This window comes from Lipophrys pholis (assembly GCF_963383615.2).
Source record: "Lipophrys pholis genome assembly, chromosome: 13".
In the NCBI taxonomy this organism is placed as follows: domain Eukaryota; kingdom Metazoa; phylum Chordata; class Actinopteri; order Blenniiformes; family Blenniidae; genus Lipophrys; species Lipophrys pholis.
In genome coordinates, this window is record NC_137632.1 from 10,886,337 (window position 1) to 10,947,284 (window position 60,948).

The following is a 60,948-nucleotide window of genomic DNA, read 5'->3' on the forward strand; positions in this document are numbered from 1 at the left end:
AAAGACTGACATTTGAAGCAAGACTAGAGTTCTGTGCAGTTTATGACTTTTTCATAAACAGTCAAACTCATTGAGCTCAAACTTTCATTTAACATTTTACTTTAGTGAAGAAATATTCAGGATTACCTGATTAAATAAGATAATATTTGTGATAGTGGTAGCACGTTTAAAATTTAGGAAAAACGTTTTTTTGCCATCCCTTTAGCAAATACAGAGAAACCGACAGTCACACAAGAGTTCCCACCTACAGGCAATATAGATTCAACTCAAAAGCATGTTTCTGAACTGTATGAGTAGACTAGAGTACCAGGACAGAACCAATACACAGGAAGAACATCCAGCCTGGACTCGGAACAGTCTCGCTGCGAGGCCAGAGTGCTCCTCACTGCTTCACTGTGCAATGTCTGGTGCCATTAATGGATTTTTACTACCAACAGTTCAACACTTCAAGTATCAGCATGTCTCCATTGTACTTCAGTTTTCTTCCAGTAGGTGGAGACACAGTCCAGTAATTGCCAATCAGGGGAACAAAAGACTTGGCAAAAGGAATGGCCATGAATAAGCTCATTGTGTGTAATTAGTAAGTAAGTACATGTTATTGGCGTGCTAGTTTCGTTTCAAGTTGCCAGTTTAACTGTGTGTTATTGCGTTTCTATCATACACCGCCGCTTAATCACCTGCTAAAAAAATACATCTTGAAAAAATGTAAAAAAGAATACAAGATGATGATTGGTCAGCTGTTTCCTGTAACTGGTTGAGTAGTCACCTCTGCGATGAAAAAATTAACATTATATAATGGATCAGTTATATATCTTTTTCAAGATGCAAAGCGAAGGATGTTTGTCTGATGTCTCCATGTAATGCGTTTGTGTCTATGGGGTGGCTGTGACTCAGTTGATAAAGCAAGTCCAAGTAAAGACACTGAGCCCCAAGTTGCGATCACTGGTTGGATCCAAAAACAATGTACACTCTGTACTGTTGTCTGATCTCACCACATTTAAGTTGTTGTGTAGAGATATGGGGAAACGCATACAAAACCAACCTGCAACTGTTTTGCCTTCTCTCCAAAATAAAAGCAACAAGCATTGTTTATGATGTCAGAAACCATAAACATACAAACAACCTGTTTGTTATGCCACAAGCTCTGAAATTACACAATGTGTGTGTGTGTGTGTGTGTGTGTGTGTGTGTGTGTGTGTGTGTGTGTGTGTGTGTGTGTGTGTGTGTGTGTGTGTGTGTGTGTGTGTGTGTGTGTGTGTGTGTGTGTGTGTGTGTGTGTGTGTGTGTGTGTGTGTGTGTGTTTGTGCGCGCGTGTGTGAGAGCCCCTCGTATGGCTGAAGTCACCATTGTTGTGAATGTTTGATTGTGAACAGATGAATGTGACTAATCGTGTAAAAGCATATTACGACTGCAGAAGAGGGAGAACTGAGCTACACAAGTTAAGCTCATTTGGCTTTTTTTTTCATTGTAGGTTTTGTAACTGGCTATAACCTGTGACTCCGAATGGTGAATGACTTTGCAGCACTGACAGCCTTTACGGAAATGTGCCTTCCCACTTTCTAGAACTCACTCAGGTCAATACTCCCCTCTCAATCTAAAGTTAATGCTGCTGGTAATGCAGCTGATACTGCATTACCAGTATCAGCGTACAAACCGCTCAGTGTTGCGTTATTTATAAAAAGCACAAGCAGGGAAGGCGTGGCCAAGGCTCACAAAAGAGAAGGCCAAGCTGAGTCGGCTCAGTGTTGATTTCAACAACTGGAAAGACTGTGAAGGCGACTCAGATGAGGAGATTGGCCAGTTCAATCAATTCTCAGATTTGATGAAATGGGAGGTGACCAATGACATTCCTGATCTTGATGGGGCAGATGACGATGACTCTGCAGACAGCGTTGATGAAAAAATGCCAGATTTGGAGTCAAAGACGACTTCCTGTAAAAAAGAGAGGTGAAATGTCAGTAGCCATATTTGAATCCATAGCCTCAGCTCCAATGAGTCCACTGCAGGTTGATCTGCATGGTATTGCACAGAGCAGCTATCTCCACTTCCATTTGCTGCAACTAAACACACCTTATTTGTTGGAAAACAAACAAAGCTGCAGTTTTCCTCATTTGAACAATATGTGTCAAGGGATTTACATTTCCTTTGTCAATGAATGTGTGGTTTAAAAATGACATTGTTGTGGTTTTAAGCGAGTCGATAAGTGTAGTTATATTGAAGACGATAATTAAATGCATTTTCTGATTGGGTTCATCTAAAGCTTTCCATGTACTATTAATTAGATATCCAAGAAGACAGTCTTTGTTTCTGTAGCTTAACCTTCCAGCTTACATGTTTCTCTTCACTCTGTCTTTACTTTTTATGAAAATTTAAGTGAATTACAAATTGCAGAACTATGACACAAAGTTGAGTACATAAATAGAAGCTGGATTACTGACTATTTTAACTATGCTCTAGTAACCTTCATACTATTTCACTTTGTACATTTGTTAACGCTAAAGAAAACTAGTATTAATGAGATAATAATCATATACTAACAATTCTATGTCAATGGTCTCGTAGATTTATTTCTAGTTTTAGTGAATACTACTGTTTTTCTGCCATTATTTTTAGATTAGTCCATCTCTAAGCAGTACTTTTCACAGCCTGCTAACAATACAGTATGAAAGTGAAATGGGTGAGAATGTATAAGTGTACTCTTCTACCTGCTCTCTGTCCATCTTTGTTCTTATTGCTCCTTTTGTAGTGGTTTGATTTCTATTGCTTTACATCTGCTTTAAACAATCTCCAAACTACTAATCTGTGCTCAAAAAGCCGGCGAGCAGCAGGCCGGCTCTTCAAATGTGCATTTTCTTCTGCACCGTGAGAAAGTTGATTCACATCTGCACTCTTTTCTAACCACATGCCAACTGCTCAATAGATTACTCTCTTGAATTCAGATCATGTGTCTTCTTGGATAAATTCACTTTGTCGCTCTCCGTAGACGTCTTTCCTCAGATATCGCCTTCTGTCTTTGCAGCCTCTTTTTATGAGGCTGCTGGCAACGACAATGCTGGCACGCTTTAGAAGCCACCCCAATTTTCTTCTTGCTATGAGAGCAGGTTTTTTTGAGTCGGCATCTGGAGAAAGAAACATGAAGGACTAGAACCCTGCAGAGCTGCGTCATACATTTTCTCACCAACGTGTCAACACATAAAAACTGTATTAGAGGCTTCCAGAGAATGACACAAAAATACTTCTACTAATCAAACTAATATACACAGGATGGATGATTATTATAACAGAATCAACAAATACATACAAGATGCATTCAGTCTCACCCTCTACTGCGAATGAACCAAGAAGTATATGGCGTATATATATGCATCGTCATAATGTGTGCAGTACAGGGATACACACATTTGATGACAACACTGTCAGAAATGTACATGGCCGCGAGGGGTCACTTACATTTAAAATGTAACTAATGGCTGTAAGTTTTGGCCATGTAATAATGGTCATTTTCTCGGAGAGGACAGTCTCCCTGGGCCTTTCTGTGTGGAGTTTTCATGTTCTCTCTATGTGTGTGTGGGTTTCCTCTGGGGACTCTGATTTCCTGCCACAATCTCATAAACCCTGAGCAAGACCATCTGCCCCCACCAGCCCCCACCAGCTCCCACCAGCCCCCACCATGCACTACTCTGTGGCTGCTACTGATGGGTCAATTCAGTAAAGAAACTTCCCAAAAGGGGATTAAGATAGTATGACGTATAGATAAATTGAATAATCCACTAGGTGTAACAGACACAGATCAGCCACCACTTATGAGATGCCCGTTCCCGTTTGAGAAGATCAGTTTTCTCTGTTTGAGCACAGATATTCATGCATTTGAAGTCCATTACTGTGGGCCTGTGGTGCAATAAGCAAAGCTTTTACTATAAAAGGAGAGGCAAGCTTGTTGGGGAGTTATTTTGAAAGTGATGTGTGTTCATCACAACCACATCCTGCCCTGAGTGGGTGAAGCTACGTGCATTGAATGCAGTGCATTCAATACTGACCACTGTGGGAAAGTGCCAGTGCTCATCAGACATTGAGCCGTGTCAAAATCTATCTGTGCAGATTTGTCCGACAACAGTACAGAAGCTTTTTCAAATTTGCCTCAGGAGTTAGAAACGGATTACACTTGATCATCGTTGTTCACATTGCAAAGTTCCTCTGTGTCTCAAAAAGGAAAGTGCTACTTCCCCTTGCAATAATAGAAGTGACCTTGAGAAATCATTTTAACTGGGTGTGGGCGGTTCTGAATGGCGCATCTATCATGCCCAGTTCTCCACTGCAAAATGTTAAACTTTGTGAAGAGAGAGGATGAAACCAGTACCTAAGGTATATTTGTTTGTGGTTGTGTTTTCCTTTTTTTTTTAATAGGAATGTAACTATTTAAACCTCAGTAGAGTTGATTATGATCCAGACATTCACATGAAGCATCTTTCACCTCTAATATTTGAAGTTCTATCGATCCACTTCTATTTGTACATTTACGGGTCTGTAAATGACCCAACAGAAACGTCCTGTTATTCACACTCAGAGGATTTTAAGTTTAAAGTGCAGGTGCTCCCCCTGAAAACACCTTCTGCTTCCAGAATACACAATGACAGGCTGCCGCTAAGTGACAGGCAGACCTCGGGGACTTATGGCTGTCTGGGAGGGATTTTCACCCACACACATTTGCCCCACAACACGATGAGCTTGATGAGCTAAATGCAGTCCTAAGCCTCAGCTGGACACCTACCGTTCTGCTTTGATTAATAATGCAGCAGTGGACACAATTGTGCCATGCTGTGAGGGTGCCTTGATGGGGCAGCACCAGACTTTTGGAGAGGGTGGATGTGTGGCTCACATTATTTATTAATGGCTTTGCCTGGTCAGAGACGTTACAGTTGAATATTAAGTCTGTCGGAGTCGGCAGTGGTGCTTCACAGAACACCGAACTGTGTACTTTCACTGTCTTGCTGACGGGAATCTTTAAAATGTGAATTATCGCTGTAATTCCTGAAGAATGACTCTGTACATGCTGACACAATCGGAAACACTATTAGAAAGTTCTAGCCAAGATATGAAGTATCTGCAGATGTTTTTGTCTGACATTTATCTGAACAAGTGAATGGGGAAGTTTCCCTGTGCACTTCCTGCAGTGTCATTATATACAGCATCTTACACCATATCAGCTTTTAGCAGCTTTTATTTTTTTTCCTCACGAATAGAAAAAATGCTTTAGTTGGGCTCATAATCTGTTATTATTACTGAAATGATCCTGTGATATGTGGTTGTTTAGTTCTAAATTTGTAAGAGTTGCATTCAGTGAATTCTTTGGATTGTTACATTGATAACAGGGAACGTGAGCTGGGTTTAGACCGTCGTGAGACAGGTTAGTTTTACCCTACTGATGGTGTGTTGTTGCAATAGTAACCCTGCCCCCCCACCCCCATCCCCCCAACACACACACACACACACACACACACACACACACACACACACACACACACACACACACACACACACACACACACACACACACACACACACACACACACACACACACACACACACACACACACACACACACACACACACACGCACAGCTCTATGCATCTCCAATGTGAGAAACGTTCTGTTTTCTACTCTCAGAATTCTCTTGAATCCACAAGTAAAATACTATCGGCAGCTTGTCAAAAGGTCAGTTGAAACGTGTTCATTAATCCAGTGTTTGTGCTGGGTATAATTACGCAAAAATGTAACCGACGAGGAGAACCGACCTCACCTGAGTGCAGTGATTATGTAAACAGAATGCCTAACAGGATGGGACATGCTGCAGTATCACTTTTACCTCCTGCTCTGTCTTTGCACAAGAACATTATTATCTCTGTACTTTTGCACGGATTAAAGGATAAGATAAGACTATTTTTTTAAATGGTTATGCTATTATTACAGCCTTGTGACTTTAGCAGCAAAAGACTATGTAAATGAAAACAACCCAATTTCATTTCCTGTTTCTCCTGAGAGTGAACTTTGCAGCGATTGCTGCTGGGCACCACAAAAGAATGGGACAATATACATTCACATGCTTTTTTTTTTTACTCTGCTTTAAATGTATTGTGGGGAATGTTATGAAGTAAACCTGTTTGTGCACAAAGTGTAGATGCATGTGTTATTTACTTCACATTGGTATCTTAAGGCCATTTTATGTGTTTTGTTTTTCATTTTACATTGTTTCATGGTAATGCAGAGCGGGCTGAGGCTTTCATGTCAGACGTGCAGGTTCCTCTGCAGTGTTGCACAGCATGCAGTGGAAACAGGCCACAACAAAGGGAAGAGAGAAAATGTCATGAATAGCAAAAGTCGGAAGTTTCAACTCTAAAGACCTAAACTAGACTTTGTCTTGATGTCTTCCACAGACTCACTTTTTAGCTGCACACACACACACACACAAACACAAACACACACAAACAAACACACAAACACGCACACACACACACATGCACAGTGCTTATCCACTTTAATTATTGGGAGATTAAACCAGACCAATTCTGAATGCTTGAGCTTCCGTGGCCTTGTTTCACAACAAGCTTTTCAAACTACAGCAAACATAGCTGCTGAACACATTACATATAATCAACGTTTGTGTGTGTATATGACATTATCACAAATATAAACATTGCTGCAAGTCTTTGCGGAGGAGCTACAAAACCCTGCGTTGGGCTGTGTTGAGACACGTTGTATATGACCTGGGCTGCAGGAACACTGATAGCTAAGCACATTCCTCACACGGTTTTCATCAAGCTGTCTGAATCCGCCACCAGACTTAGATTGTTTCTGTCTTAAGAGTTATTTAACCGGAGTTATCTCTTAAAGAGCTGGACCACTGTGGAAATAGAAAGAAAAGAAAAAAGTTCTAAAGTTGCTGCACTGGTGCAATTATTTGTCATCTTGCAAAAAACAAAAACAATACACAAATTTTAACGCACGCAGTCATGCCCCGCAGCTTCACATGTGATGATTCTGATGTGGTGCAGCTCTAGGTAGGATTCAGTGACAGGCACATGATGTTCTATCTGTTTGACGTCCGAGAGAATTTATAGCATGACACACACACAGAGAAAGCAAATCGATGCAGGGACTAATGTGCTGATGACGTCATTTTAAGAGAGTTCAAGTCTTGACATATGCCTCTCTCTCGAACCTGAAGTAAACAGTGTGTTCACAGCTCTGAACAGGTGCTCAGCACATGTGAAAATTACATACAAGTACTTTTTTTATTTTTTTTATTTAATGACGCTCCATATCAACTAACCTGTTTGCAAGCACATTTCAAATTACAAATTCAGCAAGGCGTAATAAAGTCAGCAAAATCTTAACAATATATGAGTGCATTTATACCATAAGCCCGGTTCACTTGACTGCAGAGTTGTTCCTCTGCCACAGTTTGCTCTAACCACATCCTGTTGCACAGCTTTGAAACGTCTGAGTTTAGACAAATTCACAAACAAGCTGCTGCAACACAAGACGGATAATTGTGAATGACTCAACTTGAGATGTGAAGTTTTAACTGTCATGGCTTGATTACACTTCCCTGTGTCCTCAGTTGTCAGTGAACATTTCCAATGAATTATATACTGTATATATATTTTTTTTTAAATTCTTGACTACTTCTGGAAGGGCAACATAATATTGTGATGTTGTAGAAATATAAAGAAAACAGCACCGAATGCAGTTATGTTGCATATAGATATTAATTCTGTGTAGACAGAGTAATCCGCCCTTGTGAAAACGTTACTGTAAGTTACAGGAGCATCATTCACACCAAAGCAGAAGGAAGTTGACACACTGAGCTCAGGGGATTTGTCACGAGCATTAGCCTGCTGTAGCACGATGATTTACTCTACGTTAAAGGACTTAACTAGACAGCCAGATCATTAGACAAGCTTTGTGTCTTTGTGTCCAATAATAATTACCTCTTACAGTGTTGCTTTCATAATAAACACTAATGTCAGACGAGACATAAACTGTTCTAGTCAATGCTGCACTCTTGCACGTAATCAGTAGTTTCAGATAGACCAAAGTACTTTGTTGTTATTGTTGTTGTTTTTTTAAAATATCAATCACATTTTTCCCTGCACATACCAAAACCTGAATTTGTCTGACAACATGGATAATTATAACAAAGAAATAACATCATATATAATATTCTAAACTTTTTTTTTTCCAGCATGGACACCTAGCAGAAAGCTTTCATTTCATTTTCTCTGTCTGTTGAAGCCCAAAAACCCAACGGTCCACTGCTCATATCACATGATTACAGTGACACGTATTCCAGCTCGTTCCTTTAGAGACATGCGAGCTGACATTTCCACCCCCAACACACCTACGCCTCTCACTTCCTGCTTCAGATGCCACACATGATCACAACCCCGGGCAAGCATATTCACTGTTACCACGCTCACCTCAGTATGTGGCATGTAGTGGCATGTGTGTGAGACAAGCTGTGGGACTAAACTTACAACATGCGACGTTTTCTGTCCATATACAAAGACCACGAGGACAGTGGTGCAGAAGGAGGGGAACCCGGGTTGCTAGACTCACAGCTGGTGAGCTACTGTGTACACCAGGCTGACTCTCCTCAGGCTGTAAGCTTGCATGCACATGTCACAATGAATCACTCTACACCACTACATCTTTGCACTCAGGATACATCTGCATAGCTAATCAGATGGCATGTTTACTCCTGCAAGCTGGAGTAATATGTCCATATATTATATGTACGTATGTATAGATTATATCTAATCTTTTGGTTGATTATCCTGAAATGTTCAGTAGAACAGAAAGACAATTTTAGAAGATGTTTAACAATCATCAATTATGATATTTAGACCAAGGTCAATAGAAAAAAACCCACTAAGATGTTACTTTTGTGTTTTTATGCATGTTTAATTTACTCAGTATTTTCTTAGTAGTTTTAGTTGTATCAGAGTATTTCACAAACAGTATACTGGAGACAATGATTCCAGTGCAATTCATCTGTGCTCAGTGCAAAGCTGCTATGTTTAACTAGTTTAGTTTAGTCTAGTTTTTGAACAATATATACTATGAATGAATGATCAATTAATGGACTTCTGAAAATCCTGACTGACATGACAAGATGAGGATTCACTGGATAATTCGATTGAAGGAGTCTGTGCTTATGTTCTTTCGTAGTTGGTGGGATCAGTGTGATGCAGAATAAATGAATTTGTGAATGATGAGACCTTCAACTGAAAACACTGCATGCATAATAAAAATCTAAAGAGCCTAACGTACATAATCTCTAGTTTTCTGTTTTTGGTTAAAAACAACAAAACTGGGCTTTTGAGGCCTTTTTGTGTGGAGTTTGCATATTTTCACCGTGAATGCATTAGTTGTCTCAAGGTGCTCCAGTTTCATCCCACAGCCCAAAGATATTTGCTTTTCTAACTGTTAGAATGTGTACATGTGTGACTGTCTCTCTTTCTGATAGCAAAGTGGTCTGGTGACCTTTCCAGGGGCATTCACTGCCTTTCACCCATTGTTAGCTGGGAAAAGCTCCATTCCTTGTTACCATCCCTTTGATGAAATGGGTTTAGAAGATTCACTGATTGATTTGATGGTAAAACAAACACATTAGGCTTCACATGTTTCTTAGTTTTGTTGTTTTATGTGGCTGTAAAACAATCCTCCTCTGATACTGTCTTTTGTGCATTGAGTTCTATCACTATAAAGTTAGTAAGTCTAAACCTTATAATTGTAACATTTGTCACTTTATTCTATAAAACTGAGATTATGAATGCTAAATATACTATGTGTTGTGTATAGAAACACACTTTTTTATTAATAAACAGTTTGAACATGTATTGCTTTATCTGCTCTGTTAAGCTTCAGAGAACTATTTAACATGTTGAATTACAGTAGCTGTTTGTTGGTACCTATTGTTACCTGGTCAATGTACATACAACTGTGTTTGTTTACGTCCACATTAGTAACAGGTTCGCTGCTCAGATATATAAGTGGATCTCACCCCTCGGGAACAAATCTCAAAATGTGGCTCAAGGCTTGTTTCTGGGTGTATCTTTCAACGCGTAAGAACCATTATATAGTGTGTCAGTGGATTAGACGGCCCACACCCACAGCCTTTGTGTCCACTCTTCACACAATAGCAGCACTGCTTTTTCCCACCATGGCCACATAAAAAGAAAGACAAAGAGGAATTGTCCTCACCGTGGTGCTCTCTGAATTAAGAACATAAAGAAAGAACTGAATTCACATTCTTGTTGCAGCTTTTACTTTTTGTGGTATCAGTGAAATCAGTAGATTTAGTGATGGAATACTATGATTCCATGTCGGGTTTGTGTTGGACGCACTCCAACAAAAATCTGGGTTGGCCTATATATTCTTTGTTCACGCAACACCACAAAGCTGACATAATTCAGGTGGCCTTGTAATATTATCTTCGGTTGCTTTTCCTGCAAATGACAAAACAGGTTCTAGACAGAAAAAGGTGCCGACACGCCCAGCAGGCATCAGCAGGGATTCTTCTAAATGCACTCATGTGGCCTGTTTATTTGTTTTGTCATTTTAAAATTTCTAAGACATAAATGTATTTTGCTACACCAAACGATGTTTATGTTACTTTCCCAAACTAAAGACAGAACTGATACTGGAGCGTGACCGCATGAAGACTGATGATTTGTAACATTAGTGCATCATGAGACAGTGGATTGTTTCACACGAGCTTTCCTGTTCAAATGATTCACACAGAGATAACAAAACTCATTTAGACAAAAAACATATTGTAATGTGGCATCAACAACTTGTTGTTTTTTCCTAAATAATGAGGCCACACCTGCAGATTACGTTTTTAAAACCACAATTAAAACTAGAACATGTTAACAAACGGTCACCTATTGGGTCACATGAATAAATTAAAAAAAACAAACTGCTGATTTCCTGAAGTGAACCTGCTATATCACCATGAATCCTTCACACACACACACAGGTAAACTGCTACAGGCTACATACCTGCATCTTTTAAAAAAGCTGTGTCTAAACCTGTAAGACATGCTGTGGCAGGTAGACAATCTGACATTTTTCCAGAGGGGACATTTTAGGCATTCAGCTGATCTCCACCATGAACCAAAACAAGCAGAAAATGGCTCACTGGGCCGAATGTTTTGTTTTATTTCAACTTGCAGCTATCCCCAACAGGATTCACCCATAACCCTTTACCTTCTTTGTCGGACGTACAGTATGTTTCACACAATAGCAAACCTGTTACATTTTATTTCAGGGCAAAAACGGGTACAAAAAAATTGAAAGACCATAAACATCCAACTATAAAGGCACAAAAAAACCAGTCATTCATTGTCAACAGAGACATAGAGGCACAAGTTATTTTCTGCAATCGTTTTTTATTTGTACAAATTTTAGTGATTCTAATGAAAGTCTCTGGTGAATTGCCTGGATTTGGAGCTCTGAAGAGCAGTCTCTGATCATGTGAAAAATGTGGAAATCGCCCGTCTGCTGCCATGGAAACAGGGCAAGAAAGATGGACTGAGCGTGCAGGCTTTAGGCTGAACATGAGGAACCAGCAGACCCATATAGATGAGTTACACCGTGCTGCAGCTCGCAGCTGTAAGGTCAAGTCACTTCCTCATGCATTTGAAAATAAGAATGGCTAGAAACAGGCCTTGTTTTGCCCCTGTAGCATTTGTTGCTATAGAACTGTGTGTGTGTGCGCGTGTTATTGTGTTTTCTTGTATTGTAGAATACGTTGTATAATCACGTGTCATTTGTGTTAATGAAGCTTAACTATATTTTCTGTATTTCAACAACAGCACGTGTAGATGTGATTCAGTCAGCCATTTGCTTCTTTTTCTTGTGACTCATTGTTTACAACAGCATTTGCGTGTGATTATTCTTATACCCACGCACACAGGTTGATCAGCCCACATGGACTTACACAGTACAAGACACAGCATGGCCATATGTGCATACAAATATAGAATCTACAATTGGAGAAAGACTTAAGTCATACCAAGCGTGTCATACAGTAATACACAGACAAAAAAGAAATTCAGTGACATCGAGTTTTGCTGACAGAGATATATAGATAGAAATAAATACGATAAAGTATGGTAGGCTGTAAGGGTGAAATCCCTCAGCTTCGGTGACCATCATCACTGTTGACTATTTCCATATGTCAGTGTCTTTTTGGAAGACAATGAACCACAAGTGGTGTGTGCAAGTCTCTGTATGACAGCCCTCAAGAGACTGACAAGAGAAGTGTTTTGTCAGTTTCTACACCCGGAAGGTTCAGGCTTGTTTTATTTTTTCAGTTGTGATAATTTATGGTTTCCATTAAAAAAAGGAGGAAAAACATCTGGTCTCATAAAACACTCCAATATGTGGAGATTCTAAATGATAAACTATACTTATATAAAAAAAAGAAGCTTCAATTATTTGAGTTGATGTGTCTTCACTTCTAGATCATGGGGAAAAAAAATCTATTCAAATTTTTTTAGATGCAACTGTATTACATTACAGGCAATGTTACTTTGTTGACAAAACATTGCTGCTCAGTGTTGGGATTTTATTTAGTTTTATTTGCAGCGTCACTTGCATGTTATTAGTTATGTTTTTTTTCCCTCGACTCTCTGAAATGACCAGTACAGTACAGTTATTGATGTACAGGATAAGCCTATCAGCAGTGCCAGTGTGGCCTCATTCTCAGAGTACATTACGTACAATATGCAGCCATATGTAGTCTCAGAGGCGTCTGTGTTCTTGGTCGTGGGCTGCGGTCAGTCCGAGGCACAGCCGGTCCGGAGGGTGCTCGTCACAACAGTGGCAGATGGCCCCCTCAGTGTTCGATGCCAAGTTTGTCACAGCTGACCATTTCAGTGTCATTTTTATAAACATGTTAAGATCTTTACTTGGCTGACACCCACATGAAATTCATACTCTCACAGGGAATATGAGAAAAGAGTCAAGTAATGAAGAAAAAAAAATGCATCTAGTCATAAGTTTTCCATCATTGCTTTCACTCAAGATGTCCCTCATTTGCTCTCGAGTTTGTAGGAGACAGTTAAGACAAACTAATGAGTGCAATGCGATCGCATTGTCTTGAAATGAGTAATATGTCCTCCGAGAAGCACATAGTTGTAAGACACTAGAGCCGTTGTCTGACTGGACTGCACATAAGGGTAGTGGCATCACAGATGTGCACAGGACTAAATTGTAGAGTCTTAAGTAAAAAAAATAAAAAGCACATGTATAAAACTTTTCCACACAAGGGATGACTGGATTAAATGTAGCCTAGAATTCAGGATGGGAGATTTTGCCCTCCTTGAGCAGAATATGGTTTCAGGAACAGCACAGACAACTTCTTTCTCGGCACAGACATTGCGCAGTAAAGTCAGTGTTTCTCATCCCTACCTTGGCTGAGAGACTAATTATGTATGTCACTCAAAAAGGTCAGGATTTAAGTCTACCATCAGAATAAAAATTTAGTTTTACCCCGTTTGTCAGCTACCTAGGTCATGTAGAAAATCAGCACTTCTGAGTACAGTACAAGTCAATGGGGGGGTACCCAGGTGTACCAATTGTCACCACAGGGCAAGTTTACAGCTCAAGATTGGTTTTACCAGTCAAAAGAAATTAGACTGCAGAAAACCAGTTTCTGCACTGATCAACCCCTTCAGGGAGGGTAACCAGACAGACGAGACTTAAAAAAAAGTCCAACTGTCAGTCATAGCTGGGGGCAGAGTGAGACAAGGTCTTGCAATTGTGCATAAACTGGTTTAAAGATTCTCCTCAAGTTACCTTTCAAAGACCGTGAGGGAAATCCTAAACTACACCCTCTTGCAGGTCTGCAATAGACAAACTGGCAGTTTAGCATTTTGCTAAACTAGTGTTCAACACAAGTGGTAGTTTGACATGCAAGAAGCCACCATGAAAGTTTAAATTTACATTTTTATTTTATTTTGCATATTTAACAAAACATGTGCATTCCAGATTTACAAAACAGCTTGCTTTGCGCACATTCACAAGTCGCCAGAGCGGCTAGAAATCAGTGTAGCTTTGGGTTCTCGGCATGCCTGCTCATCGGCACCACCCTGGAGTTTGAGACATGGCAACAGATGACCAGGAAGCCACTTCTGGAGTGCCAGTCGGGCAGGTGGATGGTGGTTGTACAGCCATTGTTCAGTCAATTAGACAGTGATGCAACTTGATACACATGGGAAGTGGAAGTGTGTCGAGGCAAGGCTTGTGGAATGTGCAGTGTACAGGAAGACTGCCCTTCATGCAGTCTTCTCCTGTTCGATGGCTGCAAAAACAGAGCAAAACAAAAAATATTGTTAGTTCCATGACGACAAGTTACAGAAAGTTCTCACTGGGCGCATAAGACATACTTTCTTTGGTCGGCAAAGTGTTCTTCTCCTGGGTCTCCGTCTTTTTCAGCTTGGTTTTGTCAAAGCTTTCGACTTCCGAGATGTCTGGTTTGTCAGCCATGGCTGGATAAGTTCTTTAGTAGGGAGGGGAAGAAAAAAAAAAACTAAGTAAATACACTGGATCTTTGATAAATATACTCGTCTTACAGATTCAGGTGGAAATGGATTACACCCATGTACCTTAGAAAAAACAAAACTAAAGTGGAGCATTAAGCATGTGCAACAAGGGGCCACCGCCCTTCAAGGCGATCAATGAGAACACCACCTTCAGCTGCGTGAGCCTCCAACACAAAGCCTGCAGCCCCTCCGAACACAAACCTCCCACCTGGATTTAACCCAACGCGGCGTGTGCGTCTCCACACAGCAAACTGTTGCCAGTAACAAAAAAACGCACCTTTAAACAGTTGTATCTAAACCTGACAGTGTCAGGCGAGTCGGAATGTTGGAAACCAAAAGACGCAGATAAAAAGCGTACAAAGGCAAGGCAGCGATTTAAAAGTGGTCTTCAAATGAGTGCAAAAGGGTGCTAAAAGATGCGCAGACTTACCGAGGTTTTGCTGGGAGGAGTGGGAAACGCACGGCTCGCAGTGGAATGAGCGGAGTGCCGTCAGAACCTCGAGCCCTCGTTAAATACTGCGCAGTATGCAAATGAGTCGTGACGTCACTACACGCCGCTTTTCCACCTTATTTATATTATTAAGAAACAAACGCTGCCCGCGACTAAACCATAATGGAGGACCACATCAGCTTGAGCATTGGCTTGAAGAAAAAAAAAACAACCAAAAAACTAGAACGTGATGGAAGTAAAGTGCGTTTAGTGAACAGCTGCTTCACAGCAGGCTGAGTGGACCGAGCCTCCTCTTTTTGGCAGCTCTCACTAGTAAAACGCTTCCGCAGCTGCCCCCAGATGTTACTTCACCCCGAAAAGCGAACAAACCGCAAGCCTCCAAACTGATTTCTTGTCAGAGGCCAGTGAGTTTGGGTTTAACTTCACACAGCAGGATTATTAAAAATCACAACTCAACTGCGACACCCTGCGGTGAAACGGAGGGAAAACAAGACTCTGCATCTCTTGGAATGCCTGCGGGTTTCAGCCAAAGTGCTCAAGTACAGTCAGTGTTACATTGCTTAAATTGTACTAAATCACAACTAAAAGTACTGTTGTGTAAATTAAGTTGATCTTTTTTTTTATGCAACAGTTGTCAGGCCGTAAATGTAATTGAAGCTGCTCTGCAGTCCATCCATCCTCAATCCTCTACTCAAATTAGAGTCACCAATTAACTTCACATGGATGTTTTTGTACAGTGGTAGCGAACTGGAGTAGCTGGAGGAAACCCCCCCACACACAGGGAGAACATGCAAACTACTCACAGAAAGGGTTAGTGAAATAAATAGTTGAGTAAATGCAGCAAACAATGCATGATAAAAGTAATATGATAAAAGGCTTAGAAACCATGAGAGAGAAAGAGAGAGACAGAGAGAGAGAGACAGAGAGAGAGAGACAGAGAGAGACAGAGACACAGAGAGAGAGAGACTATATTGTTCAGTTAATTAGCAACTAAAAAGTAAAATGGGAAAAAAATTAAACACTATCAAAGTTGAAATATATGTTTTCTTAAAATACAAACATAATAGACAGATACTCATTAAGCCATACAATCTGAAAAACGTTTTAAAAAGTTTCAGTCATCTGGATGGTTATGTCAGCGGTGTAAAGCACAGTGACAAAAGCAGTTTCATACCTCAGACCGGCCTACTTTAGATCACAACCTAATAAAATCATGTAAATATAATCTTACATGTGAAGTCTAGAGCACTGTTTTGTAAAGCCTTGTAATTCAGTGTATTTTTCTAAGCTATTTCCCATTTGTTGCAAGTAGGGGTTGCTTCATAATGAAAATTTAGTTCAACACAAGTGCACCTACATTATACATCTTTTCTTTCTTTATTTTTTTTTTTATAATTTCAGAATCTATATTTCAAATAAGTGTCAACAGATTTACAAAGCTTAAAAATGAAAGAAAAACAAAATATTAGATTCATAATTTAGAATTAAAAAAAATGACCTTTCTTATAACACCATCATCTGTTTTTCAAAGAAACATGACCGACCCTGAAACATGAATAAGCACCTGAGCAGTGCACTGGTCTCTGCCACTTTGTTTATGACAATATCATCGTCCACAGACATGAGGATTCCTTCCTCAGTGCTTATGAGCATGAATGCCTCAAGTTTCTTCTTGGTCAAAGTGCTCCTGAGTTTGTTTTTAATGAAATGTACTGTTGAGAAACTTCTCATATATTGGAAGTACTGCTTGATTGTTCACGCACTGTTACAACAGCTCACCTGTTCCTTCCATATAGTGACGGGATCGATCCCCTCATCACCACTGGCTCTGCACAAATCTCCCCTTTTTTTACAAAGTTCAGCTCAATTCCATTAATGTAGAGCTGAATCATCTAGAATCTAAGGGCATTTCTCATATGGAGCAGGTCTCCATCCTACTCTTCATTATGTTGAATATAATTATATGATCTATCCTGTGATCAGTCCTGCCTGCTTGGTGCTGCTGGATCTGGTTGCATCATATTATTATTCAAATTATATAATTTCATGTTATATGCCACAAAGCCACATAATTCATTGACTTGATAATTAAATTGAACAGTTTTTTGGAGGCAAAGTAAAGCATCTTACCTGTTCCATCGTCATTTGTTGTTTCTAACCGTGAGCTGGTTTTAATGAAAAAAGTTGCCAATCTTAGCACATTTTGTTGCATCTGTTTCCAGAACTTTCCTCTTTTTAATTCTAACCTTCTCTGCTCCACCCTTGTTCTTTCCATCCATATTTCTAACACCACTGACACAGTGAACGGACGTGTTACGTCGTCAGGGGATGTCTGCAAAAACAAAAAAAGAAGCTGACAGTGATAAACTTTAAACACATTTTATTAAAAATAAAAGAGGAAGCTGCCAGTGGAGGGAGGCGGAGGCGCCCCAGGAACAGCGGAAACAGCGTGCGATCAACCCAGTGCTGTGAAAAATAAAAAACACCGGCCGAAAATTAAAAAAAAAAAAAAAAAGTGAACACTGGCCCTAATGGCCCAGACCTCTAAAGTATTAGTTACTTTTTCGATTGTAAGTAGCAGACATTTAATTCAATGTACCTGTATACAATATCTGTTTAAAGTACATTTGTCAGATAAACAATAAAGGCTATAAAAATGACACAATGGTAAACAAATGTATATTTAAAGGAGGACATATCTCTATGAAAGAAAAAATGAACCGGCAGGGATACGTGGGGTAAATTGTAATCAAGTATTAAACATGGGAAAAATACTCATGAAATTACAAGTACGAAAAATAGTATTTAAGTACTAATGAGAACAATGATGTGAGTATTTGTACTGTGTGAACTTCAATCCCTAGCATTTGTAATACGAATTATTGAGGAAACTTGATGTCTTTCAGTTGCATGTTTGCTTTTAAATAATTAGACATAAAAACAGACAATATCATTTACAATTTAATCACAAAAGTCTCAGTATCATTGTCAGCAAAACGTGTGTTTCCCAAACAAAACTTACTTCAAAACAACATCACAACATTAAAGCTGCTGCCAGTCGAATGTCCCTGAGTCCCGTGTCACTTATTGGTGAAGTACTTTGAATAAGCCTTGTTGTAAATCACTTGGTTGTCGACTCGGACGACGTTCCTCAGGTTTTGCCAGAACCAGGGCTCTGCGGCTGCGGTTTTCGGCCACTCAACAACACTTTTCCCACACAGCCTCTTCCTCAGGCGCAGGAAGTGAGAATTTTGCAGGACGGGCTCCAGCATCAGCAGCACAATCACGTCCACATTTTCATCAAGCAGCCTTTGGTGGGCCAGGTACATTGCCAGTCTGAAAACCCCGGTCTTCACGTAGCTCTCTGTCAAGACAAACAGGGTCTTGCGGCTGTATTGGATGCTCTGAGTGAGGTTGTCTACTATCGGGACCCCCAGGGGCCAATCTCTCTCCTCCAGACACAGAGGGAGATGATTCTCTCCTTCCTCTTCCAGTTTCACCCGCAGATTCATCATCACCCACTCAGAAACCTGCGGATCTCTTGTGTCATACGTCACAAATAAATCATACACACTGTCCTGTGACTTCAATGATCTGTATCCTTTCAGTTTTGCTTTGACATAGTGGTGGAAGTAGAACGCATCCCAATAAAATAAGTGAGCAACAGTTGCCACAAACATAAAAGCGATAGTGAGAAAGGTTGTGAAAATATACATTGAGCGCGCCAGACTGTCATTCACACACTGGTTTATGTCAAAGTATATCAGCGCTTGACCCTTTTGGTTTGCTGGTGTGTCACACGTTACCTTGGTGGTCAGTCGAGGGAGCTTTATATCACTGTTCTCGATCCATAATATGAAATCCAAAGAATCACAAGTACATTGGAATGGGTTTTTCCACAAGTACAAAGTCTTGATCTGATTTTCGGGCCCTTTTTTGAAGCTCGATTGATTGACGACCGTTAGTTTGTTGAAGCTGAGGCTAAGAGTTTGTAGACTTTTTGGGCCTTTTGAGAATGCGTCGTCCAAGTAGAAAATTTGATTATGACTCAGGAAAAGGGAAGTTAAGGTTTTGGAGATAGTTGAGTTGATCCCTGTCAGGTCCGACAAAGAGTTATAGCTCAGATCTAATATTTCAAGGTGATCAAAGTATTGTAGCTTGTCCCATTTAAAGTCGATGAGTGCGTTATTATTAATGCGCAGCACGGTGAGGTTGCGTGGCAAATTGGGATAAATATTATTGGGAATCTTTCTAATGTGATTGTGAGATATATCTAAAATTGTCAAATTAGTAAGGTTCGTGAACAGTTTTTCATAGGTTTTGTCGTTCCCTTTCCAAAGAATCCCCAGGAAATTATTTGTAAACTGAAGTTCAGCTAATGACTTGCTGTACATCTGTTTTGATGTCAGTGTGGAAATAGAGTTGTAACTCATATTCAGCACTCTCAGAACAGGCAAATTCTTTGTGAAGTTTAAGGTTTGTGTAATCCCAAATGCTTTAAAGTAGTGCGAATTGTAACTGAGGTCAAGCACTTCTAGCTTTTGAAGCTCGTTGAAGGCGTTGTCATACGCCAGATCAATCTTGTTGAATGACAGGTCCAAGTATTTCAGATTAGGCAGCAATTTAAACTCTGTGCCATTAAGAGCTGCTGAAAATCCATTCCTTGAGAGGTTGAGACAAGAAATATTCCCGTAGGTGGTAAACTGCTCTGGGGTGATGAAAAACAGATTATTTGAGCCGAGTGCAAGCACTCGTCCGGAGCGAAAGCATTGGTCTTTTACCAGGCCGTGGGTGATTTCGTATTCAAAGTCATGTCTGTGGGATTTTAAGTTGGGTGAAAGAGAAAACTGTTGTCTCTCATTGTATCCATTACTCAGTTTTGGAGGGCTATCCCCTGGTGTCGGATACAGTCTGTTTTCTGAGAGATATATCAATTTCAAATGCTGAAATTGTTTGAATACAGTGGAATCTGTGTTAATGATAAAATTTGTACCCAAATTCAATGCAGACAGATTTTTAAGCCCGTACAGAGGACTGAGTGTTTGGGCTCTAATATTCTTGAAGACCAAACCCCCCAAATGCAAAGTCTTAAGTGAGACGAGATGTGAAAACTCCTTCGACAGATTTAGTGTCGTAGGATAACGTCTCAGGTCGAAGTTGAAGGACAAATCAATATTTTCTAGCTTTGGAAGGTATCTGAAAAATGTGGCTTCTCCAGTGATAGCGCCCATCAAGAAGTTAAACGACAGGAACAATTGCCGAAGGTGGCCGAGCGTCTTAAACCAGGAAGGCTTGAGGAACTTCAGTGAGTTCCCCCCCAGGTTCAGCACTTGAAGCTGTGTCAGATTTTGAAATGCGTCAGGATGAATATCGAGAGAAATGTTTCGGCAGGTTTCACAAGGATATGGAGCATTTTGACACCTTGGACAGTTCCCTTGGATTTTTAGCTTTTGTAGATTGTGTAATGCGTTGAAATCTTCCTTACCTATGTATTGTATTTTGTTTGAACCCAGCTGTAATGTGTTCAGTGTTCGGGGCAATCCTTTAGGAACTTCTGTTATGTTGTTGTAGGACAAGTCCAGAATCTGCAGTTTGGTCATCACTGCAAAACTGTTCTCATGAATGATAAAATATTTCCCACAAGGATTCCAAACGTAGCAGTTTCTGGATAACCACAGCTGTGTCACATTTGCTAACCCGGCAAGGCGCTTGTCATCTAAAACGGTGATGTTATTATTGTTTAGCTCCAGGATTTCGATGCTGAAAGGAAGACTTTCTGGAGTTTTGTTTTGATAAGTGCCAGCCATGCTCAGATGCTGCAGTTTTGTTAGATTTTTGAAAGCATTATCATGAATGTCCACACCCCTCTCCTTATTTGCCCAGTTCAGATTGAGCACAGTCAGATTCCTTACCCCTGAAAATGCATCAGCGGGAATACTTTCAATGTAATTTTCTGACAAGTCTAGTTCAGTTGCATTGCTGGTTATCCCATCAGGTACTTTGGTGAGATGACGCCCTCGACAAAGGAATGTCACTTGGGAGGCATTGGTAGCTGAGACGTCACATGGGAACTCTGGCGACATCCATTTCGGTTTGCCTGGAGTCAGACGAACCTCACAGAGGCAACACAGCCAGATGAGCACCAAGCACGTCCGACATGTGGCAGCCTGTAGATAAATAATGAAGTTAACCAAACGAAGAAACTGGACAAACTGCCAGATTTCAGTTTCCCAAAACCTTTGTGCCATTTTTAGTGAGGTACAACAGCAAAACAGCAATGCTGTTTGATTGGTGCTTTGAACTACTTCCAAGTATTTCGGAGGTTAATGAGGCTTAAGCTGTAAAAAGAAATAAAGACAACACATTTCAAAGGGAGACATTTTCTGCTTTTACTACCTGTCAGTGCTCATGAAGCACGAGACTCAAGTTTTACAGTCAGATAACCTATGTGAACATATCTTAAATATTCAGCAATTTTGTATTTTAATTAATAGTCAGTATGGTGGAACTTATATCCAGCAGGTGGCAGTATTTTATAAGTGAAATAATGCCCATAAACAACGACCCTGTATCTATCTTGTGTCTTATCTTGTGTGAATTATTCACACACTATTACAAAGCAATGACTGAGTGCTAAAATGCTCTGTAAAAGTAGCACATAAAGTAAAACAACAAGTGAAACTCTGATAGGTCTCTGAACCAACTCACACAGTCAAGCTCAAACACTTTTCAATATTTATCTGGACATGTTCATATCAACATTTGCCACCCGTAGATGGTTTTACCATGCCAAACAATCATGAGGCAAAAATAAAAACAAACTTAATTGCATTAAGTCAAATCATGCTATTTGTCTTTAAGCTTTTAGTGTGTCTTTTTGTAAACCAGTGAATGCGCAATGTTTTCTTCATAAAAAGTCCTGCGGGTCTCCTTGAGCATCCACCGCCTTCATTTATGTCCTTCAAGTATTTTTTCACACATTTGTCATGAATAACTGGAGATACATTTGTTAGCACCCACAGGATAGTAGTAAGTTTAAAACTATGAAATTAATATAAAATGGTTGGCTGCGTATAGTTTGTAACACCCACAATATTATCTGCCGCTCTGCAATGAAGGGAGGAAGTACAGAGAGTCGCATTTTAAACTTTAATGGACTGTACACCATTCAGAGCACATCAGAACTGCTTCCAATGAGTTGTAGGAACATCCCGCCTCTTTGGAGTCATACAAATGTAGACAAATTTAATATGAAAAACACCTGAGCCTCCAAAACCTTGAAGCATGATTATATACAGTAATATACACCAAACACTCATATCAAGATAATCCTGCTAAATATTTTGGCCGCGTAGATAAAAGCAAACATCTCGATCATCTCTAAAAAAACAGTGTTCATAAAACTTACCATTGTGCATGTACTATTGATCTCTCGTGATCTCCAAAGGACAACCTTGAAAATGGGCAATTCTCTGGAACTATGAAATATTTCAGGTAAGATACACGAGAAAGACAGAATCAATATTTTTTCTGTTCAAATCAGCCATGTAAGAAGAGTAATAGTGTCTTACTTCTCACCCTTTCTCTCTGCGCCACAAACTATAAAAAAACCCTTTTGGCTGAAGTCAAACAATAAATAATTCATGCGGTGGGTGACACAGTCAGACCGTTTCTGGAGAAGTACCATGTGAATTCAAGAAGTGCATCTTTTTCATTTCCCGTTTTCAGCAAAGTCAGTGGTTTCATTAGACAGACAAGATCAAAATAAAATGTGCGGCAGAGTGCTTGATAATTCCTTCATAGGAGTAAGCAGGACACATACACTTAGTCAATAATATTAAATTACAATTGGCTTTGAAAACATTTAAACAGCGTGATATTCACATATTGTCTTTCATTTACAGAAGTATATTCGAACTAAAGTGAGACACGGAACTAAATGTTTCTGTCCATTGTTACAGTGTCTCTTTGAATAGGTTGTTGTATTGTTTGTGGCCTTCAGTTGATAACACACCCCTTAGGCTGAACCAGAAGTATGGCTGGGCTTGAGGATTGGTTGGCCACTCCAGCACAGACTGCTTGTATAGCCTCTTTCTTAATCTCAGGTACTTTGAATTGCAAGGGACTTTCTCCAAGAAAATCAACACGATGACATCGTCTTTTTCGTCCATGAGCCGTTGGTGAGCTATGTAGAATGCTGTCTTGAAGTTTCCCCCTTTGATATACTTCTGGGTGAGAATGAACACCGTCCTCTTGCTCCTGTGGATGCTCTGGGACAGGTTGTCGATCAGGGGGCATCCGGGGATCCAGTCTCTATCCTCCAGGCACAGTGTAAAGTGACGGTCGCCACAGCGCTCCAGTTGAACACACATTTCCTTCGTCACCCACTCCGACACGGCGGAATCGTCCTTGTCGTAGATGACAAAGGCATCATAGACCGCACTCTGCGAGCTCAGGCGTCGATAGCCTTTGAGCTTGGCCCTGCAGAAGTGGTAGATGTACCAGACGTCCCACAGGAAGAGATGGCTGGAGACGGACAGGGTGAGGAAAATGAGGGTGACAGAAGTCACCAGGATATAAAGGAAAATGGACAGGTTGTTGTGCTGGCAGGCCAGCAGGTCGACTGAGATCACAAGATGACCTCTTTGTGCCCCTGGACTGGCACAGGTGACGTCTGTGCCCAGTTTAGGGATGGTCACGTTGGTCCTGTTGAGCCAATTGACAAACCAGGTGGCATTGCAGGTGCATAGGAATCTGTTTTTGTGAAGAAGTAACATGTCCATCTGATTAACAACGTCGTCTGGAAAGCTGGATTCTTCAACATGTGTTATGTGATTAGAACTAAGATCCAAATATTTTAAACTGTAGGCATTTCTAAGGAAATCTGATGTGAGTTTTAGGATTTGGTTATGATGCAAAATTAGCTTCTTAAGAGACGTGGTGCAGTTTGACAGAATGGAGGGCACAGAGGTTAAGCTGTTCCCACTGAGATCTAAAACTTGCAGAGAATGAAGATACTGTAAATTCTCCCATCCAAAGCTGTTGAGCTTGTTGTTTTTCAGGTGGAGTTCAGATAGCTTGTCGGGTAGTCCGGTGAACACTTGTGACTGAATGTCATGGAGGCTGTTATCAGAGATGTCAAGGAATGTAAGACTGAATAATTTCTTGAAATAGTTGACATATCTGGTGTCCCCATCTCTCCACAAAACATCTAAGCGGTTGCCCCTGAACTCGAGTCGCTCCAAAGATTTGCTCTCAAGCTCAGTGTTTGTGGAAGTAGAGATCTTGTTGTGGTTCATGAACAGTATTTTCAGTTTTTTTAAATTCTTGGTGAAGTTCAGCATGTGAGTAACGCCCTCTGATTCAAAATAGTGGTTGTTATTACTAAGGTCCAAGATGACCAGACTTTCCAGCTCTTGAAATGCGGTGGAGTAGAGCAGGTCCAGACGATTCAAGGAGAAGTCTAAGTACTGTAAATTAGTCAGATGGATGAATTCCGATCCATTTAAACTTTGGCTCATTGCATTTCCAGACAGATTGAGACATCTCAGCTCTGTTAGATTTAAATATTTTGAGTGCAAGAAGAAGATGTTGTTCCTGCTCACATCAAGGGTTTTGCCAAACTGACTACAGTTTGCATTGACAAAGGATGTAACAGTTCCAAGCTCCTTATCTTTATATTTGCAGCTGCGTGCATATTCGTCATACCTGAAGTAATGAATCTCTCTCGCCTCATTGTATTGGTAGTGAGCAGCAGCTGACATGGGAGACCAGTCGAAAGGCTCCTCTTCAGAGAATCCAACTGCATCTTGCCCATCGGAGGGATAAGATATTTTGTTGTCCGACAGGCTGATAATTTTAAAGCTCTTTAATTCCATCAGAATGTTCGGGTTTGCTATTTTAATGAAGTTTGTACCCAGATCGACGACCTCTAGGTTTTTCAGAGGTTTCAAAGGAGCAATGGTGCCTGGTTTGAGCTGCTGAAACACAAAACCCTTCAGTCTGAGAATCTTTAGCGACCTGAGATAGGAGAAGCTGCAGTTCAGTCTCAGCGTTTCCGGATACCTCTGAAGCTCGTAGTTAAATGAAAGGTCCAGCTCTTCAAGTTTACCCAGTAGTTTTGGAAAGGCAGCAACCCCTATCTCCCGTGCTAAAAAGTTTGACGACAAATCAAGAACTCTGAGCTCTTTCGTGTGAGCAAACCATTCAGACGTCACATGTGTCAGTGAGTTACTATGTAGGCGCAACGTTTTCAGTTTTGTCAACATTTTAAAAGCCATCTTGCTGATATTAAGTGCCGCGTTGTCTGGACACGGGGTGCACGGAAAGGGGGCGTTGTAACACCGAGGACAGTTTCCACTTATGTCCAGAATCTCAAGGTTGGTTAAGTTTTTGAAGTCCTCTTCAGTGACCATTTGAATGTTATTGTTGTAGAGATACAACTCCTTCAAGGTCGTTGGGAGTTGGGATGGAATAAAGGATAAGTTATTTGACTTCAGAGATAACAATTTTAAATTGCTGAACTGTGAAAATGTGCCGTTTTCTATAGTGTAGGACTCATTACAGGGATTACGGTAGTAGCAGTTTTGACCAAGGTAAAGCGCCTCAAGATTTTTGACCTCAGACAGGTTTGCTCTCGAAAGCTTATAAATGTGATTCACTTCCAGACTCAGCAGGATCAGATTTGAAGGCAGTCCTGTAGGAATACGCTCAAGCTGATTGCCATCCAGATACAGCGCTTGCAGATTCCTCAGTTTGATGAAGGTATTTTCCTCAATCGTCACACTTTGAGTGCACATGTGATCCTTGGGCCCGATTTTGATGGGCACACAGTTGCACCTCATGTCGATCTCAGTCAAGTTCTCCAGACCGTAGAAAGAGGTGGAGTTTAATTCAGGAATGTGGTTGATCGTAAGCGTCAGATTGGTGGTGTCCTTTGGGATGCCCGGGGGGATATATGTGAGGCTTCTTTCGGTGCAGTCGACCTTCACCTCACTCCCGTTGTTGATCTCGCTAACATCACATGGGAGCGTCTTCGGGTAGGAGATTCCTGCCCTCGACACCGGGGCGCAGGCCCAAAGGCCCAGCAGTGCCATACACATCTGAACGCAACCACAGAAAACTCGAATGAGAATTTTGAACAAGTGAATGTGAAAGTTACACAACCTGATAAATAAAACAGATGTGTGGGAGATTTCAAGCATTATCACCTATGTCTTTATACGTGGGTAAGACAGGCAAGTATAGCTTCCTTCATAGTACAACTAAAGAAAAGTGCAAGTGAATTATTCTATACATCTGTGTAAACCAACACATTTAATCAAAGTCGGCCAACATGTTGCTTCCCATTATCAGTATGTGCTGTAGTTTAAAAAGGAAAATCCATACTCACCAAGTGGGATGGCATTGTTGAAAAGAAGCCCTTGCCTTGGATAGAGTTATCAGATTGAGCAGAGTTGAAACGGAATGTAACCCTGACAGTCTGTTATAAGATGATAAGATGAGATCAACAGGTGTCTGGGTTCACCAGCATGTGTATTATTAGCTGGGCTCACTTCCCTATTATCACAGGCCATACACATGTACGTTTTCCCCCTTATTTCGTGTCTGAAGGAGTCCACTGATTACTGTTTGCAAAAACAAACATGTCATTCTAAATACATTTCCTTCGTAGATGAATCAGTTATGATACGTCTTTGCTTTTATTGTTCAGTATAAAAGCATAGCTATAAAAAGTTGCTGATCACTCATGAGAGTTACTGCCAACCACAACAACCGTTTTTTCTTTCAAGGGAATGTGAAACTCATGCCTCTCTTTGGGTATATCAGGTCACATAATTTGCTTCAGGTTAATGATATTTCCATAAATGGTACTTGTATATTCTGCTTTATATTGATGAGTGTGAAAAGTAACTACTGAGATGCGCTTGACAATGTCAACATGCTGAATATGAAATGTTAACACTGATATCATGAGCATGGCCTCTTCCCCTTGATACCCACAAACAATCTCACATGGATCTTGGCCTGGCGGTAAAGTTGTTATCACACATATGTATAACCATAATGCAAACTCATAAGTTTCAGCCGCTCTTATCCTTAAAATGACTCAGTAATGTAAAAAGCATCACCGCACAGGCTTGACTGAATGGAAAAGTCATAAATCATTCAAAATGATTACTATACCAATCACAGGTGAAGAACCGTTGCCATATTATATATATAAATAATGCAATTTAAGGAGCAAATGTGTATAATCCCGGGAAAAAAAGTCTGAAAGCCCCTGTGATTCAGCTTTTTGTGCTTTAGCGAATAACTGAAAAGGAAGTGAATGCATTTGAGCGTGCCTTTAAACCCAGCTTTAATAAAACCCATGATGTTGATGTGAGATTGATAATAAAGAACACGTTAAAAGACAGAAACAAATACAAGAAAATTGCATCAGAAACTTCAAAAGTTTGAACTTATTTAATGGTGTTGACAAAAATAAGAGGAAAATACTCAGTGTCCATGTGTAAAGGATCCATTAAATTTAAGTGACTCCAGCAAATTAAAGATCTGAATGCATTACTTGATCATTTTCCCTTTATCTTGTCCTTTGCAGTGATTTGTCAAGAGCTGTGTATGATTTATCCAACATAATACGTATTTTTTGTACAATTTATAAACAGGGTACTAATAAGGTTGTAACAATTTACATGTAGAACTCCTAACACAACCAACAAATCACTAAAATATTCCTTATTATATATCATATTATATAATATGAGATAATATACTTAAGAAGAGGGTCATATACCTTTTCATAGATGCCTTAATATAATCTATTTAAAATTTCAATTATTCATATAATTTATTTTTTCTTTACATAATAAAATAGTGTATACACAAGGCAAAATCAATTATTTTTTCACAGCAGTTCACATCGGTTGTTAGACCCATGTCTTATATGTATGGCTTTAAAATCAATAATTAGGACAAAATAACAGTTTTCTTGTTGAGCAGTGTTTTCAGTGAGTGGGTTACTGTGTTTATATTAGCAGACATGGTGGCAGAGTAATGTGTCAATGCATTCACACTTTGGTCACTGGGAGAGCCCCCTGATGCTGCTTCTGCAGCTTTCAGCAGACACACGTAGTTCGTGAGCACCTCATCCACCTTGGCTACCACCTCACGCCGCTCCCTCTCAGCGCTCAGACCTTCCACCAGAGACATGCAGGCTTGCGTGAGGCAACAAAGTGTGTGGAAGCTGTGTGTCAGAGTGAGCAGCAACTCCTCCGGGCTGCTGTACTCCACGGCCATTTGACTACAGGCTCCGCTCAACACTTTGGCCTGCATGAAAAGCAGCTGTGAGAACGATTCAATGTCAGCCTCATTGACCTCCTGGACATCCCCCCTGGATGTGCGACCTACACTGCAACGCAACACACTGATCATCTCTAAGGCATCTTTCTGTGCAAGTGCAAACCCTGTTTGAAGGCTGTAGGTTTTTCCCTTCATCGAGTTTATGTGGGCCAGCCTTGCTTTGAGACTTGTGTCAGTTAGAACTGTGGTGACCTTACTCAACTCGGCTTTGACGTCTGCTTTGAAGATTGTATTTTTTTTGCCTCTGAAAGAAACCGAGCTTTCAGAGAACCGTGCACGTGAGGGCATCTCTCTGTCTTCATCGCCATCCTGAGTGTTGAACTTTCTCCTGCGGAAGCAGTGACTGAACGGCCTACGGCTCCTCCACGTACTTGCGTCCGGCCTCGGTACTGTTGACTCTGGCAACAGCAGAGATGCTCCTCTCAGCACTCGTTTACCAGTCAAATCAGAGGCAACGGAACCCTTCGACAAGCTCTTCGGTAAGGTTTGGGCAGAAAATGTCCTCGGCACCTTTGGGAATTCTTGAGACTGCAAATTCTGACCGTCGTTCTTCCCTGTAAGTGTGGCTTTGGTCTTTTCTATGAGTGCTTCTAAGCTCCTAGAACCTGGCATTAAGGTGCTCCAGTTCCTGCTGGGCATCCGAACCCTGCGTGGCTTCCTGAGGCTGCCTGTTGTGGAATCACGAGAAGATCCGCTTGAAGAAAATGCCAGGGCGTGTGGGTCGGGCTTGGGGCTGGCCTGGGTGAACCCACTGGGCTCTGTGCTACTTTGTAATGATGAAGGTGACATGGCTGTGGTGGTGACTCTGGTATCATTACAGAGAGCTAAAGATGACTCTTCCCCCACCTTCTTCAGCTGTGTGCAAGCTACACTAGGGGCAGCAGGAAAACAAAGAGAATTGTTAAGCATCTCGCTGATAGGAATGACATGTTCAGCAGTACAGGTAAGGAGAGACATTTACATTTAAGTTATTGTGTTTTTTCAACAGAGACATGGGTATGAACTATTAGTTCAATAGGTGATTTTTTTTTTTTAATATTTTATTTTAGATGACAAAGTTCAGTACTACACTAATACCCTTCTTGCATGAACCTGCAGACAGTTAACTTAAAGATACAAGTAATCTATAACTGACTCTGCATAAAGGTAATTAAATCCTTTCCTGTATTGAAAGCTTAGTTCTACGGCGGGCTATGTGTGGAGTTTTATGTGGGCCTGACTGGAGCAAAAGTGTACGATAAAACCAGACGTTGCCTTCAGACATTTTTTTTGCTTCCAATGCCATGATTCAAAAATCAGATGCTTTACCCAGCTGTTCATTCACATATTGAATGAACAGCTGTAATAATGTCATTGAAGGAAGAGAGCATTCAAGCATGCTTCTTTGAACGTTTAGCAGTTCTTTTATTTTAAGACGTCTTTGTGTTCACATTCTAAAATGATGCTCATCACCAACATGCCATCAACAGTAAATCATCCTTTAAAAGGAAAGTCAATACAAGCAACCTCCTTAAACTCTAATTGTGTTACAGATTAAGCTACTTGCCGGTTTTATAGTTTCTCAGTAGCAAGTACTTCTTTCAAAAACCACTGATTGATCTGCAAAGTAGTCAGCGCTAGGCATTTAATGAAAACCTTTTTAGATGTTGAATTTTTAACATGCCATAATCAAACACTGGGAGAACTACCAGGAAGATCCTATTTTCATTACTGAGGTTTTCAACATAAATCCAAGACTATTCATATGTCTAGATATCGCTAGATTTGTTTCTAACTGATCCTTTTAAATAAAAACCTGTGATTTCTTACTGTTATTGTTTGTATGCATCTGTTTAGACACATTAGAATGAGCACCTTCCTCTTTAGTTTTACCTGTGGTTTCTTTTATCTTGGTCATCCTGTGACTGCCGTCCCGTGCAATCCCGAATCCAGGCTCCGCGCTGGTGGCTGCATGAATCTTCCGCAGCAGGGTGTGATCCATGGTATGACCAGCTTTTCCGGGCCCCTGGGCCCCATAAGCCTTCTCCTCGGCAGTTACGTAACTCAGTCCCTTCATGGAGGACTCGGACAGTACGTGCATATTGTCTGTAGCACAAAGGGGTGAATCCATGGGAGTAACACAGCTACTGCTGCCTGTGCTACAACCGGCATCTATGGATGAACACTGTGAGCTCTGAAGAGAATGAACGCCTTCACTTTGTATTGATGACATGCGCTTAGTCACGTGGTAGTCATACAGTCGTGTGATGTCCTGCTCCGACGTTGGACGCTTCATTTGCTGCTGCTCGATGTCCTGTGCAGTGGCATCGCCCTCTGCAGCGACGGGCCCTTTGGACGGGGAGAGGAGACGGGCATTTAACTGCTGGCTTCTTTCATCTAAGTCCTGCCTCTCTCCCTTTGCTGTCAACCTGTCTGCGTGGGAAGCCTGTGAGTCATTCACACATTCTGGAGCAAGAGTCTCTGCCATTTTGTTTCCGGGCACCCTCTGCTGCCATTTTTGATGCCTGTCTTTGAAGTGAGTTCGCCCCAGATCAAGTTGATTCATGTAATAGGAATCTCTGACAGTGAAAGCATTGTACTTTCCCACAAGATGAGGAGGCTCTTCTTTAGCTGAGTCTTGAGCGGCTGTTGGCGATTTATCAGAGGAATCACAGGTATCTCCTTGGTTTCTTCTCTCGGTCTCCCTGTGTTTTCCTCTTTGTCGGCTCATCACTGATCCCATGTGCATCTTTGTGAAGTATTCACTGACAGATTTTATCTCCATAGTCTCTGGCTCCATCTCGCCGCCGTCTGAGTGAAACATCTGCGAGGATGTAACAGCAGAAGACTTTGGCTCCTCCTCATGATGCTCTGGGTGGTTGTACTGCATTGCTCCCACTGCACCGTCGCCAGGAGCACTCACCTCTGCCTTTTCCTCAGTCATTGCATGGTATCCTTCTGCCATGGCTATGTGCATCCTCAGGTGATTCTCTCTCTGAGCAGTGGCCAGCTCAGAGCTCTCTGTCATCTCAGAGGAGTTTGTCTCATTGCCGGAATCCGAAGACTCGGGGCTAAACGCTCGTGAAATTTCTACACCTGTATATCACAGAGAGAAAAACATTTTGTTAATAACTGAGGGACTTATATCACAGACTAGAATGAGTCAAAATGGAAATGTGAATGACAATGAGAAGGTAATGACAATGTAAATCGATATATAACTGCAAAAATGAGGCGAATATATATCAATTATTGCAGAGAATACATTACATATCAGTTCACACATATAACTCATACAGCTTCACAGTTTTTGGGGAAAATTTAGTTTTTCTTCTTAAAAAGATGGATACAACCTGTTTGGCATACCTACTTGTATAATTTCCATTTGTTTTGTGAAATTAAGATCCTATATAAATTATTCTAAATAATTGTTATCTAGCATGAAACAATTGATTTTATCCAATAAAGTGTGGTAGACTTCTGTCTTCGGGTGGTATCACATCTCGCTCTAATGTTAAAACATCTCATATTTCATTCAGCCAATTGAATTGGAGGCAGGGGCAGATTGATGGGGCTTTGCTGGAGTGGGGTATTGGAGGTATCAAGAGTTCATGCATCCATTGTACATTTGCCCCAAAATAGAATCATTAAAGTGTTTAATTTTGTAATATAAGCAAATGACCCCCCCCAAAAAAGAATGCCAATCAAGATAGAGATATAGTAGAAGCTGATCTGTAAATAGCTTCATCTTCCTCCTATCACTTCTGCTAAGATTCTCAGAAAAATCAAGATCCATAGGCCAGACTAAACTCTTCTGAAGCTTTTCAAAAGAGCTAAATTAAATAGAATGGTAATAAAATAAATAAATAGATGACTCCTTGATACCTTAAAAACACCAACTGATGAAAAGGAGAGCACCGCCACTGTGTCACATGAAAGAGACTCATTCTAAGGCGTGTGCTCAGACTGTGTTTGCACTTTGCCATTTGGACAGATGAAACTAAATTAGAGGAAGAGATGAAGATTTGAAAGCGAAGGAAACCATCACCACTGTGTCACAAGAAAGTGACACATTTGCAGTCAGTTGTTATGGGGTTGTTTTTCAGCATCTGACGCTGGGCGACGCGACACTGTTCAAGGCTTAATGAAATCAGAAGATTATCAAGGCTCTCAGTAACGTCAGAAAGCTCCGTGTCGGTTGCGGGCCATGGCTTATCGGCTCACATAATGGCCTAAATCGTACACAGAAAAGCACCTGAGACTGAATGAGCAGGGAACTATTTGACTGTTCAAAGTGACCTCCCGGGAGTAATGATCTTAACACAAGTGAACATTTATAAATAGGTAATAGGTGAATACACACTGAGCTAAAGCAAGCGAAGATGCCTGAAAGCCTCATTAAGTGCTACAAAGACTGTCAACTGATTTAATGAGAAATTGTGTTGTTTCTTTTTGGACAAATGGCTTCATTTAGTCTGTTAACATCTGAAGATCGCGATAAATGATGATTTATTTCCTGCTCTTTTTCAACGAGCAACAACACTGTTTGATTTTGTCGCGTTCAGTTGATGAAACGAACAACACGGTGCACAAAAACAAATCGTAAACAAATAAGTGATGGAATAATGAATGCAAATGGAAACATAGAACAAAATGGACTTTATTGGAAAAAAAACCCAACAACAAATTAAAAGTGAAATGGCTTGGAGCTGGTGTGTTGTTAATGAATGAATGTAACAATAGTATAAGAAGAACCTGTGCTACTCTCTGATTGTGCCGGACTCTGTTCCTCAGACGCGGCAAGGGCCTCAAGTGCCTGCAAAGTGGACACCATGGCGTCATCCAGAGGCTCCCCGGGGCCCTCTGCTCCGTGGGTGGGCACAGAATCTATGAGAGATACTGGGATGTCACCACGAGCCCCTTGAGCACGGACCCCAGCTCCCTGGTGGTGGTGGTGCTCCTCCTCATCAGAGCTGTCCCTGAAACCGGGAGGAGGAGCTGCAATGGCCATGTTAAGAGAGTGCAGCAGCACGTCGTTGTCCTCCTCGTCGTTACCCTCTGGTGGGGGAGGGAGGGAGGTCAAGTCGATGATGTCATCACTAGACCCTGAGAGCGACAGCAGTGTAGGCTTGTCGATGTCACTCATCACCAGATCTTCCTCACAGCTGATGTCATCCTCATCCTCCGCGTCATCGGTTGTCTCCGCGTAGCAGATATCGTGCAGCAGTGGCTCCTCGATGCACTCAGCAGTTCCAAAGATTTTGGTAGAGTACTGATAACTGTCTTCAATGGCATCCATCATCTTATAGTCCTCCTCAAGACGCCTGTACATCGGGCTGTGATTGTCTAGAATCTCCGCGCCTTCATCCATCAGTCTCTGGTAGCCCAGATTTTGGGGATTTACAGAGTCTAAAGGAGGGTCTCCAAATATAAAGGAGACCTTTGCACTCCTGGAAGTGTCCTGGGGTTTCTGCCTCGGGACATTCAGATAGGTTTGGGTACAAGGGATTCTGCAGCACTCTGCTCTTTCTGACATATGAATTGTGTGCTGTGGTTGGTGAATCTCAGTTATGTAGATGGGTTGGCCGTCGCAGCTACCATGGTCCAGGTATTCACAGTCCTGGTTCAAATATTCTTGGCTGCACCTCTGGTTGTTTCTGTCTTCACATCCTTTATGTGGTGTGCTGTAGGTGCATTCGATGGCTTGGTAGTTCTGCTTTGTTCTTACTGCATGGCCTGGAAAGAGGAACCAGAAACTATGACAGTCATCTCAACAAAACACAGAACTTTCTGATTCATCATCTTGTTATTATTATAGACATACTTGTTTCCATACTGTTTGTGTTTTTGGCCACATTGAAGATGGAGCGCCGAGAGTCCACCAGTAATCTGTAGTAGCCAGCAGTCAAACAGGCCAGATTCATTGCATCAATAGACTCCATTACGAGAGTGATGGGCTGTGAAAGAGGCACATAATCAGATGACAATCAACACAAAATAAATGTAAAAGTGAAGTTGTACAATGACGTTATAATAACTCGCTGTTGCTTTTTCTGTAGGTTGTGTTTACTAAGAAGAGCATATGGTTTGTTCACCTTGACATCCAGAACATGCAGTTCCACTCTAACCCTGTTATCATCCTCAGTATACATCTCAATGCGGTTCACGTGACTGAAATCAGCCAGAAGTGCTACCAAGTTTGTCTTGGTGTTAATCACATGACTGATTCCATATTTGGGGCCCACGAGCAGAGTCACTTCTGTGTGCTTCTCGCCTTGCTGGGAAAAAAGAAGAGAGAGAGAGAGACAGTTTACATATTGCTTTTACAAGGTATGCGACATCGGCTGCAGACAATCCAAGCAATGCTTTTTACTTACAATTAGTGTGGATTTAAACACACGTCCCCCATAAAGCCTCAAGTCACTGAGATACTTCAGATAATGGACTTTTGCCTGTAGGGCAGTGAGCTGCAAAGCAGACAAAAGTTGACAAACACTTCAATCGAACGTTCACCCTAGGATTTAAAAAGTGCAACGTCATCCATTAAAACTTCCCCACTGCATGACTATTCCGATTACTTCCACTAGGTGGTAGCCAAGGGTCACATGTGGTACACCGTAAAGAGAGAGGTGGCCAAATAAAAAGCTACAGAAATAGGAAGAGGGAAAAGAAGAAAGGCATCCCACTCTACCTTTTTTCCAGGAGGCACCAGGTTTTGGTTGGTTTTGAGGATGTGGGTGAGAGCCTTTTTGATGTTCTTCTCTTTCATGCTCGACAGCACTGCAGGAGGCAGGAACAATGCCAGACCCCACTCCTTCCTACAGATGAGCAATTCATAAAGATTAAAAAAGGTCATCGTTCTTGGCCGCCGATCGATCTACTTCACCCAGAGGTGGTGCATTCATTAGCTGACAGAGTACAATCAAAGTCATTGCCTATCTACGAATGTTTCCTCTCGTGTTGCAGCAGCACGTCACGATGCTCGCCGTGACATCATTATTTTACTGTTCGACAGTTCTCTGGCTTTAGTAGTAAAGCTGGAATATACTACCAGAAAGAGCTTTCATTATTACACATGCAGTTGATTCATGCAAGCACAGTGTATTTTAAAATCCCATCTACTTACTCAATGTACTTCAGGGAAACTTTCTGGGACTGCTTAGTATTGATTGTTAAAATATACATTTGCAGGGCAGCCAAACGTAGGGCTGTGTCATATTTCAGCTCTGAGCCAAATCTCTCCAGCACCACGTCATTACAGCTCTATAGGAGACAAAGACACCAAGGACAGGGAGACATTAGACGTCCATCGCGGCACACCTATTGCAGGGGTTGGATATTTGTATGTTGTCTCAATTGTAGTTTGCCATGCTGTTATGATAGCAACATCAACCTCCACCGGAAACCGCTATGATATCTACCTGAACATAGAGGTATTCAAAGGCTACTGCATCTCTCCGAAGCAAATCCACTGGATCCTTTGGAACAAAAGTGATTCGAAAGAAACACTTCATCTTGTGCGATCCTGGCCTCTGTGTCACCTAGAGTACAAGTACAAGACAAAGCAAGCCCGAGTAGTCATTAAGTGTATACATTTGTTATCTCTTCAAATCACAAGGTTTTTCTATTAAAAACAAACAAACAGAAAAAGCAGTCAAGATTTGACAGGAACTAAAAATACCAAATCGAGCAATCTGTAACAATTCATTTAAAATAATTTCAAATAGTGAAAACAAAGGCTTTTAAAAGGATTTGATGAAAGGATCTGTTATATATTGATGACACTTGATGAAATTGGAGTTAACAGATGATTAGCTTATGTTTGCATATGGACAGAAACAGAAATCTTGGCTTTTCTGCAAAAACCTTTTCCTTCTGTGATGGTAACTGAGTAACTGACTTTAAAAAAAAACCTCATTATTTCTTGAAAAAAAAATGAACCTAGAAAAATCCATTCCCATGACTCCTTGATTTATTTGGTACTGCAACACACGCTATGAAAACCACTGTTAGAAACAAAACAAAACAAAAATTATTATATATTTATTTATTCAGATATAGACAACCAAACTGACAAAAAAAAAAAAGCCTACAGTTAATATGAGTTAATACAAAAAAGATTTAATTACATGGATTTTGTCTTTATCACTAATTGATGTCCGCGAGAGCGTTCTCACCTGAGTTAGCATCTCCTGCTCATGCAGGAGCATGAGTTTGCTTGCGGATCCCTCTGCTCTTTGCTCGAGCATCAGTGAAAAGTGCTCGATGCTCTTAATGGACAGCTTCTCTTGCAGGGTCAAGATGACATCCTTTCACACAGATAATGTCGTGGTTAATACAACTCTTCCTCCTCAAGTCGCTGCTGTCAATCATTTTTACATGTAAACACAAAGCATGCCCGATTACATGATTAATCAATGCCGTGTAAGAAATTTCAACTGTAATGCTAGAAAAACAATTCAGATATGACTTGTGAAACACTTTAAAAATGTTTTAACCGCTCAATGTTTGAGTCATAACTTCAGTTCAAATGAATCTCTCGAGGCCACGGTAAGGAGAAATAATGCACTTTTAAGATGTACAAGCACGCCTGTGAATACCGTTCAACATTTACACAGAACATCACTTTGGTTATGTAACAACATCGCATGGTGAAGGGAAGCTCTTCCCAGCACCTACCTTAATGGATGTGTTGCTGTCGAATTTAAATGATTTAGTCTGCCCATTCTCCAGGTACACCTTCAGAACATTTGGCATAAAAAGAAGGGAGTTGTCCTTCACAGTCTCCTGGGGATAGAAAGATAATTAGGTGAGCAACCAATCTTTACTTTCTTTCAAGCAAATTGAATTTACTGTAGCGTATCAATAAGTGACGGCAGGAAAATATCGAGAATTGAAAGTACACATGGGCATAACTAAAAACCACAAAAGATCGTCTGAGACTTCAACACTGCCTTCATTAACCAACCAACCAACCAACCAACAGGTCCAGCAAGTTATTTCTCTCTTTTTTTTTAGTATAACACATAATAAGAAATAAAACAAACCACATGCCAACTTTAAAATGTTTGCAGATGTAAAAAAACGTCTTCATTCCCATGTTAAGCAGAAATTTCCACTAATGACACTAGATTTTCCATGATCTTCTTATCGAAATGTCACAAAAGGGAAAACTGTAATTTTGCTCCAAATCAAAAAAGAAATTCAAAACAGTTTGTGTTTTTGTTGTCATTGTACCACACTGAAAGAAGGAACCGATCACAAAGCTTCCTTTTGCAGGCAATCATAACATATTCCTGATTTCATTTAAGTGATGGTAGTGCAGTGAGCATGAATAATACAATATATAGAGATGATTTTCTTTTTTTAATGAAGCTCAGGCTTTGAGAGATCAAGTCAGCTCCTATTATCTCGAGTTCAGAACCTTGATGTGTGCGGCGTGAGTGAGTGAGTGAGTGAGTGAGTGAGTGAGTGAGTGAGTGAGTGAGTGAGTGAGTGAGTGAGTGAGTGAGTGAGTGAGTGAGTGAGTGAGTGAGTGAGTGAGTGAGTGTTCAAGGTTACTTACTGGAACCTGTCCATTGATGATGACCTCTTCAGCAAAGCGGACTTTAACAGGATTAGTCTTTAACTTGGCCTTTTTGGCTGCGCTGATGAATGCCGACTTAGGTGACTTTTAGATGGGGAAAAAAGAAGAAGAGAAAAAAAAACGTGACTTTTGACGACAATCAGCTCCTTCAGAAGTGAGTCATGTCGCTTTATTTTTCTTCAAATAAATCAAGGACATGGTTCTTTCTTAAAACATGGCAACTTCCCTTTATTCCATTTGCTGCTGATGCAATTAAGGCGGCACCGAGCAAGGACATAAGAGCAAGGACAACCTCACCACCAATATGTCATTGAGCCTGCAAAGAAACCCTGTGCAACCAGAAGTAATTACTGGTTTATAACAACTTGGTCCTCATAGTGTTCTCATCCCATACTGTCTCATATTTCTGTACAGTCGCTATCTTATTTTCTCAAGTTGATGAATGGTTTCATTTTTTAAGGCTCAACTCTTATCATGACTAAGTGAAAAACCTAATTTGCATGATCATAAGGGTGAATGATTTGCGATACAAAAGACTATATTTACTGTCATTGTGTAAAGATACCATTTTGCCATGAAGTTCCTGCCACACAACAAGCAACACAGTCTACGTTTCGTTTTCTGTCAGCATGCGCTGGTCTATTTTTGGAGAGAACTCAAGCATATTCCATTTCCACTGATTTATTATGTGAACTGTAAACAAAGGCCGAATATATGCTCATGGCACTGAGTGTTCATCACCATCTGGTGCTCTGTGACTCGAGTAAATGTTGACGTGGCAGGTTCACATGAGGTCTTATGAGGATCTAACACTATAACATGAGAGGACTTGGAAAGACTGCAGCAATCAGATTCCCTTAGTTAGCCTGGCTCTAACACTCAGCTAAGACATCACTGATATTGTGCCAGCACCAACATATGGCATGATTAATGACTTGCTTTCATAGAGGCTACGAGATAATCAGCTCCAAAAGCACAAACAGCCTATCACAATTGACGGGATTCCATTCATAAAGGAGCGAGAAGCTTACTGGGTATGGCTGAACAACAGTCAGCAGTATGGACTCCTTGCAGCTCCTGCAGGACACACAAAAAACAATTTTAATGAAAGGTTAATTTTTAATAAACATGATTTATGACCAATAAAACAAAAGTCTGTGGCTAAGGGGATTTCTGTGGTGATAGCTGGCAATAGCAGGAGGAACACTCTGTCCTGGTGAAGTTCCTGGCAGCGTTGCTGTACTGCCATAGTGCAGAATTTTACTGCAGCGGCAGAGCCCATTCAAGGCCACGGGAGCTGTGAAGGAGTGGCCACATGGGCACTTTTCCCCATACTAATGTACTGTTTACCGACTGCTGCACAGGTCATACAAGGACCAAATGCTCACAGTCAGCTACTCAGCTGTGTCAGTGAAATTAATCTAATGAGACGGTTGAAAAAACACCAACACCAGCTTACAGCTGAATCATGGTGGACTGAGCAGGTGGGGAAAATAATGAGCCAAATTCATCCAGCTGAAATATCTGGTTGATTTCGTAGCACTTTGGACTCAAATGTAGGAAGAAACACAGTTGCAGCCATTTTATTGTCCTGTAAAGTAAGTTGCATTCGATTAGCTGTTTACATGCCTTCCGTCAGAAAGGGAGAGACAAAATAAAACTTCACAATGAACTACAAATGTTGACTACAACAACGAGCACATTTTGGAACGGGGGTTAAAACGCAAGTTTGCATAAACCTATATTTTTGAAACAATTGCACATAGAACTATTATCAGATGTTAAAAGCAGGACATTTTACCATTTCATAGAATTTGAATTCGAGGACAGTGGTATTTTTTATTTAACAATGGTCTCTAAATATATTGAAAGCACCAATATCAATTGGTGGCATTTTGAAAGACGAAAGCTGTCCCATTCTTTCCTAACACAGGCCTTTGATACTGTTGCAATGTGTGTTGTCTTGCTGAAATATATAAGGATTTCCTGAAAGAGTTGTAGCTGGATGAGCTCATAGGCAGATCCAGCATCTTTAGGTGTGTAGACTGCACAAGCCATACACTTCCTTAGTAGTTAAAATAACTTATTATATTGGTTGATTGATTGATTGATTGATTGATTGATTGATTGATTGATTGATTGATTGATTGATTGATTGATTGATTGATTGATTGATTGATTGATTGATTGATTGATTGATTGATTGATTGATTGATTTAGAATATGTAAATACAACTATCAAGTAAATATCGAGTTACAAGATCAAAAAGTAGAATACCTTTTGGCCCATGTTGAATTGTGCATACAAAAGGCTTTTTCTTTGCACATTAAAACTTGAAAAACCCACTTGTGAATTGAAAGCCAAGACAGTGACTTATGTAAGTGTTCCTGAGCCCATGCAGTAGTCTCTTGTACAGAGTCACGCCTGTTCTTAAAGCAGTGCCAACTTAGAGTGTGACGGTCATCCACCATTGACCTTGTCTCTTGTCTCTTGTCTCTTGTCTCTTGTCCACTGAGGTTTCATCAGATTCTTTGACTGTTACTGTTGATTGGTTATTAGAAAGTATTTACTATTTTAAATGGGGCAACATTGTATTAAGTCCACTATTCGCTTTTCTACAATCAACAAATTGCTTTCAAAAACCTCCCCAAAATGATTGGAGTACCACTGACATTCCCAGTGTTTTCTTACCTGAGTTAAATGTTTTTCACAATGTGCTAATATTTTTACAAATTTGTTGAGTATCAACAACAGCAAATTTAATAATCATCCTGAAGGAAAAGCCAAACTGCTCATCATCACTAAACACTGTATGACTCCGTTTTATACAATAGGTCTAACAGCAGGTTTAAAGCATCTCACCTTGGTGTGTTGTCATACCTGACAAGGTCAATGACCCTCTCCCTGGGTGCTGAACTGACTGGTTCATCATTAATCATGATGATCTCGTCTCCTGGGATCAGCTTGCCCTCTGACGGACCCCCTGAAAGAAAAACACATTAAACAAGACCAAGTGGTACAATAAACACAGTCATGCCATCTTCCTGATGTTTCATAGTTTCGAGTCTTGTGACCTAGAGCTCTAATAAACGCTTGCTCACTGAGGGCTCTTCAAACAGATGAATCACCTTAGTAAACTACACCCTCGGTGGGTTTTCCTCGTAGCTACGTTTTAGTCGGATTTCACCTCCCGTTGATACAATTACAGTCATGGTTTTGAATGAGTCACTGATGTGTCAGAGCGCTCGGCGGAGCTGGGTCACATTACCTGGTGTGACTGAGCGGACCACCACAGGTTTCTCACTGCCTGCCACAAATCCAAAGCCCAGCACGGGGTCTCGCCTCATCTCCACCTTCCGCGGCGCTGGTGGCACAAACTTGTCTCCGTCCAGGCGAACTTCCTCCAGGGAGTTGCTCTGGGAGACGTGGCTGTGGAGACGATGGAGCGGATGGCGTTTCAATTACAGAGCTTAAACCAAATTGCACCTCCAGCTCTACCTCAAGTAGTGATTTTTGGTGGAATGCGAGACCTTCAATATTGCTGCTGGGATTTATATGAAATAAAGAGCATAACTCTACTCTGCTCATTAGATACTTTCAATTGGAAATATCTGATAAGTCTCTACATATAGTGTTGTAACTATTACTCTTGAGGTTTTGCAAAAACCTTATTCTGATGAACATGTGTCTCAATTACTCTTGCAAAGAGTTCAGTTTTCAAAATGTGATTTTGAACAAAACTATTTCTAATCAAACTAATAATAGACATGCCCTTGAACCCCTAGATTTTTCTTGCTGCTTAACTCCCACTGAAGCTCTCTGTCACCCTTTTTCCCATTTGTCAGACTGTAACTGCACTTGTGTCCATAGTGAAAACATATTTTCACACTTTAATATAAATGATTGCATTACAAAACATAACGGTAACGCTCTTTTCTGATTTTTAGAATCGATACCGTTCAGAAAGCAAAATAGTTACATCCCAAATTATAAAATGCACATATAAAAAGCTGAATCAATCATGAAAAGGAATGACCCACAGCAAAAAATTAAATAAGCTGTTTTTATAGGAATGGTCAATAAGAGGAATAATTTCCTTTCAATACCCAGAATGCTTTAGGACAAAACGCCAAATATGGTTTTCAAATGAGGAACTTGTATAATGCTGCAAAAAAAAAGAAAACGTGGGTGCAGATCCTCAAGCTCCAATGTTTGTATTCTCACATCGCAGACCAGTCTGCATGAAACAATAGGCATCATTTACTTTCCTGCCATCTTGCTGCATGATCATTATCTTCCAATCTCTTATTTTCAAAAGATGTGGACAAACTGCGTGTAACTTTAACAGATCGTGTGATCTCACAGATTTTCACAGTGTTCCTTTACTCTCGCTGGCTGCAAAAACAGCAGCAGCAGCAGCAGCGGCAGCTCCGTATGGTGCCAACAATGTTGGTTAATTAAAGCCGTGGGCAGACAGTGTGTAATTCACAGTTATTCTTGACACATGGACTGTTCACCACTAAATACTAACAATTAATCTTTTGTGGCACAAAGACACACTGAGATCTGTCAGTCGCATTAGGAATGTTCGAAGAAGAGAGAAAAACCAAAAAAAAACTAGCAACAAGGGCAGCAGGTTCACGGATGTCAAAGGATTGTCAACAAATATTTTGGGGGTGTTTTCAACAAATCACTCGCTGACTGCTAAACACATGATATTTAATTTGGATGCAGCTGTTAAACAGATAGCTGAGTAAATTAGATGGTGGCCTTTTTACTCTTATCTTCCTCAAGGGTGAACTCAAGCAGAGCCTCAATTCTCTGATGCCTTTGCCTTTACTGAAATTAGGATTAAAGACAATGACCACTGTCCTTCAAACATAGAAATTAGACGTTCAGTCCTCCAATAATCCCAATCCCTAAAAAAACAAAAACAAATAAAACTATAAAAGACCAAATAAAGCAAATGTTAAACATCGATTTTACAATCCAATTCTGGTAAAATTGGGGTTTTATTGTGAAGAGATCATAACTATGGAGGAAAGCTTTTAAAATAACCACTCAAATCTTATTATACGGCCTATTTGAAACAGGACGAAGATGCTCTCAATGTGCTTTGAGGTGCCCTCCTTTTGTTTTTGTTCCAGGGCGGATTTTGTCTTGTGATATTCCAAAGAGGCTAGAATGATCTATAAAAAGCATTTCATATGATCATTTTCTTTTTAAAGAGCAATTCCTCTGTAACCATCATCAAAATTCCTCAAAATTAAGGAAACATTCTGGATAAATCCAACTGCTTTGCATTTCAAGGAAAATGCCCTTAATCTTCCTCCCACTTGTGTCTTTGTCGGGGTAACCAAAAATGGATCAAAACATGACAGACATATCTTAAAAAAAAGTAGTTGATTTTGTAACAAATCTAAAAGAAAAATCAATGTCCAATCAAGAGAATCGGTCAGTATTGGTAACAATCTGAACAACAATCTAAACATCAAATTAACATCTCCAAACTCAAGTGCTGCCGACTCCAAATAAATAATAAAAAGTTATTATAACATGAACTGCTACACTGTTATGTTGATGCCAATGTACACATGAATACATGCATTTGTAATTAAGAGATTATCCTTTTTGTTTCAATTCAATAATTCATAGCCCCCAGTCATCCATTGGCCATCTGCATTTTGCATTAATGTGAAATCAAAAGATTCAAGCAGCATCTTCTATCTCCCTGCACACGTTCACAGTGAATTGATTCGATAACTACACTGTTTCTTGTTTGTTGTATCAACTTCTGTTTTAAACCAAATTCTCACAGGAATAGCAAAAGCAACCCAAAAAATCCCACACATGGAAAACAAAATCTTCTTCTCCAATGCACTATAAATGTTTGTATTTCTACAAATATGAAGCAGCGCAACTGTGGTTATTACACCAATGCTGGGAATGTCAGTTCAAAAATGGGCTTTGTCGACTTACAGGGACGTCTTTCGGATGCTTTCAAATACATTGTGAGATCGGCAGTGCTACAAATGGAGCATTCACCCTGGCATTTTCACAGACAACCACTCAGAAAGTGTTAATGGCCATGCAACCATTATCCATCAGTGAAAAAAATATATTTCTAAAAGGCATTTTGGTGGGCAGCCCTCCTGGTTAAGTTTCAAGCATTTGCGTGGGGTAGCCGGGTTTCGAATGAGCCAGGAATGACATCCGGGGTAAAAACTATTTGAGTCTACGGTGCAAGTTGCAATGACTTTCTATGGCGACCCCTGTAAAAGACAGTAAATAAGTAAATGACTCCATAAGTGTAGCCAGATGATATGTGCAAACGTAAGTCAAAGAAAACTCAGAATAACATTTAAAACAAATGCACAAATAAACCACGAGAATCATGAACATCCTGATTCCCACTGTTCATTGTAAATTGAAGTTGATTTCTCCACATCTGCAAACATGCCTGTTTAGCATTAAACAGTTTAACTTTAGTATTGAGTCAACAAAAAAAAATTACCCATTTGTAGGTGTTTTTTTTAAATGACCTTTTAAATGACAGAGGAACTTGCAGATGACAAAATGATAGAAAATGTCTGTCTATGTTTATTGGTGTTGAACCTCTTTTAGATAACATTTTTCTCAAACAGTAATAAGATGATCAAAGAAATAAACTGAAATGTATCCATTTTTGTTTGAGATTGGGAACTTCTATAGAAAAGAACACTTTAATTGGCAAATATCTAATAATTTATTGAGTGTGCTATTCTAAAAAAACATAAAAAAACAATAGAATTGTAGGAATTAATTAGAATTAGAAATTAACTGCACATGTGACATGAAAGCCATTTCTATCACTTTCATGTATTGCACTATTGTTGTCTTTAAAGCTGTAACGATACATCAAATACTTCAATATATTTGAAGGTCCTTCAAGACAAATTCAAACTTAGTTTTAGTAATTCTTATGTCAGTTTTACTTCAACAAATGGCAAAGTCAACAGATTGTGTGAAAAATCAAAACCATATGGACCTGTGCATTCAGGAAGAATACTGTCTCCTCCCCGGTACGGCCACCTGCTAAATGTGGCTGGTTTCCCATTGTGCAGACAGCCATGCATCTGATTGTCTCTAATCATACCTATTAGCTGCTTGTGCAGTCCCCCAGCCCTTTACACAGCAATCACAAGCTGCTCTGTGAACTTCATAATGAAAGAGATGAACAACAAAAATGAGCAATAAGAAATGCTGGAAGGATTCTGACTAAACAAATAGTATTTTCAAGTGTTTTCTTGCTGCATAATTTTGATAAAATGGAATAAGCTCATGACTGCTGCTCTGAAAGCCTGGGCTGACGTGGCTCACAACTTGTTGGTACTGAGGAGGCTATATTTGAACAGTCTGGAAGACAGCCTTGTTAAATGTATGCACTAAAAGCAATTATTTATACTCTTGCTGTGTCACTCACTGCTCCTACACAAAACTGGCGACGGTGACTTGCCTAAGCTCCCAAATCTCTTAGATGCAATGAATACTTTGATGACATCTGCTAAAGTAATCAATCCCCATTCACTATTGTTTAATATATTTGTGTATAATATTCTTCATATCTCAAGCTCAACATGGATGGTAATTTAATTCGAATCATTTCATAGGTTTTCTGGTAATACCGTCCATTTGTCGGCAATTATTAATAAAGCGCTCTGCTCTGTACTTTCCTACCATATTGTAATGTTTAAAATACATTAGATCAATTAAAGATCCTTTCAGGATAAATATTAAATGCCTACTACTTTATTCATGTGCTCCTGTCACGCTGCACAGACATGTGTCCCATTGAGAAACAACAATTTAGGATCAACACCCCATCGCCTCGACAAAGTCGGATGGCCCGTGACATTCACAGAAACAGACATTTGATTATTCATGAGTCTTTCTCAAATTTAGAAAGGCAAACGCTGGAGCCAAAACAGCCTCCATGATCTGCGTTCATGCAGGCACACTCTGCATCCAGCACTTTCACTGCTCCTTACTTCTTATATAACTCCTCTGACATCACGCTTCTCATGCCATAACCCATGTGTGACAAGTGCTCGCCTCCTATTCTCTACACAAAGCTTTCACATTTTTCACATTGGGAAGATGCATTTGGCGCACACCAAAAAAATAGTAAATAAAGAGACAATGTGGACAGACGATAGCTGCAGATATCTTGCAGAAATAGTTAGTATGCACAGAGACAGATGGAAACATTCTAGGGTGTTGCATTTTGCACATCACAGTTGTGAGAAAATAGTAGATAGCACAGTGCGATCAACAGAAAAGACTCACTTGTTACACTGCTGTACACACAAAGACGTAAAATAACAAAACAGTGGAGAGTTTGTTATTACCTGTCTGTACAGATTTCCAGAAGTGCCAGTTATGAAGGATCAATTACGCTGATAACACTATAACCCAGCATCCTCTGAGGAATGTGGAACGACTCTCGTATCAAAACAAACCCCCTCAGCACTCAGCGCAGGTGAATTTCATCACCAACTGCAGCAGCGACGGCGGCGGCGGCAAACACAGTCACACTCTCAGAAGCCCTCTTCTGCATTTGGGAGACTGCATGAGGAGTATTGTGGGTGTGTTGTGAGAGTATGTGCGTGAGAGAGAGAGAGAGTGAGAGAGAGAGAGAGAGAGAGAGAGAGAGAGAGAGAGAGAGAGAGAGAGAGAGAGAGAGGAGAGGGAGAGAGAGAGAGAGAGAGGAGAGAGGGAGAGAGAAGAGAGGGGGAGAGAAAAAGAGAGTAGGCAGTGGCAGAATGTGCGCAGCAGCGAAGGGAGCAGAAAATCAGTATTCTGAATGCACAGATGGAGACAGTGTGGAGGCAGTGACGTGGCTGGAATAATCACAGGTTGGCAGTGCGTCTGAAACATCTGGGACAGAGAGAGCTCCCCCTCAGTTTCCTTTAAACACAGGGCACTTACTTGATGTAGCAGTCACGCCCCGCTCTATTGGTGCCCATGTCCCATCCATTTGGAGGTCCCTGTGAACCACTCCAGGTCCCTGAGGGGGGCGGCCAGCCTGAGGATTTGGTCCTCTGGCTGTAGAGGCAGAAAGACAAATCAAGCATAATTCAGCTTATTACTATTATTTGCACGCAATATCCAGATATGAGATGATATGAATAGAGAGCTTCCCCAGATAGTTTAATTGCAAGAAAATTTCCCAAATAATTCCTGATCGGAGACATTAGAATCCGAATAACGCTAAATAAAATGTACTGATATAAAGCAATTTCACTCAAGTGATAGGAGATTGTCCCATTCCAGCGTGATAAACAATGTTCCACAGCCACAGTTGTTCACCCAGCGAATACAAATCGAATTAATTACGTAAGATAGATGCACAGGCCGAGTTGTCATGCTTCACTCTTGTGCTTTGAGAGGCATGAAATTGGTTTTATTCCTAGATGTCAGCACATTTTTCATAAAAGGAAGCCCGAAGGAATTTCTTTTGTATAGCACTCATTTGATTTGCTCAATGTCAAGACCATCTGATAAAGTTTATCGGAGTACGGCAGCGGTTACAGCCATCGAGAAACTAGTTCACAGTAACGCGCTGTTGGAAAGGCGGCAACTGTCTCAATCTCAGCTGATTTTCCGATTTTTCACCAAAAGGACACAGCACTCCATTGGAGTTCCTTAGCGTCAGAACGTTGCCGAGTGCAGGTATTCAGGAGAGTAGTAATTGGTTAAAATGTTTCCGTCTGTTTTTTTGTCTGTGGCCCTCTGCTTTTCTTCCTTCCTTTATCTCTCTTTGTGTCTGTGCACTGGTGATGCTATAAAAGCGGTGGCAGTAAGTTATGTCACTTCAAAGGCTTGTCTGCTGTGTAACAGGGCTCTTCGCATTCATTATTCAAAGCCCCTCTTTCTTTCCCTCTAAATGTTTCCTCAGTTACTGTACCGGTGATAATAAATTGTATGCAGCATACATGTATCTGTATGTGTTTCAGTGCATATGTCTGTACTGATCCACGTGTCCGTTTCATGAGGGATGAATAAAATATGACCACTTTATCAACACAATGCATAAGTTAAAAGCAAGGCAACAGAATGTTTTCAGGCTTTTCTTTAGAAACAGTTTGTCAGCGACAAAATAGTGCAACCTAAGCTCAAAGCGCAGTTCTGAAGTCACCTTGACTAAAACTCACCAGTGTGCCACTGGATGCATTAAATCATAATTAATTCATAAAAGATTGAGTGCTGCAGTCAAAAAAAAAAGTAGGTTTTTTTCCCCTGTCTTTTCTGTGCCACATTTAAAGTTGGCCTAGGACTACAGGAAGCAATCAGACCCCCCCCCCCCCCCCCCCCCCCCCCCCCCCCAAATACAATGCTGTGTTTGGGGGTATATTAGTGTTTCCACATGGATATGGATTTATTTGACCTACAGTACATTAGCTGGGACCAAGCCTCGGCGGTGTATATTTAGCACATTTCCTGCAGCTCAAATGATGTGTGTAGACACAACTAGACACTGTCTGACACTGTTGGAGCCATGTTCACCCCACTGACGAGTCCTCTTTATTCCCGCCGTTGTACCGACGGCCATGTTAACACAAACAGTGTCTGATGTTGAAGATTTACACGTTCGAGTCAAGAGATGCAGAAAAGGTCAAAGAACTACGTTTTATACATAACATTTTTTTGACAGGATGACACCTTCAGCAGTGATATGTTTGACATTTCTGTAAAGGTCTTCAACTTAACAAAGTGTATTATACTTACAGTGTCAGATGCCGTGCCTTCAAAATATGTTTCTGGACTGACAAATTGTTCCAAAAGATCCATTTGCTGTGCCTCTGCCACGACGTCTGTGTATTAACAGCGCCGTCATAGACACTATGATCTTTGATTTCTTTTGTCTGCGAACAGGAGGTGCAGTGTCCCACTGAGTCGCAGCATTCCAGCTGAACCAAGAGGCTGAAAAGCTTCAGCCTCTGGCGGACAGTGAAACTGATCTTCCTCAGCGAGCATTAATAAGTAATGGCTGCGCAGTCACATCGGACTAAGTAATCAAGCGCCAAGTAGGCAAGCCATGCTGCACAATTCATGAACAGGTTACCCAAGAGTCAGGCTGAGGACAATTGCAACAAGAAGTTGAAGGCAAATGTCGGCTCCCCAAATGGTTTCACCCAGCAAATGTGTGAGAAATTGCGTAATCTCCTTTGATTTTCTATATTTGTACTGTTTTGTAGCAAAAAATAAATAAAAAATCTTACACTTGAAACACCATACCACCAAAATGAAAACCAAGCACACTCATGGCTCATAAAATTAACAATCAATCAAGGACATTAACGTTAAGCCTTTATCGTCAGTGGCCACTATAACATTCTGGCTTTCATAGTGTCATTTAAAAATTTCAACAGTTTTCTTTGCATCTATTTTAATCAAATTATAGCACCTGTTAGGTAAAGCTCGGTATCTTTCTCATGATGAACAGATGCTGGCGTTAAGAGTTTAATTGTGCTGCCTGAGAGATGGGGAAAAGATCACTTTTCAGGCCTTCATAAATATTGTATGAACAATGTGATCCTTGCTTTATCACAGGAGTTCACTTTCGCTTTCATCCCTGTGAATTCATGCTCATCGCGAAGAAGCATTCTAGTGTTTTATGAAGGTTGAAATCCCGTTAGTGTTGGAAGTAAGTATGCATTATAGACAACCAGCGAAGAGGAGCACATTCCAACACAGGCGCTCAAGTTAGTTTGCATAATTTACACTGACAACCTCCATGCGATCTGGCTATATGCTATATGCTTGTCTATACACACATTAAAAGGGGAATTAATAAAAAAAATAAATTATTTGGTCTTCAGAACAATATTTGTTCGCTGATTGCTAAAGAACCAAATTGTTTGTGCTTTCAGAGCTGAAAACATGCATTGGGCAAGAGGCAGAGGAGCCTCTTCAGGCCAACAGAGTCAATTGTCTTGCCTTGCATGTGCCATCAGGAACAATAAACTATTCATTGGCAATGCTAATCTCAGTTCCAGTCCAGTTTGGGCCAACAAACATGCATTTTGGGTCATGTGTGGTGACTTGCCTGCAGGTGAGAATGTGCACGTGTGTGACTGTTAGTCTGAGTGTGTCTTGTGATGGATTGGTGACCTGTTCACCCGTAGGATCAGCTCCAGTCCTTTACTACCTTGAATTGAAGTGGAAGATGCAGGGATGGGTACATGGACTATACATTGCTGCCAGATTGGTGCTGGTTTACTAAACACAAGATCACTACAGTATTTACAACTATGCTTTTATTTTCAACAATCTATACATTTTCTCCAACTGACCAGAAAGAAAATGACAATTTTTTTTTTAATACACTGTGTGCAGCTAATTTGACATCTGCAATAATTCCTTTCACTTCCTATTCCACCATGAGATAATAGCAAAAGACTAAAGTCTCCACTGAGTCCAAAGGCTAAAAAGGAAAAAAGCAATCATTTTATCCTCCTTGTGTGACTGAAAGCCAAGTGTTACAAGTATTACGTGAAAACTCTGAGAAAGACTCAATAATCTTATCTCAGGGTACTTGATTTAAAAGTATGCAGTGAAAGGCTATTAATGTGATTCTGTTTGGATATGAAATCTGTGGTGAGAGAGCAGACTGGATGACCATCTCCTTAGGGGAGTTTGGTTAGGGAAGCAGAGAAAAGGCTCAGACAGAGAGGAACCTCTCCGATTAACGGCCTTATTCCTCTGCTCCTACTTTAGAGACGGCCTCCATTCTGATGAAGGCACCAACGCTCTGCCGTTTGTTCCAAAAAAACTCCTGCCCTTCTGCTTGACTATTTCAACCACCACCTTGACTTTAATCCTTTGGTCAATATGGAACGCAGTCCAAACTGCGATTAATTTCGAGCGTTGCTATTTATATATCAGCGTTAAAGTGAAAGCTATCAGGGGTTACAGAGATACTGCTGACTACGTAGTAACAGTATGTTGCTCAATTTTACGCCGCTGTCCTTGTGCATTGTGCAACTAATATGTCACTGTTTCATCTCCTTTATATGGTGTCCATACTGCCAGATAACAGAGCAGAATATACTGCGGTTTCCTGTTGAGAAATCACTTACATATAAAGCAAACACCAATTACATGGCCACACCAGCACGACCCGATCGCTTAGCCTCGGTGCCGTCAACGTGTCTTTTGCTTCACATTGCACTATAATACGACATTAGTGAACATATCTCTGCGCAATAATGACATCCGAATAGAAGAGTCTGCTTTCCTCATTATTACAACTGAATATTGTATTTCTGTTTGTCTTTGTAAGCACAGATACTGTTGCCATTGGCAACTGCACTATCCTCAGCAGCTCGCTTTGCCTCTATATAGAAAGGGTTTTTGGTTAGTTAATCTCCTCTGGGTGGGAATAAAAACAGCATCTGGGAGACAGCCCACCGACAATGATCCTCCTTCTATTTTACGGTGAGTAAGGGAGCCCGGGTGTCCCGCCGTCCCGAGTTCACCTGGTAAACAGCAACACACTATTATCCTACTGAAGAGCGAGCGTTTAAAAGCTGGATTTATCTGCTGCAACACTCAACATGGAAACAGCACTCCAAAATCACAAGTTAAAGGCACACAAATGAAAGTCGACACGATCCACCTCTCATTAGTTTCCTACTAGAGCAGCATTCTTTAATAAGATGAAAGTTGAATGATAATTTGGGATCATGCTTTACAAAAAAAGATGCAAAATTAAAGAAAGGCATTTGTATTTCATTACTATTTCATTACACTGCTTTCTCCCCAGGCTGCCTTTGCTCTACACCACTTTATGTAAAACATTAACCAAATATAGTGATGAACTTACCCTGTGGGCGCTAAACTAGACATGGATTCTCCCGCACTTTTTTTGTGCTACTCACTGCTTTTATGCTAAAAGCTCTAAAGGACAGGACAAAATAAATGGTTGCCTAAGACCTCATCCACCAGCCAGCTGGCTCCCATTTCTGACCTAGACTCATTTCTGCTCTACTTTAATCTAAGAGCTTCTGATTTGAACAGCTAAGTATGACAGATCTTTTTGGTCTGCGTGTGCGCTGATGAACATTTAGGCTAATCAATTTGTGTCCAGACCAGTGATTTCCTGTGCAAAAAGTTTGCAGTCAAAACATGATGAACAATAGCTCACATAATAGACTTTTTTTCCCCTTTTTTTTTTAAGAAACATTGCCGGGAGTGGACCAAGCGAACAGCGGCAGCAGAAAGTCAGGCAGTCCAACCGAATTTACTTTAACTCTCCTCCCTTATTATTCATTTTGATGGAGACTGGGGAAAGATTTCGACACTCTCATTTAATGAGCGCCGCTATCCTTTACAGAAGAGTGACTAAAATAGCTTCAGCAAGGCACATTAACAATAATCTAGACCTTTAAAAAAAAGAAAGAAAAGAAAGCATGCACTGCAACCCTCCCCAGCAATCACCTGCAAATGAACACATTTGAGCAAACCCATTCAGCCAGGGAAACCCTGTGAAGAAATGCTTCTAATTGACACTTTGTACATAAATATGTGTGGTTCATGCTTATTGCATCCACAGTGCTGAGAAACCATTTATAACACTCAGAGAGGATATCAAAAATGTAACAGCACTTAGGGGCGCTAAGTTAAGCACAAAGTTCCACATAAAAAGATCAAAACAACACAACTTAAACAACTCTGACTCAAACTTGCTTTTTCAAAAGAGGAAAACATGGCTTCTTTTTCATCTACGATAACTTCAAATATATAGAAAATGTAACAGTAAAGTCAGAATATATTTTTGTTGCTGAAAGCAGAAACATCTGGGGGTGTTGTATAAGGCAAGAGGAAAAGACAATGAGAGGATACGTTCCCATCTCTAAATATATACAGTGGGTTTCTTTGTATGTTTTATCAACCTTAACAAACAGCATCCTGCTGACTTAAATTCTCGTTGGCAGTTGAGAGAGAGAAAGACAAAAAAAAAAATGCTAGAGTTGCAGGGGTAACTCATAATCTGGCATAGCATTGTGTGGCATTATTAACAGTGACAGGATGCAGTGACGTAGGTGGTCCACCGGGAGCTGCATCACAAATGCTCCCATCGGGGAGGGATACTAACTAGAAAACAATGCTCCTATCATATTATGGAAAATTCTTACTTCCTGCAGGGATTTTACTTAAATTTTGTATTCAGTGGAATAGTACTGAATCCTGAGATGAAGGATTCGGCATTTCTTTTTGTCTCTGTTAAGAAAAGAGGACACCTTGCCAGTGCAGTTTGTGGATGACTCATAAGTGAAAGTACTCAGTACTATGTACTCTGAATGGGTATTTTGGTGGCACATGGAGTATCTTGTCTATCATCTGCTGTTCTTCCCACCCGTGGTCTGTGGTGTTTCTGTTGGAGCTAAATCTCCTCGGAGGATTAATGTCCACTGGGTCAGATCAACTCAATCCAGCAGACCCTGTGTGTGCATAAGGTGAGATGTCAGCTGTGCCAATGAATGAATTCTTCAGGAATTATTCACATGCAGGATTTACATAGTAAATCAAATACCTCCCAACTGTTCTTTGAAAAACAAAACAACTCCATATTGTCAGTATCAAATGATTAATGTTAGAAATGGTATTTCTTCTTGTCCTGCTTTTGAAAAATGATTATTTCAGTAGCTCTCTGTCTGTGAGTGTTTGTGCACACAAACTTGTCTGATCAGATAAAACTACTAGTCAGATACACTGAATACTAGCCAATCACTAATCAGGCAGTTCTTTGTGGGAGGAAAAAAGAAGCTGTTTAATATACAATGACCATAATGTGAATGTGGAGAAATAAACTACAACTCTGCTGAAAAATGAGCATCGTTTCCCGCGACTCATTAACCAGAGTGACTTAAAATGTTACACAACGTGAGCAGATCTTTTTTTTTTTTCTAACTGTTTCAAAAAGCATATGATATTGCAAAACACTCAAGAGTAAACTGTTTTTGCTTCTAGGAAAGCATCAACTTAGGTACAGTTTAGATATGTACATGAGCCGCATCATCTCTTGCATCCACCCCCACTCCCATCTCCCTCACTTGCTCATTCATTTCACATCATACATGACTGCACAACTTCCTCTCTTGAACAATCAATAACTCAGCACTTCAATCCTGCTCCTCCACATCACTGTCGTGTCACTCTCTGAATCATGCCTTTGAACGCATAGAGACCGAACAGGGACATCTCCACGCAGGCAAATACATAGCGGCTTCCGGCGGACTCACCCTGACAGCTTTGGCATCTTCACAAAGCTGAACACATCCATGTGTGCTGCAGACTGCAGTCAAGTCCACAAATTCACTATTAACTTCACTCTGGCACCATTGTCCCACAATGTCTTTGGCAACAAGGAATAAATAATTCAGGAAAGAAAAAAAAAAAGTGGGTCCTCCACAAGTCAGGTGGAGAGATTAGTCCTGTTGTCTGCGCTTCTGCATGGCTGAGTGATTGCTGTGTCCTCGCCTCAGCAGCGTAAATCCACAGCCCATGGAAAAGGATCTGGCAGCGCAGCTTTCCCTGGTTACATCCTTCAAAGCATGCCTCTGTTAGCTGCGTTAAGCCACCTTCATTTAATTTCCATCGCAGTGGAATGATGTGTGGGAGCCGCACAGTAACAACAGCTTTGGAGAGAGGCAGAGAGAGACGAAGCGATGGGCAGAGGGAGGGAGGAACAGGGGTGGCGGTGGTGAGGGGAGATGAGGGTGGAAGGGAAAAGACAAATGTAGAAGGATGTTGTGTTTGTGGATGTGCAAAGAATGGCACAATGATGCAACGTTGCTTCGAAGTATTCCCCAGTAATGAGATGTGTGGTGTCTCTCGGATGCGAGAAACGTTGGAGAAAAATTAGGAATTAATGACAGATACAAGTCATCATCTGCACACAGTGTATGTGAAAACGTAATCCAGGAGCAGCTGGAGAGACAGGGGGACCTAATGTGTCGCCTCCCCATCGGAAGGCTCTGCCTCACAGCTGCAAATTAGGATGCCCATACTGTACAGTGCATCTGTTTTGACCTTTCAAAACAGTTCAGCAGCTGAATGCTCACTCTCAGTGATGCCATTCATTGGGCATCCAAACATTTCAGCGGTTTACACAACTCAAACAACAGAAGACGTGATAGAATGAGCGATACAATAAAGATTGACTGTTAGATTGCCACATGCATCGTGAATATCCTTCAAGGACAACAAGACCCACACATTAATAAACATCTACAACAGAGATGAAGAGGGTTTTCCTTTTTTTTTTTGTCTCTTCAGCATTCAGAATGCATGATGATAGATGCCTTGTGCATTTGATAGATTTGCAATGAAATCTCAGTCATGCTGTGGAACCTTTAGCATTTGTATTCACCGTCCAATGCCACTCATTATATGGAAATCTGAAGATAACTACTGCAACTCCACACCACAGCCCTGTCTCCAGATGAAAAATCGCCCCAGGTATGATCTCCCAAATAGAAAGAATCAGTCTTCATAAATCAAACATCCCAGATGAGGGACCTCTGTCAAGATCCACTAAAAGCCAATTAGCCTCATCTCTGATCCAGGTGGGTGTGATGCTTCTTTGCGCGTCTCTGACAGTTTGGGATGAAAGGAACCTCGCACAGTAACATCGACGGTTTACTCTGTTCTTCCTATCGGTGAAACACACGGTGAGACAAGACTAACATCAATTATATTGAATAAAAGAATCTGCTCCACCTGTCAAACAATGTTTGTGAAACAGCAGTTTACTGTCACAAGTAAACAACAGCCAATGGTGAAAAAAAAGCCTGTGAAATCTGCACAGTTGCAATTTTCACTTTGTATATTTAGATCACAATATATTCAAAGTAATACGAAATATTCTCCTCGTTAAATTCAGGTGGAATCTTCATAGGGAGCCCGACAGAATGATAAACAGTTAAATCAATACAAATGTCAAGTACCAAAGGATAAATAAATACAAATACATAGAATGCAACCATTGTGTGGTTCTTGTTAGGGAATTTTAAGCTGCATTTTGTAACTGTTTCCCTGGACAAGTAGCAACCATCCTATATTAAAATGCCACAACTTGTAAGCCTCTGCAGAGTGACTCAATGTGCCTTTGCTGAGAGTGATACATGGAATAAAGAATGTTGTCACTTCCACTCAGAGTCAGGATTAGAGTTGTTTGCTGCTGTAGAAAAGATGCAGCTGAAAAGGGTGGAACCGTACAATTGTCCTTATTTCAAAATAAGATAAATTAATATAATTATTTTATGTCTGTGTTGTGATTTGATTTAATGATTTTAATTATTTGTCTTTTAAATGTCAAATAAAACGCAGGCTAATTATATTTTGGAACCCCCAACAATACGTTGCTGAAAGAAGGGCCGCGAGGCTGTCTTTGAGTGTACACAAGACAACAAGGTTGCACTGAGGAGCACAAGAGCATGTTTGACAATTTGCATCAAATGCAGTCCTGGTGTAGCAGGAGGATTGAGAGACTCAGCGTATTCTGGACAGTTATGTTTGTCCATTTGGGTTTGTGGCCCAGAGGCCAACGTGAGTGGCAGAGGATATTAGGGTCAGACAGAAGCGTGATCTAAGGCGACTATAGCTGAAGCTTTGACCGATAAAACCCTGTTGCCCCGCTGATCCCTCGCCTCTTCTCTCAAGTCCCTTTTTTAAACAGCTGATTTCAGTCATGGCCATTTAAAACACAGCAGTGCTTCAATGTATTTTATTTTTCAAAGTACTGGCTTTGGCTCAGGTTGCCTGCCTTAAAAGGTAATGAGTCGGGTATACCTACTGAGTACAGTTGCTAACAATGAAAAACAATGCGCAAAACATCCACCCTGTAAATTTCAGGAGGGAAATGTCGACAGATGGGTTCCATGAAATCATGTTTTTTTAATAAGTTTTACTCTTTATTTTGTACAGCACGACAGTGGAACTATGTTGCTTTGACGACTCTCAAATCTCAACACAGGTAGCTCCTGGACTTCAACCAGATGTGTCACCACACCAGTGAACCGGCCACAGACAACTACCTCAACTGCCTCGAGTTGTGTGTGTTTGTGTGTGTTTGTCGACATGTATCTGCCTGGAAGCCACTGCAGTACTTTAACTTTTTCGGTCTCTGAGCGTAACACTAATTATGCCGTTGCTGCGGCTGATTTATTCAGTGAATTAAACAGCTTTTAGGAGAGAGTTTGAAGATCTGAACACTTTTTTTTTTTTTCCCATGAATATTCAGTGGCGTGGCTAATTGGATAAGAAGTGAAGTGTTACCTGGCTGGGCTATGCAATGCTTTCAAAAGATTACAGATTTGATATACCAGTTTCACAACACCTTCTGATAAAGTTCAAAGTAATACTGGGAGGCTGCTGCCTATTCTGTGGAGACAAAATAAAACTGCTCAATAACCACAACCATTGTGTGCCTGGTTAACCTGCAGCTTATTAAACATTTCCATATGGGTCAGTGGCAGGTCACGGCTGGTTCATTCATTCATCCATTCATCCTGGACAGACATTTAGCGAACTCAGGGCTGTTGCAGGATGAATGCCCCCCACCATACACTGAACAACAAGCAGGTACATTTCACAGACTAACACTGGATCTTTTTTTCTTTTTTTTTTTAAATCATAGTTGTGTGTATTTCAAAGTAATGTCTAAATAACTAAACTGTGACAATGCAGCTGTGCCGGATGTGCAAAATGTTGAACGAATTTATCAGGAAAAAATGAATAGTTTCATTGCAACTGATGATCTTCCTGTGTAATTGGCGGGTGTGTCTTTAATTAACCATTTCCTAACAAAGAGACAATATGTTTGTGGTGCATCAACTGCACCTTTGAACTAAAACATCCACAGTAAATGGAGCACGGCCATCATATTATATCTGTTTTTTGTTTGCATGTGTACGTATGTGCGTGGCAACAAAGTGGCTCTAAAAAGAGGCCAATGGAAGAAATATTTACAATAATACTGGATATTCACATCTGAAGTTGTGACACAAAAGAAAAACTTTGCGACGTAAAAGGAAATTCTGTAGTACTTGAAGTTGACTGACTAAACAACACCACGTTCATAATATTTCAGGTGCAAGGACAAAAAAAACAACAGTGATGCCTATAAACTCTGATTGTCACTTCACTGCCTGCACAGAAACATGCGTCATTACTGCAGTGCAGAGGGACAGAATACACCGGCTAATCCACAACTTTCAGACTGTGATTTGCATCACAACGACCACAATCAGTTGTTCATTTTTACAAACACTTACAGAGCCCGTATTTAAATCTGCTAAAAATGACCAATACAAGTTTGAGGAAGAATTCTATAAGGAAGTAAGCAAAACAAGTCCTAACAATTAAAACTCACGCAGAGCAGCTTCTGTTCGCGCTCACATTTTTGGACATATGAGCAATCATTTCTGACTAATATTAGAAAAAAAATAAAAAGAGCACAGAACACCAGCCTGCAGCATGTACTACTCACTGAATGACAGTGAAGATGCCGAGTTCATTGTCATCCTGGTCCATTGTCGATGACAAGCCTAGTCAAGTGTCATGCAGCACTTGTTTCTGTATTTCCTGTCCAGGCCTTTCGAGCCTCTTTCACTGATGCATGCTTGCGTCCTTCGTCCTCGCTCCAGACTTTCTTGATGCTTGATTTGGACTTTCAATCGTCAACTGAGCTTGCCTGACTAAGCCATTCACTTATTATTACATGCAGTGCTCCTGTCCAAGTGAGTGGCCAGTACCCTGGGGGCGGAGACCGAGCTCGTCGCTTCTGCCTCAGTAATGAAATAACATCACATTCCGGGCCACTGCATCAGAAAACACAGAGAGATCAATGTTGAACAGCTGGACTCCAATAGGCTGCTGTGCTGGTTAAGGCTGCCTCAATGAGCCAGGCTCTTATGAAAAACATGGTCTGTCTGGGTGAAATTCACCTGTGGTGTTTTCATATTTCAGCATTATTCCATTGGCTTTAGCACAAGGCTTAAAATATACCCCAGTGTTTCCAGCAGGGGCACAAGCTGATAAACATCACTGGTTTTGTTAATATTGACAATATTTCAGCACACAACCAAATTACAGTATCAGAAACATTTATCTCATCCCTGTACGGGGCATTTGGAAATGCCATGTGTTTTATCATCCTCGAGAGCTTTGAAAATTAAGCTCTAACCATAATCCAAACTCTCTTACTATCTGCCTGCCAACTGTCACCCTTAACAGAGCCAAACCTAAATCCTATATAAACCACTCAATTAGATCTTAACCTAAATATTATACGCTGGCATCAGGTATTACTTTTACTCATTAATATCCCACGATCTCACTGCTTGTTGAAATAATGCACCATGTTACACTATGTTTATTAAATACCTGTCATTATTTTGTCAACATGTTGGATTTTTTCATAGTGCCGTGGCATTTTAAAATCACAATAGTTCACGCTGTATTATACCATGCTGATTTTGTCACGCATGAATGGCATACACAGTCTTCCATTAGTTATGAACTGAGGCACGTGTCTTTGCCTCTGCAAGCAAATGGAGTTGCTTGCGTAACACATCCCATGCCATGTACACACATAGCGGCAAGTAAAAGTTCAGCTTCCTATTGAACTGTCAGACAGTGCAACAAAAAAGTCTGCAGTTTTTTATAACGAAAACGTGTTTTGCCTTACACGTAAAACACCACAGTATTGCTACAGCAGTCTGTTCACTCCACCAGTTATACACATACTCTCTGTTTATGCTTATCCAGGAGCTTGGCATGACCATATGGCCACAATGCAGTGCAGCGAGGGGTTAGAGCAGACAAAAGCAGACTTTTCTGCTAGATAAATACCACGCATGATTCCGTCCGATCACGTGATCTAACATTTGCCCCCGGGCGATAACACGCTACATCAGTGGCCTGTTTTTCTGTGACACACAGGCCACGGCACTTAGAATGGGGATGGGGCATGTGCAAAGTGCAATGACCCTGCTCAGCGTGCATGGCAAAGAATCATATTTAGCATGTTGTCTGGATTTAAGATGGTGATGATCGGCAGTGTGTGTTCTGAGACTCATCCCATTAATGTGACGCGTGGGTGGATACCTCATTTGTTTTCTCAGGACAGTGTGAAGCATCCTGATCAGATTGCTTATATGACTGCTAATAATATTTATGATTTTCTCATTAATCACACAAATACCTATAAGGACACTGGCTGCCCTCAAATAAGTCATGCAAAATGTACAGTTTGCAGCAAAAACGTGAAACAAGATGATACAAGTTGGTTTTCTGACCACCAAAGCACATTTGTGGCTCATTTAATAACAGTGGAAGTGACTTTACCAGTGGAAGTGACTTTTTCATTACTTTATGAGGCAGAACAAACACTAGATGCCGGCATTTGCATAAAATGATGAGAGTAGCTTCATGCAGAACAGGGAAAATCATATTAATATAATAAGAGTTATTGCTTGGCCCTCACTAAAGGTTACGGCTGTATTTGTACAATCTGCTGGATGCACCCCCCCCCCCCCCCCCCCCCCCCCAAATAATGTCATTTACACCAGTTATCCACAAATCTGAGTCAGGATGATTATCCATCTTGCCATCACACAATAAGCTTGAATAGATAATTAATTATAATAAATTAAACAAATTAGAAAGCCATTAAAGTGAGCTGGACAAAGCATTAGCTCTCATGAAGACTGAAAAGCATTCTTGCTGCTTAAATCACACATTAACATTAAAGTGCTCTGCCTTTTTATAAAATCGTTCATTATTCTATTTTTTGGGGCACTGTTAACCATCAGTACAACAGAGCACTAACGACCCCCGGAAGCATAAAAACAAGCTGGTAGATACATTCATACCATAGACAGGAAGTACACAGAAGTCAATCACA

The 60,948-nt window shown here is 40.7% G+C and overlaps 3 protein-coding genes across 3 annotated transcripts; all 3 read right to left on the reverse strand.

Moving 5' to 3' along the window:
• Positions 1–13,998: 13,998 nt before the first annotated feature.
• On the reverse strand, positions 13,999–15,200 carry tmsb4x (thymosin beta 4 X-linked). Its single transcript, XM_080478022.1, has 3 exons — positions 15,043–15,200; positions 14,457–14,569; positions 13,999–14,371 (listed from the first exon to the last, which is right to left on the reverse strand). Exons 2-3 carry the CDS (start codon positions 14,554–14,556, stop codon positions 14,346–14,348), a joined length of 126 nt encoding a protein of 41 aa, XP_080334148.1. The 5' UTR covers positions 14,557–14,569; positions 15,043–15,200; the 3' UTR covers positions 13,999–14,345.
• Positions 15,201–21,094: 5,894 nt separating this feature from the next.
• Positions 21,095–26,165, reverse strand: LOC308118669 (toll-like receptor 7; the record flags this gene model as incomplete). Its single annotated transcript, XM_080478179.1, has 2 exons — positions 21,095–21,230; positions 22,472–26,165. One exon carries the CDS (start codon positions 26,163–26,165, stop codon positions 23,019–23,021), a length of 3,147 nt encoding a protein of 1,048 aa, XP_080334305.1. The 3' UTR covers positions 21,095–21,230; positions 22,472–23,018.
• Positions 26,166–28,035: 1,870 nt separating this feature from the next.
• On the reverse strand, positions 28,036–58,736 carry LOC308118951 (FERM and PDZ domain-containing protein 4-like; the record flags this gene model as incomplete). Its single annotated transcript, XM_080478680.1, has 17 exons — positions 58,531–58,736; positions 46,962–47,078; positions 41,263–41,423; positions 40,875–40,977; positions 39,025–39,070; positions 37,973–38,077; positions 37,087–37,194; positions 36,585–36,716; positions 35,829–35,948; positions 35,534–35,670; positions 35,099–35,225; positions 34,785–34,874; positions 34,503–34,685; positions 34,232–34,364; positions 33,163–34,143; positions 30,301–31,503; positions 28,036–29,294 (listed from the first exon to the last, which is right to left on the reverse strand). The coding sequence occupies exons 1-17, from the start codon at positions 58,572–58,574 to the stop codon at positions 28,036–28,038; spliced, it is 5,049 nt and encodes a 1,682-aa protein (XP_080334806.1). The 5' UTR covers positions 58,575–58,736.
• Between the last annotated feature and the right edge of the window lie 2,212 nt (positions 58,737–60,948).

Excerpts from the sequence above, each read along its gene's own strand:
- tmsb4x (XM_080478022.1), bottom strand. The coding sequence starts at position 14,556 with ATGGCTGACAAACCAGACATCTCGGAAGTCGAAAGCTTTGACAAAACC. Across the intron at positions 14,372-14,456 it reads CACTTTGCCGACCAAAGAAA|CCATCGAACAGGAGAAGACT; the intron begins GTATGTCTTATG and ends CTGTTTTTGCAG.